The sequence below is a fragment of the Myotis lucifugus genome, unplaced genomic scaffold (genome assembly GCF_000147115.1).
Source record: "Myotis lucifugus unplaced genomic scaffold, Myoluc2.0 scaffold_99, whole genome shotgun sequence".
NCBI classification, from domain to species: Eukaryota; Metazoa; Chordata; class Mammalia; order Chiroptera; family Vespertilionidae; genus Myotis; species Myotis lucifugus.
Window position 1 is genome coordinate 1,854,082 of NW_005871147.1, and position 71,809 is coordinate 1,925,890.

The 71,809-nt window shown below is 41.9% G+C and overlaps 3 protein-coding genes across 5 annotated transcripts; 2 read left to right on the forward strand and 1 right to left on the reverse strand.

Annotated features, from left to right (window-relative positions):
- Positions 1-2,336: 2,336 nt before the first annotated feature.
- Positions 2,337-21,981, forward strand: LOC102429604 (Golgi SNAP receptor complex member 2; the record flags this gene model as incomplete). Its single annotated transcript, XM_023756806.1, has 6 exons — positions 2,337-2,394; positions 3,855-3,963; positions 4,793-4,925; positions 7,460-7,600; positions 10,678-10,783; positions 12,580-21,981. Coding segments are annotated over 6 exons (612 nt in total), but the record flags the coding sequence as incomplete, so codon positions are not given.
- A 2,912-nt stretch (positions 21,982-24,893) lies between these two features.
- Positions 24,894-52,338, forward strand: GDPD1 (glycerophosphodiester phosphodiesterase domain containing 1). 3 transcript variants are annotated; one of them, XM_006092213.3, is made up of 10 exons: positions 24,894-25,162; positions 31,758-31,800; positions 37,332-37,467; positions 38,238-38,283; positions 43,926-44,044; positions 44,551-44,640; positions 46,729-46,862; positions 49,281-49,340; positions 50,379-50,430; positions 51,053-52,338. In XM_006092213.3, the coding sequence occupies exons 1-10, from the start codon at positions 25,021-25,023 to the stop codon at positions 51,173-51,175; spliced, it is 945 nt and encodes a 314-aa protein (XP_006092275.1). In that variant the 5' UTR covers positions 24,894-25,020; the 3' UTR covers positions 51,176-52,338. The 3 variants fall into 3 exon arrangements, with proteins under 3 accessions (XP_006092275.1, XP_023612576.1, XP_023612575.1); XM_023756808.1 differs by having other exon boundaries at positions 24,927-25,162; positions 52,228-52,338; XM_023756807.1 differs by lacking the exon at positions 44,551-44,640 and having other exon boundaries at positions 24,927-25,162.
- Positions 52,339-58,780: 6,442 nt separating this feature from the next.
- On the reverse strand, positions 58,781-59,432 carry LOC102417932 (transmembrane protein 223-like). The gene is given in 3 exon segments (XM_014458669.2): positions 58,781-58,881; positions 58,884-59,243; positions 59,246-59,432. Coding segments are annotated over 3 exon segments (582 nt in total). The 3' UTR covers positions 58,781-58,846.
- Positions 59,433-71,809: the final 12,377 nt, after the last annotated feature.

Sequence of the window (71,809 nt, forward strand, 5' to 3'; positions counted from 1 at the left end):
AAAATATTTTTATTGATTTAAGAGAGGAAGCGAGAGGGAGAGAGTGATAGAAACATCAGTGATGAGAAAGAATCATTGATTGGCTTCCTCCTGCACGCCTCACACTGGGGATAGAGCCCGCAACCCGGTCATCTGGTCATCCAACCGGGAATTGAACCGTGACCTCCTGGTTCGTAGGTCAACATTCAACCGCTGAGCCCAGCCGGGCATATCTCCTTATTTTTAATTTGCACTTTACTGATGACTAATAAAGTTGAGTATCTCTTCATATGTTTACTGAGCATTTGGGTTTCCTTTTTTGTCAGTTGCCCTTTGCTCGTTTTTTAAAAATTGCTGTTTGACTTTTCCTATTGATTTGTAGCAGTTTGTTATATATTCCCAACATTAGTCCTTTGTTATCTGATGAAGATATCTTCCAGTCTCTGCCTGTCTTCTTATATTTTATGGTGCCTTCGTTGTAGGAAAAAAAAATTAAAAAATTCTAGTTCATGGTTTTCCCATCCATCTGTCACCAAGTCCCCAGATATGTAGGACCGTTTCTGGCCTTTATTCTTTCCTCTTGAGTCAGGGTTAGGTTTGTCTATCTTTGTCTGTCTCTCCCTGCATATTACCATATTGTTTTCATTATTGTGTCTTTGTAATAAGTCTTAATAGCAGGTAGGATAGGTCATTCCTTTCATACCTATTCAGAGGGTCTTGGCTATTTTCCACCCCTCTCCATTTTTTTCATTTTATTTCTGTTCCTGTCAATAATGCCACCAATTTTCAGATTTACTCTGTTAAGCTACCATTGAAAATTTACCTCACTGCCCACATCCAGGACTTCAGTAAAGTTCTAATTCTCCCTTTGATCGGCATTACCATCCAGTCCTCTATAGCTGTTTCCACAGTTACCCTGATCCAGATGTTCATTGCCTCAAGCTGCGTTCTCCCTTTGCCTCCATGTCTCCATGTGCCCCATTCGAAAATGTCTGGACTTACCTACTGAAGTCGCAGTCTGGTCTCTCAGATTCTAGTAGTGATTTCTAGGGGGCATGAATCTTGCCCAGGATCACTCTGGGAGTCATTAGGAGGCTGTCCTTGCTTCTGGTGCCATGGGTCAGGCTTAGAGGCCACAGGAAAGCTCAGAAAAAGACTAGAGAAGCCAAGTTTGGGCTCCTGGCTCACATTGGTACATTTGTGGTCACAGTTTGTGGTCCTCATGGTGGAAGATGGTTGGTGACCTTTCCCTCGAGTTGGGGATGATATAAGAGCTCAGCAGGTCCCTTTCACATGGCTCTAACATGGAGAGACTATGAGCGCCAGGAGGCGGTTGTTGGGGGTAGCATAAGCAATTCCAAGGACTAATCCCAGGGACCACTAGGAAAGGTTCTGAGGGTGACGTTGGCCACGCCTTGGGGAGCCTTCCGAGAGTGCTCTGGAGCCTGATGTCTGGGACCGTGCCAGAGGCCCAGATGAGATGGCAGTGGCCTCATATGGCCTGGGAAAGATGTTTACCAAGTAGGAGATCCCTTTCATTGAGGGCCTTCCTCTGACCCTGACTCTTCCAGACAGGCTGAGTCCTTTTAATCCCCATGACATGATTTGCATGCCTTTTTGCATATCATTTTTCTTTATATCTTCCTTCACCAAATCACATCTCACTTCAAAATGATGTTCAGAACTCCCTTCACCCACAGACCGCCAGCTTCCCCTGTCTCAGCCCCAGCCCTTCATTCGCTCGCCTTCGCGTGGCACCGCTGTGCTTCGCTCCTCGGCTCTCTGTTTGTTTACACTTACATGTGTTAGTTTTCTCTTAAATCTTCTTGGGACTTCTCTTTCTATCTAGCCTGTCATTCCTAATTACATTGTTTCTCAAGAACAAGGATTATCTCTCTCTCACCCTTTGACTCTGCCCAGTACAGACCATTGCTCAGCACATTGGGTCAAACAACAGAGAGTGGGATTGGCTGGGTCCAGATCGAGGTTTATCACTTGCTATGTGACCTTGAACAAATTACATAACCTTTCTGGACTTCAGTTGTCTTGTTTATAAAATGAGAATAATAATACTTTCCTCATAGGGTATTGACTTTGCAGAATGTCTCAGATGGGGGAAGACAATAAATGCTGCCTGTCAGTATTATTATTATTATTATTACTAATATTAATGTTAAGATATTATAAACCATGCCAAAACATGTGGTTTCAAGTGCCACATACAAATTTTACAGCTCAGTGATGCTGTCAATTTAAATCAGTTACATGTTGGCATCAGAAAAATTGACTTTCCTGTGAAGCGCTGTTGATTACTCCTGTCTCACCCATTTCCTCCCTTTTCCTTTGATAGGCAGGTCCACCAGATCCAGTCTCACATGGGACGCCTGGAGACGGCAGACAAGCAGTCTGTGCACTGTGAGTAATTAGCTATGGAGACCAGAGTCCTTTCTCTGATGACATGGTGCTAATGGGCTGGGTTTCCTGACTGCCTTTCTGCCTCAGGGGCTTAATGATTCAGCGTGGAATGAGTTCTGTTGTTAAGATGCAGAAAACCCTGTGGCACAGTCACTGATTTCCCTGATTGTGCCCTTTGGAATCCCCCAAGTCGCATCCCCCATTACCCCTCCACTCAACCTGACATGGCCCTGTGGGAGTGGAAGTTCTTTCCTCCATCTGTCTTAATCTAATTACCTCGTCCTTAGAGGAATGTGCTCCATAAAAAGTCGGACGTGTTTAACTGGAATTGGTCATTTCTTCTGAGCTGAGAACTGTGGCTTTTTAGAAGGCTTATTCAGAAATGAATAGCAATATTCATGAATTTAGTTCCCACACCATGATTTCTTTTGAGAAGAGGGCTGCTTTGTGGTTTTTAGTGTCTTTTCTATCATAAGAAAAGGTCCTTTTTCTGAGTCGGTTATGCACACTGCTGGCTCCCCACACACACAGAAGCTGCCTTCTCACCACGCCGCTTGGCTGTCACCATGCTCGTTTCTCCGTCTCCTTTCCACAGCTTCGGAGCATCCCTTCTCTCCGTTCTGTGCCCCACTTTGTTCTAATCTGCATTTGTTAGCTGACCTACAAAGGTGACATTGCTGTCTCTCGTTCATGGGGTGAGAAGCAGTCTGCTTGTGTGCACAGTTTAGTTTCTGTCCATTGACTTTGTTTGCTTTCCCAATAATCTCATTGTTACATGATTAGAAATGGAAAAGAGGCCATTTTGACGGTTTATCACAAGGGATAAGGAAAATGACTGTGTTTATCATATCTTTACTGCTATGGATTCTTTCCTGGGCCTTTCCTACTGATACTTGGTCTATTTTGGGGATTCCAGCTTCAGCCCACCCATTCTTATGGAAAGCCGTAAAGGAACTCTCCTCTGTTTCAATTACTAATCTTCCCTTTTGTGTGTGGGGTGTTTTTTGTGTGTGTGTGTGTTTTTTAACCTTATTACTATAGGGAATTCAACTGGCAGTCTTTTTACTAGATATTTATAATCTATATCTGAGAATAATCTCAAAGGAAAAGAGACCTCATGCTGTATCAGAAAATACTGACTTTTGCTTAAAGACTTTTTGGATAACATTTAAATGTTCATTTTATTTTCTAACAGCAGGAAATTTATATCTACAGATTGACCCTCTTAAAAATTGGCATTGTTATATCAACAGCTATATATACATATTTGAAACAGCATTTACAGAGTCACTTAGTATAACTTGAACTTTTTCTATTATTCAATAGCATATGCATTTTTCTCCTTTTGAAATACATATTTAGAGTCTATTGGGTATGGAAAAAGATATGTTTGATTTACCATTCTAATTTAAGTTCACTATCTCTTTTCCAGCAATTATTCTTTTTTCTCTTTTGTGCAGTAGTAGAAAACGAAATCCAAGCAAGCATAGACCAGATATTCAGCCAGCTAGAACGCCTGGAGATTTTGTCCAGCAAGGAGCCCCCCAACAAAAGACAGAATGCCAAACTGTGAGTGTTCTAACACCCCAAGTCCTTAAGACACGTCTTTCTCCCCGGGGAGGCTATTGAATGCTCTGAAAATTCATTTACACATTGAAAAACTGATACTATGCGAGTTAAAGTCCCCATAAAGGGTGCAATTTTATTCTCTAAAATAAAAATTCTGTGATTTAGTGGCTCAGAAGTTTTGTGTCTCCTTACCTCATTGGTGTCATTTTGAAAAATTGCCTCCAGTACTGTTTTTCTGTCCAAACCCATGGCCACTTGAAGCCTAAGTGAGTTTACTCTACCCTTTGGCTCCCACTACATTCTTGGGTTGAAATGAATCTTGCTCTTAATCACTTCAGTCAGTCTAATTATAATGAAATACCGATCTAATGTTTGATAGTCCCCCCATGAAATTAAAATGAAACCACCCTCACCACCTCTACCCCAGCCCCTGCTCCCAAAAGTTTTATGAAACTTTGTTGATGCTTTACGCCAAAGATGCCCTTGGGCTTCTTCCAGGAGAGTGATATAATCCATAGAAGGTCAGGAAGAGGTCATTGAGCCTGTTTCCTGTCACCTGTTCCCTGTCATGCATCCAGAATCAGAGACCAGCAGGTATTTAAGTAAAGCTGTTGGAATCTCGTGTGCTACAACCCTACTTTAACCACAAGCTACTTCTTTATTTTCAACATCATTGATCAAAATCAGATTATTTGGGGTGGGGGGATGGCATGGAGTGGCATAGGAAGAAGTAAGGCAAGTCTTCTTTCCTGAATACAAAGCCTGGTGACTTCAAATTGTGCCACTCTGGGTTCCTGGGATGTAACATCGATCTCTCTCTCAATTCCAGTCGTGTTGACCAGTTAAAGTATGATGTCCAGCACCTGCAGACTGCTCTCAGAAACTTCCAGCATCGGCGATATGCAAGGGAGCAGCAGGAGAGACAGCGAGAGGAGCTTCTGTCTCGCACCTTCACCCCCAACGTAAGCCAGGCGCCGGGGTGGGAGTCTGCAGGTACTCGACAGCTCATTGAAGCTGGAGCTCAGGGTCTGAGCGTCAGACTGATGAGGAGACCAACTGGAAATGACAGTGGACCTTGTGCACCGCCACAGAGACTATAACTAGACAGGGAATCTCTTTTTCTAACACAGAAACCTGAAGAGGAAGCAGTTAACTTGAGGGAATGAGCGGGGGTGAAAATTGCCTGCTTTGACTGGGCTGATGCAGAGAGGTCGTGGTTGACATGGTAGAAACGTTTTTTCTGATCAGATAGAGACAGGTGATTAGAACTTAGGCCATTTTTAGTGAAGGCAGCATTTCAAAGCTGCCTTCGGGCAGTTGCCTTTGTGCTGAGTATGTGTGTGGTTCCAGTGTCAGGTGCATTACAATGTTTTTGTCCCTAGTCTGAGCAGCAGTTTTGGAGGAATTTGTTAACAGATTTTTTGTTTTAGATGGATTACTTGTTTTGAGCCTATTTGAAAGTGGCCTATTGGTTTTCATGTTTGATTTTGTAGAACACCATTGTCCCTGCCCTTTGGTTTCAATAGGATCATTTTCTGCACATGATGTAGGACATACTGACCTTTTTCTTGTTTCCTACATATTATATTCTACCAAATGAGGTGGGTTTGGGGTGGTTTTTTGTTTTGTTGTTTTGTTTTGTGTGTGTGTGTGTGTGTGTTTTTATGGAGATGTTTGTTTTCTAAAGACGTCTTAGCTTCCTAAGCCTGACATCAGAACAAATCAGTTTCCAATTTGCAGATGTTTAACTCTTTGCTGTGTGCACACTTGTAGTAAATTTCCCCAAGTGTTTCAGAATGTACCTCTGTTGTTTCTGTGTCTCTAGAGTAAGCAGTCAAGTAACAATGACTAACAATTCAAAAGTGTGATGGAGACGTGTTGGTGGTATAGTGGTAAGCATGGCCGATTTTCAATAGTGTAATGAACTCTGTGACACTCTGGAAGATGTTATGTGGGCTTTTGATTGTTACTTAGGCATTTTTTAGGCTGGGGACTTGCTGAATGAACTTCTTCCTATTTATTCTATGATCTGGAACTATCATACATTTTTCTGAGAGATAGTGGCTCATCAGCTCTACCCTTTCAGGTGGGAAAGTAAGAAAGATTTGTATGTAAAAGGCATTCAATAAATGCTTGCCAAATAAATGAAGTCTTTAATTGATTCAAACACTGCAGTCTTGTGACCCGCTGAGCCTTAGCTGTATGCAGAACACTGTTTAAGGTGCTGAGAATAGAGGGGTGAGAAATCCTCTGTAGGCAAGGGGAATTGAAAATGTGTGCATTAATAATTTTGAACTTGAACATCAAAGAAAAGGTGATTTGACCTCTTTGTAATGATTAAAAGTGGTAAAAATAGCCCTGGCTGGTGTGACTCAGTTGATTGGAACGTCGTCCTGAACACCAAAAGGTCGAGAGTTTGATTCCTGGTCAGGGCACATACCTAGGTTGCACGTTCAATCCCTGGCCTTGGCAGGATATATGCAGGAGACCGATCGATGTTCTCTCTCTCTCTCTCCCTCCACCTTCCTCTCCCTTTCTCTAAAAATCAATGAACATGTCCTGGGGTGGCTCAGGACATGTGGTAAGAATGGCTCTGGTTGACAGAAGAGTTTGTAGCCATCAGGAGGCAGGAAAGAGAACAGTATTATGGCTGGTCATGAATTGCTTCTGTGTACTGTGCACTTTCCGTGTCAGTTTAGAGCCTAGGATTGGTCCTGATGTTTCTCCTGACAGGATGGCTAAGAGAGCAGACTCTGCACTCAGTACTGGGATTCATGCCTTCCTGGACTTCTTACCAGCTCTGTGAGAACTTAGACAAGTTATTCCAACTGTCTGGGCTTCAGTTTCCTCATCTCTAAGTGGGGTTAATATGTTTACCTCATAAGGTTGGGATGAGGATTACGTGAGCTTAGGGTAATGAGCATGCAAAGTGGAAAGTACTTGATCAGTATTAGTTTTTGTTTCCCTTCCTTTTTGTGCAGATTTTTCTTGCCTGCTCAGGAGACCAGTCCCGTCTGAACATTATTTGGGCGTCAGTAAGAAAGCACTGTCTCTTCTGTCCTTAGTCAGTGTCAGTCTCGGTGGAGGGATAAGCTATGGATAAAATAGCTAAAGAACAAAAGCAAACATTTCATGTGGTATTAAGGGGAAGCCAAGTAAAGGAACATTTGGAACAAGCTAGGTTCGTGAGCAGTCAGAGAAAGACTTTGAGAGAAGCCCATGAGGTCTTGAAGGAATCGCTTTTCCCAAGTGGGGGTAATGACAAGAGGCAGGAATTAACAAGACTCGTGTAATGGAACTGAGGAAAGGGACAGAGGCCCCTCCAGATCGTTGCTTTGCTTTTTTTTTCTCTATTAGGTTCCTCTGATTCTTGCACCATTCCCTCTGACTATTCTTCTGGCCTGGCCTTAACCAACAGGCAGAGCTGTCAGATGCGGTGGGACCGCAGGGGCTGACCAGCAGCAAAGTTAATCAAGTGCCTGCGTTTCTTTCACAGGACTCTGACACCACCATACCAATGGATGAATCACTGCAGTTTAACTCCTCCCTCCAGAACATTCACCACGGCATGGATGACCTCATTGGAGGCGGGCACAGTATTCTGGAGGGACTGAGGGCCCAGAGAATGACCTTGAAGGTGGGGGCCCTGCTGGGGGACAGGGAGAAGGCCTCTTGTTTTGGCCTAATCCAACAGCTTGGTACCTGCATTTGCATTTTGATTACATATCCCCAAATTGTGATACTGTGATGGTGAGACGGAGCCCTTTAGTTTGGGATCCTTCCTTTGGTGTCAAATTATTATGAGTCCAACAGTAGCCCAATTGCCTTTGCCAGTAGGTATTTCTTGTGCTTGCAACGAATCATAATGTGGCATCTTTTGGTATCCAAGTCTTGTCCCACTTACTGAAGGTGACTGCTGCTCTGAGAGGAACCAATGATAGACTAAGAAATTGTTATTTAGTCCACTCATAGGAAGAAGACGTGGCTGTACTCTGGCACCTCGCAGCCAGGTGTTTTCTCGTAAGGGCCTCTGCGTGGACTGCTTTATCACTGAGACCTTTCTGTGCTGTGGTGACTGAACCCCCAGGGGTGGGGTCTCAGGGCTGCCCTGGTTGTTTAGCAGGAGAGAGCTTCTAGAGCACATGCTAGTGATCCCCAGCAGCTCCTCACTCACTCTTTAGCCCCAGGTATTGCTGGAAGCCCTGCCCCATTGGCTGAGACTCCAACCCTCTGGGAGTAGTTTACAGAAACATTACACAGACTCTGATGTCAGTCGTGATGTTTCAGCCTCAGCCCTTTTCCTGTATCAACTCTGATGGATAATGGGGTGTGGACTGTGCCCTATTATCAGGGTGTGGTTCCCTGTGAACGAAGCACTCCCAGCCACTGAGCTGTGAGAAACAGTCCCTCGGAAGCGTGAGCTTTATCTTAGTTTTTCTTGGACCATGTTGAGGCGGTCAGCTCCGCGGGCCTTCGGTACATTTCTGCCACCTTTACCAGGGGAAGGTCAGGCAAGCCACGAGTGACATGTCACCTCCTGCTGACGGCCTGAAGTGTGGTCTCCCACAGCTTCACGGTGCCCTCCTTTCAGAACCGCCACCTGCAGTAATCTAACCCGATACACGTTGATTAGTCCGCCCTTTCTGTAGAACACGGCTGGCCTCATTCCCATATCTCAGAAAAACAGTAAAACCCTTTAGGACAGGGCTCACCATGTCACACTAACCTCGAGCAGTGGGGGTGAGAGCCTATTGTTAAGGAGAACGTTGGCTTCCTACTGCAGTCTGGTATCACTGAGGAGTGCCAGCAACTCCTGCCCCTGCACGGTCCCCGGCAGGGAAGGGCTAGGAAGCCTGTGAGGTGGTCAGAGGCTGGAATGAAGTTGCTAATCCCGTGTCCTCTACACACACCACTACCTGCCTTCTTCCCCCCACCTGCCTCCCACCCCACCTCTGTAAGGGAAGTTTTGGGCTTTAACCGTTTGAAATTAACATGGGAGAGAACATAAAGGAGCTGGGCCATGATTTGGGACAATTCCTGGTTGAAAATGTTTATTTTTGGGGAAAGTCATGGTAATTTTTAGGTGATTTTAGAAGCTTGATGCTTGAACTTCAGATGGTGAGGAAATATGCACTTTCAGAGCTGAACAGAATCATAGTGAGAGTCTAGTATTCACCATCGCCGTATGGAAAAGCATATCTCTGCTCTCCTCTGGCAATAATCAAGTTTGACTTGTGAGATCTCTCTCAGTGAGGCTTTGAGATCATTGTCTGGGCAGTAGTAGGTCTGCATTCCTGTCCGTAGTGCCTCGTGTCATTCTCGCTTCTCTTGCTGCTTCTCGTTTGCTTGTTAATGTGTTGTTCATTTAAAAAATGGGTGTGGGGTATTAGGTTAGCTGCCATCCATACAGATGCAGTTGGTGATGTGTGAAGTAACTTGGGGTCTCCCCCACATTCATCCATATTTCTTGTTTCATAAGAATTTGAACGTGATTAAAAATGAAAATTAGAAAGCAGAGAGGAAGAGCAGGCTGGGTGGTTTGGGCTCTTGGTTTAGGAATAAAACACCCTTTGGTTTTTGGTGGTGGGTGGTGACATTTATATAAGGGGTTTTAGATCATTGTGTTGGTGTCTGTCAGTTGTGTTTCTGTCATTCCATCTTGCCCACTTCAAACCTTCTCTTAAACCGGGGCACTCGCCCAACGTGTTATACTAGCAACATCCTGATAGCAAGGATTTGGGAGCTAGGGAGCAGAGACTGTTTGAATATAAAATATTCTAATTTAAAATTTTTATTGAGGTATCATGTACATGCAAGGAGGTATACAGATCTTATTTGTATAGGTCATTGAATTCTGACAAATTTATGCATCTTTGTAATTCACACTGTATCAAGGCATAGGCTGTTTTCATCGCCCCTAAAAGATCCCTGGTGCCCTTTCCAGGTCAGTCTGCCCCTTTCCACAGGCAACCACAGTTCTGATTTATGTCTCCATCAATTAATGTTGCCTGTTATTGAACTTCATATAAATGTATTCATGTTACTATTTTGTGTGTGGCTTCTTCTCAGTGTTTCCCAGGCTCTTTCATACTGTTACATGTTGATAATTAGGTCCTTTTTATTGTCAAGCAGTATCCCATTGTCAAATGTATCATAAGTTGTTGATCCATCCTCTGGTGTTAGACATCTGCATTCTTTCCAGTTTTAAGATATTTTCCTTTGTTTTCTTCTAGAAGCTTTATTACAGTTGTAGCTTTTATGTTTAATTCTATAATCCAAATTAAGTTTTATATATAATATGAATCGAGGATCTTTGTTTTTTTAATTAAATCTTTATTGAAAGTATTACATATGTCCCCTTTTCCCCCCATTGACCCCTTCTAGCCCGCCTCCACCCCAGGTCGAGGATCATTTTTTTACACAAATATATATGCATATACATAGATACTTATATATAATTTATATAAGATGTGTGTGTGTAATACATACATGTGATATTTATTATAAAACCAGTTGTTCCAGCACATTGGTGGAAAAGACTTTTCTCTCCCCCTTGTGTTGCTCTGGTATCTTGATCAAAAGTCATTTGACCACATGAGAGTGGTTGATGCTGCTTTGTATATGCTTTAGGCTTGACTAAGAGACTATTGTTGGTAAAGCCCCACCTCATAACAATGTTCACCCCCCTGTTTTTCTTTCTCTTTTCTGCCCCAGGGGACTCAGAAGAGGATCCTTGACATTGCCAACATGCTGGGCTTGTCCAACACGGTGATGCGGCTCATCGAGAAGCGGGCTTTCCAGGACAAGTACTTTATGATTGGTGGGATGCTGCTCACCTGTGTGGTCATGTTCTTCGTGGTGCAGTACCTGACATGAGCCAGCTAAGCCCAGCAGCTGGACAGCGTTCCCACTGCACGAGCGTGTGTGACTGTGTATGTGTGCGTGAAAGAGAGAAGGGGGGCCCAGAGGCCATGTTTTGAAATGTATGTCCGTCTTAACTGTGAAAACCACTCAGAAGTCATTGTGATCTGTAACCCAGTGAGCCTTTCAAACCTGCTCTGTTTGTGACATCTTGGAGAGGATCCAAGTGCTACCAGGATTCACGGTGCGTAGGAAATGAACGAAGTACCTGTTCTCTCTTTGTCACTCTCGCTCACTGGGGGAGGAGGTGATGTAATGGTAGGGGATGAAGTAAGGAAAGGAAAAGAATGGCTTTGGTGGTTTTGTCCACATATATGCACGTCCCGGAAGGCTTTCACGGTGACCCTTTCGGACAGGACTGTCCACACTTTGTCATCATCCAGCTTTTCCGGCTCCTAATGGACAGGATGGAGCAGAAGCGGAGAGAAGGAGGGGAAAGAGGTCTTTTCCTGCATTCATTATAGCAAATGGATTCACATGCAACTAGCCACCCCCGCCCCGCCCCCCAAATGACATGCAGATGACTGACAGCTCCTACTTGTCACCCTTTCCCAGAAGCCGCTCCCTGGAGGAAACAGGCATTGGTGCTGTTGCTGACGAGTAAGATTTTCCACATTACAGCTGTTGGCTGTTGCTCCTTTCTAAACTGAGGCCACTATTATTCTCTGGGCATGTGCAGTCTTAAGACTAAAGACCCTAGTTACTGGAATGGTTGGCTTTTAAGGTTCCAAGACTGCAGCCTGGCACCCATGCCCAGGCTTTGTTGGGCTTTGGCCCCTTAGAAAGTAGCTGTGAGCAAAGGTTAGTGATTTGTCCATTACAGTCTCATCTCTAGTTTTAACATCCCTATCTCTTTGGCTCTCTTTTCTTCCCTTGTAATATATTAGCAACTGCCAGCCAAGCCCCCCCTCTGCCCAGCCAGTGTGGGCAGGCGCCACCCTAAAACTGTCTCTGGTGTCCTTGTGAGACCAGACCCTTTTCCCTTTTCTGACCAACCCTGGATTAAGAATGGTGCATCGTAGAATTTATTGTAAAGGCAGTCTGTCTGTTTTGATTAATTGCTGAAAGTACCAGAAAGACCTGGTTGGCATATTGTTTTCATCGATGACAGGCCCTCCCAGCCCTATGCTCCGTAGCCTTATGGCAAGACATAAGCTAGCACTCAGAATTTCCCAGACTGGAAACCTGGTCAGTATTATTGCCACCTTAGATTGTGTTGCTCCACCTACTGTCTTTATTTCACTACTTGGACTGTTTTCTGTTTCTTTCCCTTTTCTGTGTGTGTTCCATTCAACCTCCCTTTTTACCTCTCTCCTGTTTCTGTAGCAGTATTGGTCTCTTAAGCAACATCTGTGGCATAGATCCCCTTTTGGTAAATGTTTCTTAATAGTCACAGATTTTTAACATGAGTTTCCTGGGTACTGATTTTACACTTTTGGTGGAATCTCTTTTGCTCTGACCCATGGGTTTTCAATGAAGGGAAAATCCATGACCCCTCGTACAAGAATTGAAGGCCCTGACAGAGTGAAATGATGTCCTGGAGGGTGGAGAGAGGGGTTGAGGCATCTTCAGACCGAGATCTAACTTTGGGGGAGGTACAGTTTGAAATTTCCCTCACATCCAGCACCTCTGCCATCCTCAGGACCCAGCGTAGGCCTCCTAGCAGTCCATAAAATGGGTTTTTAAACTGCACAGACCTGGGCACCGGAAGATCTTGCCAGACAGTGCACTTTGGAGGAAGGTGCAAAAGGAGCAGCTAAGCCATTTGAACTTGAACTCTGGGTGAGCAAAACTCGCTTGCCCCCCCCCCCCCCCCCATTGGCTGATGTGACATCTGTTTGTAGTATGCACCACTGTTTCCACACTTGCCTTTATAGTGATCGTTAGCCTTGATGAACCAGCAGTAAGGCCTTCCCCGACCTTCAGAGCCATTCTCCCTACTCTGTAATAAAAATTGTGGAGGCATTTTGTGGGTCTTCCGTTCTGGCTAGGGAACTGTAGCTACAGCGTGTCTGTGAGAAATGCACGCACTCTTCTGTCTCCACAATCCCATGTAAGCATGTAGGGAAGGGCCCAAGGCCAGGACAGGAGCACCACCTAGTGGAGTCAGGGTGAATTACCAGGTTGAGCTGGTGCAAGAATCTCCAGTTGACAGTCTCTGTGACCTTGTCCGGGCTTTTGGTAAAAGGTTTGCCTGTTGTGGTTTAAGACAAGTGGGTTGTCAAGAAACTTGGAAATATCTTCTTTCTGTGGCATTTACTCGTGTGACCACCTTAAGAAAAGCCAAATTCGAAGACCAAATAAATTGGAGAGTCTTGACTTTTATAGGCTTCATTGCTGGGATTTTTCCTAAGTCCTCGGCCCTAATGAACTTAAATGGGTTTTATTTGCAAATTTGGACTTAAACCCATTGTTTTTTAAACACATCAGTTGAATAAAATTGAGATTTATTTTATTTAGAATGTTACGTTTTGTAAAACTTGACATTCATTGTAACTAATCTCCTTTTTATTTATTTTTATTGATTTTAGAGAGGAAGGAAGAGGGAGAGAGAGAGAGAAACATTAATGATGAGAGAGAAGCATTGATTGGCTGCCTCTCTCACACACCCGACTGGGGATATCGAACCCACAACCCAGGCACATGCCCTGCTGGGAATCAAACCCTGACCTCCTGGTTCATAGGTGGACCTGGTTCAAAGCCAGGCTAATGATCCCCTTTTTGATGTTTTCAGGCCAGACATTCTCAGACATTGCTCCATGGCTAGGGGCGGGTCTGGCTGCTTCAGAAGCAGCTGGGAAACTTTTAATTATGATTCTTGGGGCTCTACCCCAAACCTTCTGAATTAGAATATTTGTGTTAATCAAAGGTGATAGCATTTGCAAATGTATGCTGAACTAGTTCAGCGTATATGCCTGAAGAACAAAACTTATAAAGTCCCCAGTAAGCCATACTTGTTTACATCCTATCTCAGAAAAGATTCAAGGAGAATAATAGGAATTAACGAAAGCAGTGAAATATAAAGAAACGATCAAGAACAAATCAGAGTAGAATGTCAATACCAAGGAAAAGACTCAATTTAAATCATGAAGCCCTACTGAAGTGCTCTGGGGAATCCCTCATTTGTCTGTAAGCCCCCAAAGCCAAAGCAAAGAGAAGCATGACTTGTTAGTGTCTAAATGGGGGGTGGTAAGGATGGGATGTCTTATTTGCTCGGGGGGCACCCAGACCTTTAATACTGCTAGCTTGCCTGGAGCCCTTACTGGAAGTCAGCCATGGTTATTTTCCTGGGCAGCTCCTCTGATCTTCACCAACCCTCTGAGTTAGGGCCTCTATTGTCCCCATTGTGCATATGAGGAGGCTGGGCTTTAGTGACTCCCACAGCCCCGGCGAGGAGTCCTGGAGGAGCTGGCCTCTCTTCTCTATGGTTTCATAGCCCAAGCTCATGATCACTGCACTGACCTGACTCCTGTGCTCAGTATGAGATGCAGGAATCAAGGCAGCCTGCCAGGATTGGGTAGAGGGCTATAAGGCATTTATTGCATCTTATATGGCAGGTTCTCTGTCCTAAAATATTTTCCTAATTGAAAGGGAAGAGGCTGTTTGGCCAGGAATTTCTGGGAATGGAGAATGGAAGCTGTACTCAGGCCCTGCCACCAGAGAGCGACATAACCCTACTCGTTGGTCTGCCCAGAACCCTGTGTCTTAGGCCTGGTGTTGGAAGAGGAAACAATTGCAGGTTTGGTTCGTTCTTTTTAGTTCTAAAGCTCCTCCCTTTTTTTGTGTCCTTTCATTTTATATGGCACATGGGAGAAGAGGGAAACGGGATGGGGTGGGGGAGTCTGGCAGGTCCTTGGCCCCCCAAGTGCAGTTGGTAAGTCCCAGGCCATAGGGCCTCTGCAGGCCCTCCCCACTTCATCCCTATTCCTCTAGTACAGATTCTCAACCTTGGTTCTACATTGGGCCCAGCAGGGAAGCCCTCCCATCTCCTCCGTATCCAGCTGCCAGAGCCCTGGCATGTGCCTGGCACCATGTTAGCTGTTTCGGGGCAGATGGTTGGAAGCCACCTCTGCCCTCTGCACTGGGCATAGTTACAGAGGCAGCAGTGAAAGCCCTGGACCCAGGATGCAGACACTTGGCTTCAAGTCCCAGCCAGCCCTGCTGGTGGCAACATCTTTCTCCTGAGCCTCATCTTTCTCTTAGAATAAGGTAACAGCTGTCCCGCATCCCCTCTCTGGTGGACAGGGGCCCAGAAGACTGAGTGTTGGAGGCAGACTCTAGAGGTCTGCAGCAAGGAGTCTCAGCCATGGCCTCGTGGCGATCACGGAGAGCTTAACCAGTCCCCCTTCTGGGGCTTGTCCCCAGAGGCTTTGAGCTACTTGATCTCAGGTGTGGCCGAGGTTTCAGGAATTTTTTTTTCTTCTAACTTTCCAAGAGATTCCCCTGTGCTGTGAAGGTTGAGAACCACTGCCTAAAGTGCCCTCCGGGTGTGATGGGTTTTTATTCCTGTTTAACTGGAAAGGCAAGAACTGTTTGCTTGGACAGAGGAACAGAATCTCCAAGGCTGAGGGACAAGAGTCTAGAGTGGCTGTGGCTGTGGCAATGGGGGCATTAACGAGGAGGGGCTTTCTGGAAGAGCCAGGTGATCTGGACAATTGAAGGAGAGGAAGAGTTGGAGAAGGGGGAGGGTGCAGCCTGGGGGAATTAATAAACTCTAGTCAGCCTTTATCTACCAAAGGGCCATGAGGGAGGGCTGGTTCAGTCCATAAGAGATGGTTGCTGCTCAGGCCCAAGAAGCCTGAAATGGAGCTGAATCCTTAGTGGCTGTAACTTGGAGACAGACAGTGGTGGGCTGTGCAGAAGGGAGGAAGTTTCCCCCCTTATTTTCCTTTGCAGCCCAGGCAATGGGCCCCACATCCTTTCATCCAAGACAGCATGGGCAGAGCCCACCCTCTGGCCCCACTCACTTGGCACCTTTCAGCATGCTTTGCTAAGTTTCTCATGCCCAGAGCATATGTGGGGACAGAGGTGAGGGGTCAGGGAGTGGGGACCTTTGTAGGAGGGGACAGAAATCACCACTGTCCCTCAGACCTCTCAATGTTGTGAATATCTAAAGATAAGACCCTGAATGCTCCTGGATGTTGTCCAAGTTCTTGTTGCTGTTGCCTGGGTGGGCGTAAACTCAGTGTCCATGGTGATTGCTTTCAGGAAACCATTTTTTCCCTCCCCCTCCTTTACCCCTGCAGCAGAGGGCAGCCTGAGAGACCCTTGGAAGGCAGCCCCCAGAGCAGAATTCCAGAACGGGAGCCATGGCCACCCCCTCCACGAGAAAGCATCTTGGAATAAGTTTTCTGAGGCCACCCATTTGGAGAGACCAGCACTTGGTTAAAGATGTAGAGGCCTAGGATATTCACTTAAGGGGGGTGGGAGGAGCTCAACTCCAGTTGTGTACCCTTTTAACATAAAATAGCAATTTAATAATTAGATGAGATTTCATGGAGTAATGATAGGTGGCAAGGCAGTAGGGTAGATACCAGAGACTGCATTCAGGGGCAGAGAGCTTATCCAGCCCATGGGAGTGGTGACAGCGCCTCCTGGAGGAGGGTGGACCTGAGTCCAGTAGTGGATGGACTAGGGGACCTGAGGGTGGCACTGCCATGTCCCTGGGGAATCAAGGAGAGGAACTGGTGTGAAGTGGAGTGTGAGCTCGGTTGGGGGTGGCCTGAGGAAAGAGGAAGTATTGGATGGGAAGCCGGAGAGCGGTAATGGAGGAGGTCCAGGAGACCCTGACCTGAGGGCAGATGTCAGGATCTTTAGCTGCCATCCTGAAACCAGAAGTTCCTGGAGGGATCCCTGCTCATGCCTGGACTCTGGACCCAGGAGCCCCTGCCCAGGAAGGGGATGTGGCTCCTAAACCAGCCTCCCCTCCCAAGTCTGGTTTCAAGCCTCCTGGTGTAAGTGCAGGAGGAAGGTGTGCAGTCTCCCAGGAGCACCCAGCCACCTGGACTCTGCAGACATGGTGAAACCACCCAGTAGGTGTGGGGCTAGCACTGCCACCTATGCTGAGACACCCCCCGCCACACACACACTCATTTTCTTGCTGTTGACATGAATGAGACCCAGTGGAGAAGCTCTGAACTGGGAGGACCTGAATGATTGGAATCCAGCAGGCCCACATGCAGCAGAGCAAATCACTTACCTCTCCAAGCCTCTGCTCTCCTATCTTCTAGGGATAAATGATGCCATCTCACAGGATGGCTGAGAGCCAGTGAACACTGCAGTGTAAAGTGCTTAGTGCACAGCCTGGGACGTAAAAGATGGCAGCTGAAGTTTTCTCATTAATTAGCATTGCATGAGGCCTGGGTCTCATCCCTTCTTATTCATCTGATGTGGTTGTTAGTCAAGGACTAGCCAGCATTCATTCACTAGTTAGACTTTATTTGTGAACAGGTGCAGTGTCGTGGACATAATACCGAGTTTGGCATCAGAAGACCTGAATTCAAATCCCCACTTTATTATTTACTACCACTTGCTCCCTCCCTCTCGCTTAGCCTCAGTGTCCTCATGTGAAATGGGGGTGGTGTTAGAGACCTCCTTTGCAGAGCTGTTGTGAGGGTAAAACGATCAAGTATGTGGATCAGTGAGGATGCTCTGGGCTGCAGGTACCAGCTACCCCTTCTCCAAGGAGCTTGAGCAGTAAGAACTCAGGGAGCTTGGGCAGGCAGCAGGGTTGCTTGGTTCAGGGCTCAGTGCCCTTCGTCTTCCGGGGCAGGCTTGTAACTGCCCAGGTTCCCTCAGAGCAGTGGAACTCTGAGAAGGGGTTCAGTGGGTGCCATACTCTAAATATTTTGGATTTGGGAAACTAAAAAATGGTCTAACTCGATTTTGATAGGCAATTTGACCAGTGAATGTTTTTACTAGTAGTAGCAGAGTTCGTGTGTTTTGAGCGCTATTTCATATTGCTTGCCAGGCATTTTCCTTTCTTATTGGATGTAGTGTTAAGTTGTTGGATGCTTTATTTTTCTAGATTAATGACTGTGTTGAGCCAAGGTGGGAGGGGGACGTTTTCCCATACCACTGAAAGGGGCTATTCACTTGGTTTCAGACGCTCTTTCCCAGAATGAACTGCTGACCCTGGAGTCATCTCTGATTCAGTGGTAGCCCCTGTCATAGAGTGCTGAACTAAGAATCAGACATGGAACCCTGGCCGGGTGGCTCATTTGGTTGGAGCATAGTCCTGTGCACCTAGGGGTTGCAGGTTCGATTTCTGGTCAGGGCACATACCTAAGTTGCAGGCTTGATCCCCAGTCTGGGCATGTACGGGAGGTAACCTATCGATGTTTCTCTCTCATATTCATGTTTCTGTCTGTCTCTCAAGTCAACAAACATATCCTTGGGTGAGGATTTTTTTTTAAAAAAAAGAATCAGACATGGATACTGAGAATTTCGAAGAAATAGCAACATTTCCCCTCCCCTCCGCCCTAACTGGTGTATTTTATAGGTCAGCTACTTGTCTTGGAAGCAGTATGGCCAAGGGGGGAAGAATGTCTTGCAGGTTTTAGCTTTGAGGAGGAGTTCCGATTGCTAGGCTAGACTGGTCCTTCTGAATTTTCTGGGATGCCAGGCCCTGTGGCTTTCTTGGGAAGCTCTGCAGCATGCCCCTAGCCCCCACCTTCCTTAAAACCCCCCATCCCACCATCCATGGGCTTCTGGACTCTGGGGCCACCCAGGGGTGCAACCCAAATCCTGCCTCACTGTGAGCGGGGAGGGGACGTCCAGTCGGAGGTAGTTGTCTTTTCTGCAGGGGAAAAGATCCACTTGGTCCCTGGTGATTCTGGGAACAACAAAAAAAGGCTCGCTCTTGTGCAGTCCCTCTCAGCCCAAGAGTAATAAAGGTTGCCTAAATAAAGATTGAAACCCAAGGTGGGGGGAGGCTTGCTTGGTTGCTAAGGGGTCGATGCATGACATGGCTGCATTTGTGACATGGCTGCCAATTGTTGGACTCCCACTCAGCACATGGTGCCGGCACCCACCTTGCCTGGGTCACTTGCTATGCCCGGACCTCTGCCTCTCGTGCCCGGGCTGTACATGTGGGCACCACGGCTCCTGTTCACATGGAAGCTGTTGTGGCTATAGGTCCAGGTAGCTCAGCCTCTGGAGTTGGCCCTGCACTCTGTCCTGGTGACCTCCACCCCGCGGGGGCCCACCGAGCCTGGCCTTGGGATCAGCAAAAGCCTTGTGAAGAGGTTGAACTTGCATCATTCCAACAGGAAGCCTCAGCCCTGCCTACAGAGGCCGCTGAGAAAATGGAACCATCTCCGAACGCTCAGGAGGCTTCAGCTCAGCTTCCACTCCAACGAGAGGCCTCAGCTCTGTCTATATGTCCTTTGAGCCGTTGAAATTTTTGTTAGTCCACGAGGGAGTTCTAGCTAGGCATCCACCCTACGTTGAATATGTACAGTATTCAATCCAGCAGAAGAACTCAGCTCTGCCTCACGTGCTTCTGGCCCGGGTTGTCGCTGTGACCCACTTGCCTGGGTCCCTTGCTGTGCCCGGGACCTCTGCCTCTCGTGCCCGGGCTGTACATGTGGGCACCACGGCTCCTGTTCACATGGAAGCTGTTGTGGCTATAGGTCCAGGTAGCTCAGCCTCTGGAGTTGGCCCTGCACTCTGTCCTGGTGACCTCCACCCCGCGGGGCCCCACCAAGCCTGGCCTTGGGATCAGCAAAAGCCTTGTGAAGAGGTTGAACTTGCATCATTCCAACAGGAAGCCTCAGCCCTGCCTACAGAGGCCCCTGAGAAAATGGAACCGTCTCCGAACGCTCAGGAGGCTTCAGCTCAGCTTCCACTCCAACGAGAGGCCTCAGCTCCGTCTATATGTCCTTTGAGCTGTTGAAATTTTTGTTAGTCCACGAGGGAGTTCTAGCTAGGCATCCACCCTACGTTGAATATGTACAATATTCAATCCAGTGAAGCGCTCAGCTCTGCCTCACATGCCTCTTGCTGGTGTACAACCTTCTCTAGTCCAGCTGAAGGGTTGAGCTCAGTCTCCAAAATCCTTGATAGGTGTCATAGCTCAACCTTCAGCACATCATGAGGTGATAGTCTCTCCTTTAGATTCGGGTGAAGCTCAGCATCCGGTGTTGCCTCTCAGTGTGAAATGTGGGCCTGGGGGTTTTGATAACTTCAGAGCTCCCTGAGAACATTGAACTACCTGCAACTGAGAAGGAAGTCTCAGCTCATCCTCCAGAGTCCACTGAAGAGGTCAAACCTCCATCCCAGCCAGAGATCCCAGCTCAGCCTACTGGAGAGGTTGATACAGCCCTGCAGCAGACGGCAGCTCCTCCAAATCACCCTCAGGTGACATTTCCATGTCCAGAGTCTATTCAGGCTCAGCAGCCCACCTTGACTGAAGTCCCAGTTCAATCTTCAAACATGGAGATCATCATAACTCCAGACCTACCCTCAATATGTTGAATTTTCAGTCCAGCAGAAGAGCTCAGCTCTGCCTCACATGCTTCTGGCCCGGGTTGTCGCTGTGACCCACTTGCCTGGGTCCCTTGCTGTGCCCGGACCTCTGCCTCTCGTGCCCGGGCTGTACATGTGGGCACCACGGCTCCTGTTCACATGGAAGCTGTTGTGGCTATAGGTCCAGGTAGCTCAGCCTCTGGAGTTGGCCCTGCACTCTGTCCTGGTGACCTCCACCCCCTGCGGGCCCACCGAGCCTGGCCTTGGGATCAGCAAAAGCCTTGTGAAGAGGTTGAACTTGCATCATTCCAACAGGAAGCCTCAGCTCTGCCTACAGAGGCCCCTGAGAAAATGGAACCGTCTCCGAACGCTCAGGAGGCTTCAGCTCAGCTTCCACTCCAACGAGAGGCCTCAGCTCTGTCTATATGTCCTTTGAGCCGTTGAAATTTTTGTTAGTCCACGAGGGAGTTCTAGCTAGGCATCCACCCTACGTTGAATATGTACAGTATTCAATCCAGCAGAAGAACTCAGCTCTGCCTCACGTGCTTCTGGCCCGGGTTGTCGCTGTGACCCACTTGCCTGGGTCCCTTGCTGTGCCCGGACCTCTGCCTCTCGTGCCCGGGCTGTACATGTGGGCACCACGGCTCCTGTTCACATGGAAGCTGTTGTGGCTATAGGTCCAGGTAGCTCAGCCTCTGGAGTTGGCCCTGCACTCTGTCCTGGTGACCTCCACCCCCTGGGGGCCCACCGAGCCTGGCCTTGGGATCAGCAAAAGCTTTGTGAAGAGGTTGAACTTGCATCCTTCCAACAGGAAGCCTCAGCCCTGCCTACAGAGGCCCCTGAGAAAATGGAACCGTCTCTGAACGCTCAGGAGGCCTCAGCTCAGCTTCCCGAGGCCCCAACTCCTTCTACAGCATCCTCTGAGCCATTGAAATTTTTGTTAGTCCACTAGGGAGTTCCAGATAAGCATCCACCCTACCCTCAATCTTTAATCCAGCCAAGAGCTCAGCTCTGCCGTAGGTGCCTCTTCCTGGTGTACAGCCTTCTCCAGTCCAGCAGAGGATCGAGCTCAGTCTCCAAAATCCTCTATGGATGTTGTAGCTCAACCTTCAGTACATCATGAGGTGACAGTTTCACCTCTAAGTTCAGGTGAAGCTCAGCATACTGTGCCTGTCACTGTTAATTTCAGAGCCCCCTAAGAAGATTGAACCATCTGCAACTGAGAAGGCGGTCTCAGCTCATCCTCCCAAAGTCCACTGACGAGGTCATACTTCCATCCCAGCTCAGCCTACTTCTGAGGTTGATGCTACTGTATTGCAGTTGACTGCAGCTGCCCCAAAGCACCCTGAGGGGACACTTCCACTTCCAGGGCCTGTGCATGCTCAGCAGCCAACCTTTCGATGTTTGGACCTGGAGCTAACTATCCCTCCCGAGTGCTTTACTTCCAAATGAGTACTGTTCATGAGTGTGTCACAGTTGGTGCATTAGGTTTCATTAGGTTTCAAATGCTCTTTACCACGAGGTTTAAACTGGCTTTGTATGCATTAGGTTTCAGTTATCTTATAGGGCAATTATAGATATATTTTCATTTTGTTTGTTTTTGCAAGTTTATAAAAAGAGTATAAATGATGCTGTTTTATGTAAGGTTTTTTTGGAACATGGGAGTTTTTGGATCCATCACTGGAAGCTGCTACCAAGCCCTTCTAATGCATGGGAGGCTCTCGTATTCTTCGACTGTCCAACTCTAACTTGCTCTGAAGCTCATGGTTTTCTATCCACCAAACACTCTGGTGCTTTTAAGTATTTTTCTATATATTAGGTTTATTGGCAACTACTTGATAACTTCCAAAGTGTGCTTTCATGCCCAGATAGCTTGAATACAATTTCTGTCAGTGATCTGAGGTACATCATAAATAATGATGCTGTGCTACTTATATAATGACAGTGCTGCTTATTTTCCAAAACAGTGTTTTGACCAATTATATTACTTCCTTCTGCCCCAACAGTGGGCAGAACAGGCATTTTCATCTCCTTTTAAGGTGAGTAAAAACAAGATCAGAAAGGGCTAAGGGCTGTCACCTAGTGCCCAGGTCTCCAGCTCCCAGTTTTGGGCTCTCCGCAAGCCCATGTGCCTCCTTTCTCAGGATCCTTACCTCCTTCTCTGACCCTCACCGCCAGCAGCAATATTTTTAGTTCTTCTGGAAAAGAAACACAGCTGCACAATGGTACACTTGACCTTCACGTAGTCAGAAGCTTTTGGATGGTTCCCCAAGTAAAGCTGAAATGAAAGCAAACTAGGCCACTGACAAAAGTTGCTTTCTCCCTCCTGCATTTTGGGAGGGGTGGTGTGTGTGGGGGGCGCCTGGGGGCGGAATTGGGTGGAAGGAGAGGCTCAATCCTAAATACTGGGGCCCCACTCGGATCGTGTTCAGCCATCTCGTTTGTTCCCGCTCCCTTGGTGACTCTGAACTATAGCGGTCACTGGCCTGGAGCGCAGTCACGTGAGCAGCGCCAGTGACGAGCCAGGGCCAGAGCAAGGGCGCGCGGCGACCACTAGGGGGAGCGCGGGAGCCAGGTCTGTCGGGGAACTGGGGCGCTCAGCGCGGGCGCGCTGGACCAGAGATTAGAGGGGCGCTCCCCCTAGAGAAGGGCCCCCCACCAAAAGCCTCGGAAGACGGAGACGACGATCTCCGCGGAGCTCACGCTGGAGCCAACTCAGCAGGGCCTCCCCGTATCTCCCCTTACCAGGCCCTGAGAGGAGGGCAGGGGAGCCCCCCCCTGATGTATCACCCTCCCGCCTCCTTGGGGGAACTGATGCTGAAAGAGCCAGTGTATCACGGAGCAGGGCTGGGGTAGCTTTCCTTTAGGAAAAGAGAAAGATTTCTATCATACAGATTTCCTCGTCTTTCTATGGGGGCACATGTGACAGATTACCTTACAGATGACCAGAAGATTCCATACTGGTGGTGAAGATTATGTTTCTGGGAGAGGCCGAAACTCCAGTTAGATTCGGCCTTAAATCTAGGTTTGTTACATGCAATAAACATTCTTGAAATATTAATGTTTATTGCATGTAACATTATTATATTTAAAATAGTTTTTCTTGAAATGTTAATGTTTAATGCATGTAACATTATTATACTTAAAATCATTTTTCTTGAAAAAAAATCTAGGTTTATCATGGGCTTTTAGCATGAATGATGCCATTTTGGGCCTGTGGTTTTTGTCATTAACACTCCCTGTCTACTACACCTAATTCAGATTACACTATAGTTATCAAAAATGATATTTCCCTACAGATCCTCCGTAGGTCCTTTCTGAGCCTGCTGGGCCTTGATGGTTTTCAAATCCAAATAATCTGCATGCAGGGCGGGTGTGCTCAGTGGTTGAGCATCCACCTATGAACCAGGAGGTCAGGGATTCCCATGGGGCATGCCAGGGTTGCAGGCTCATCCCCAGTAGGGGGATTTCAGGAGGCAGCTGATCCATGTATTGCTCGCACATCAATGTTTCTCTCTCTCTCTCTAAAATCAATAAAAGAATCTTTAAAAATACATAAAAATTTAAATTAAAAAATAGATTACGGCTGATGATAAACTGAACAAAACCTTTTTCAGCTACTTTTTAAAATGTAATGAAGGCCCCTGATTTTTAAAAAATCTTCTAAATTTTATTTACTCCTCTTAAAGGAAGCTAGAATTTCGGGGAATCAAGATCAATAATAGAATGTGAGAGTTGGAGGTTTTTATTTAGTTTTTAAAAAATCTCATTTTACAGATAAAGGAACAGAAGAGAATAATTTGCTTAAGGCTGGAGACAAGAACCACAAGATTTTAAATAATCATTCTGCATTCTACCTCAGTGGAAGACTTGCTCTGGCCAAATTTTTTGCCCCGGGGTTAATTCTTTTGCATTTAAACTAGGACTCTTAGAATAGTTTGGAATGTGTGGGGTGAAAGGGGAACTAGTTGGGACTTCTGGAATTCAGTTTCCCGTCTTCCGAAGACTTCTAAGTGATACCTATCGCCTTGTCAGCGTTTCCTTATTTTAATTGAACTCGTCAGTCAATAAATATTTCTTGACTGCCTAACGTGTAGAGCGCATGAGGATTGTATTTTCACAATAAATTAAACAGGAGCCAGCCCCTCAAATATTTGACTGCTAAACTGGTACCTTGCATGGGTACATGTTACTATAGGGAAAGTTCTCTCTTGGCTAGACAAATGGACGGGTTCATTATTTGCTTTAACTCCTCCATCGCTAACAGTTCCTTGCATTTCCTAGAGCAGAGGCTAAGACGCACGGTGGAAATCAGTCCTTTTTTACGTGGATTTTCAAATTACGCCAGGCCCTTTCTGCCGAGTGATGGCGAAGGACGGTCAGGTTTCCAAGCTTCCGCCTCCGTCCGGAGCTGCTTCTGACCACAAAGACCGGTCCTGGGCCGGCGCCTTTCCCAGCTCCGGTGCGGAGCGCGCCTGCGCGCCGCAGCCCCTTTGTTTGCTGGGGCCGGGCGGCTGCGCCTGCGCGCTGGGCGGGCGCGAACAAGTGCGCCGCGCCGCAGGCACCGGCTGGGGGCGAGCTGGCCCGGAGCCGCCGCCGCCGTCGTCGCGACCGCCGCAGTGGCGTTCTGCGGGCCTGGCGGCGGGAGACCGGCCACGCTGAGCCGAGATGTCGTCCACCGCGGCGTATTACCTGCTCTCCACCCTGGGCGGGTACTTGGTGACCTCCTTCTTGTTGCTCAAGTACCCGACCTTGCTGCACCAGAGGAAGAAACAGCGCTTCCTCAGCAAACACATCTCTCACCGCGGAGGTGAGGGGGTCTCTGGAACCCGGTGGCGGAAATGGGGGAGCCTTTTTGGTTGGGTTTGTTTGGTTTTGTTTTTTACCCCCCCTAGGTCCTTCGGAGCCCCGCCAAAGGCTGGCGGGTGGACATACGCCCGAGTTTGAGGAAGAAAGGGGATGTGTGAATGGGGGCTCCCCGGAGGTGCGGGCGACGTGGAGGGGAGGTCTCCTGTGGGAAGGAAAGGGTCTTGGGACAAAGCCAAGGTGAGGGTTTCTTGGGTGCAGCGGTGTCGGGGTCCTCGGGAGGAGGAGGGACCGGGTGAGAAGCGGGTGGACGGGAGCTCCTCAGCGGACGCAGGAAGGGTCGCGCCGGGAGGCACGAGGGGGTGGGGGTGGGGGGCCGGGGAGCTGGTGCGGAGGGAGGTCCGGTCCACCGTTTTCAGGGCTGAGGAGCCCGGAGCCCGGACCCGCTGCCGCCCAGGTGTTGCCGAGCCCGCGGCCGGGGCCAGCCCAGCCCACCCCGCTCAGCGGGATCGATCCGTTCATGGAGGGGATGACCCAGGGGCACCATCCGCGCGGGGGCCGGGCGGGGGCCGGAACCGGAACGTCCCGGTGCCCGAGTCTGCACGCCTGTGGGGTTTTTGGAAGCCTCACCCACACCCCAGCCTCGACACGTGGATTTCCTCAAGATGAAAAGATGATTTCGTCTGTGACAGGACGGTGTTGTTTAAAGAAAGCGAAAGTTTATTTTGGAAAGATGTCTTGCTGGAAGGAGACAAGATGGTCCACCCTCTGTTTCCCAGGCAGCAGTCACCGCAGGTCCAGTCTCTGCCTCTTCGTTATTGAGTAATAAGTGTCTGTGTCACTTTGAGTGTGATGTATAAAATGTCATCCAATTGGATGATTTCAATCCACGTTAACTCTTCTTTAGAAATGAGTGTAAAACTAGGTTAACATTGCTTGGAGTTTGTAGCCTACTACTTAAAATGGTACATTTCTAGATTTATAGTCTAAAACTTGATTTAGTAGCATCACTCCTTTTCTAACAAGAACTGGCCAGGAATAAGGTTTTAAATGCCGCCCTAACCGGTTTGGCTCAGTGGATAGAGCATCAGCCTGCGGACTCAAGGGTCCCAGGTTCGATTCCGGCCAAGGGCATGTACCTTGGTTGCTGGCACATACCCAGTAGGGAGTGTGCAGGAGGCAGCTAATCGATGTTTCTCTCTCATCGATGTTTCTAACTCTCTATCCCTCTCCCTTCCTCTCTGTGAAAAATCAATAAAATATATTTAAAAAAAAAAAAAAGGTTTTAAATGCCACAGAAATGCATTATCATTCATCTGTATAATTTTATCAGTTACACTTAGTACGAAAGACTAACTTGCGTGGTTATGCTCGTCTCCCACTCATGAAAAGTATCCAAGGTTTTAAGGGGTCACCTGCTAAACGCCATGTTATTTCTCATTTGGTTTATCTGTATTTTAATAAATGCATAGTTCAACTATAAAATGTACATATAACTGCTAAAACGCCTTCAACCATTAACGCCCCAAACCAGCTTTCAGTGTTTACGTTGTTGCTGCAGAAGCAGTTTTCAGCGGTGATCGTCCTATTCTGGGGATGGGCAGTCCACACCGCAGTTGTGTTCACTGGTTTTCTTAAAAAGTGTGCTTGCTTAAAACCCAAAACAGAACAAAACTAGATCCTCTAAAAAGCTCTCTAGTCTGTCATTGTGGGTGATCTAAATTTTATTTTAGAAGAAATAATCTTGTTAAAATATCTGCAGGCTCAAAATCTGTTTTACTCAGTATGCTGGGCTAAAGCACTGTAGTTTCAGTGTGTTAGTGGCTTCATATGCTTTTGTGTGGAGCATGTACACCAAATAATACAGTTGAGTCCAGAGTGATAGAGGAGATATTTATTTTAAACACACACACTCACACACTTTGTAACTCAAGATCCTACGTTTCTGGAAAACAATAGACTGGGAAGGAGTCTCCTTGCTTACTTTTTTTTCGTGGACACTGATAACAGCAATCTCTCAGTGCATATGACTAACATTTGGGCTAATACTGTAATTGCCCCAACGACAAATACCTGATATTTCATATAAACCAGATGTATAACTATTCCGAGACTGAAATATTGGTAGCTATGTGTGTTCAAAGTATATACACCTGAATTGCTCTAACTTGAAACTCTTAATGTGTACTATATTATGTCTGCTATAAAAGCATTTTCCTGAGTCAGATGCTGGACCTACCACTAATTAGCCTTGGGAATAAGCCTGAGTTTTGCTTATCTATAAATGGAGGGCATTTGCCTTGCTTCTCTTTGAGTTGTTAGAGGACTAGGTGTATAGAAAGCACTTTGAAATTTTGTAAAATTGAAAATATAAGCATGGCTATAGGGGATCTACATTTGCATTTTTCAATAGAACGTTGAGTTGATTATGAAGATTGAGATCACCCTATAATTGTTTTCAAAATTGTTTTCAAACTTTTAATGAATACTTTTGCCTTTTTTAACATTGAGTGTCCTTGAAAGCAGCTGTCTCGGAAATTAAATGCTGTAGTCTTGCTTTGCTCTTACCTCTTTAAAGCATACCTTGTATTGCATTATATTGTAATAGGATATATTAATACATCTGCTTCCATTACTAGACTGTGAATTCCTCAAGGCCAACTTTTAGATTTTATTAATTCTTTTGTCTCTAGCCTCTAGTACAGATACTAATATATAATTAAAATAATAGTTTAAAAGTAATAGCTTATTGTCTGCTAATTTTCTACTACATGTTAGATACTTTTCATGTGTTTCTTAAATTTATTTGACCAAGAGCACACTTTATAACTACAATGTATTGATGAAACATCAACAGAACCAAAGATATATCCTTTGGATTAAATGGGGAGCAAGCAGTATAATCAAGGGCCATTTTCTTAATTCCTCTATGAAATTATGGGTTTTGTTAATATTTTTCCAATTACAAAAGTAACTCATGTTCATTGTAGAAAACTTGGAAATATGGAAATGAGAAGAGAAAAAATATCTCCTAAACTTTACTATCTGGACATTTTGAAGTATGTCCTTTAAGTACATATTGTCCTGCATTTGGAATTAACGGTATACAGTGTATATTTATTTCAGATAGAGATAGGATAGCAGGGAAATAACATACTTTAATACTCTCTAACCTGTCTCTATGAGCCAATTGAATTAAGCAACAGGCTTTAAAAGAAAAGTCTACTTACTAGGAATTAATGGTCAAAGAATTTTTAAAAATCAACAACTGATCAAATCTTTTTTTAATGTTTTTTATTAATTAATTTTTTTTTGAGAGAGAGGAGATGGGAGAGAGAGATAGAAACATCAATAAGAAACATCAATTGGCTGTCTCCTGCACGCCCCCTACTGGGTGTCAAGCCTGCAACCTGGGCATGTACGCTGACCAGGAATTGAACCAGTGACCTCTTGGTGCATGGGTCAATGACATTTCACCATCGAGCCACACCAGTTGGGCCAACTGATCACATCTTAACCTTTCCTCCTAATCTTTCACCCTTGCAATTAAGCGAGAGTACTGTCACCGTCTGGGCATATTGCCACAGATTGATTTAACAGGTGATAACTTTGAGGGTAAAGATTGCTTTTGGGCCTTGGCCGATGTGAGTCAGTTTGTTGAGCATCATCCTATGCACTGAAAGGTCGCCAGTTCGATTCCCAGTCAGGGCACACACCTAGGTTGCTGGTCCGATCCCTGATGGGTCAGAGTGTGTATGGAAGGCAACCGGCCGCTGTTTCTCTCTCTCTCCTCCTCCTCTCCCTTCCTCTCTCTAAAATCATAAAATAAGGTGGAATGAAAGTATCTCCATTCCTTTAAAAAAAAAAAAAAGAATTCCAACCATTTCATGAAAGAAGCACTAATACCAAATAATTCTTTGGAGAGGAATGACATGCTCTTAATTAGTCCCTTAGTTACTCTCTAGGCTTTCCCCATATGAATCTAATAAGTAATTTGTCCCATGCACCAGATCCCCAATCAGGGCACATACAAGTATCAACCAATGAATGCATAAATAAGTGGAACAACTAATTGATCTCTCTCTCCCTTCTTCTTTCTCTAAAATGAATAAATAAGAAAAACTGGCAGTTTCACTTAAGACTATCTTTGATGTGTTAGTAAAAATTAGTAATGTTATTAAATTTCAACCTTCAACTACACATATTCTGTGTGACATAATTGGAAGTATTCACTTTTGCTGCATACCAAAGTATGATGATGGGTGTCTTGAGAAAAAGCACTTGTGCAGTCATTTGAGTTGTGAGCTGAATTTACCTTTTTTTCCCACAGAACACCATTTTCACTTAAAAAAACTGACAACTGGTTATGGATACTTGAGTATTCAGCAGATATGTTCTTGAAAATTAATAAAGTATATCTCTCGTTAGAATAAAAATAATCTAGCTGCCTTCTATGAAGGTAGTGCCAATGATTAAATTTGAGCTTTTAAGCAAAAATTAGAATTTTGAAAACTTGCATCTGCCACTGTGAGCTTGATAGCTTTCCAATTCTCAAAGATTCTCTTGATGAGATAAGATGTTAACAAATGAGATTTAAAAATATGTATTGTATAATGAAATGTGTCCGAATTTAGAAGATTAGCATAGTTCAGTGAATCAGTATTTTCCAAAAGATGAGTGTATGATATAAAGCCATGAATGGGTGAAAGATCCATTCAAAGTTCACAGTGGACCAGTGGGTTTTTACGTAATAGAGTATGAAAAGGACATTTCTGTGGTTCAGATTCCACATTGCAGCTATCTTATAAAACTACCCCTTGTTGAATTCAGGTACATGTTAAGCAGATATAAGAATCTAGCTGCCTTCTATTAAGCCAGACGTTAAAGAGATTTGCAAAAATGTAAAACAGTGCTACTCTTCTCTTTAAATTTTTTGGAAGATAGTTATTTTTCATAAAATATATGTTAGCATGAAATGGGTTTACTGTTGTTTTCAAATAAATTAAATTTTAAGGAGTCCATTTCTGAAGCTCTTTGAGGTAGTCAGTAAAAGAGTTGTGAGAACAAGTGGCTGGGAACTGCCAGTTTAATGAACTCTTGTCTGTGATAAGAATCACTGTAATCTGAAGCGACAAGAAAGTACTTTCATGGAGGAGTTGCAAAGTGAATTCATTCTGGAATTAATGTTAAGAAACATTGGGAGGCAATGGTGAAAATGATCTTCCCAGGCATATGGCATGAGCTTAAGACTTTGATTCTTCCCTGTTTTTAAAAGTAGTGCATGTTCATTGTAGAGTGTTTGTAAAGTATAGAAGAATGCACATTAGAAAAGAAATCATTTGTATTCTGACCAAATAGATAACTGTTATTAATTTGCTTTGTGAAATTAAACTACTCACTGCTTATTGTGCCAAAAAGCAAGGAAATTAACAGGACAGCAGTCAGCTTGAAGGAGCCAGTGATGTTGAGTTTGGTCATTTGGTTAAAATGGTTTCTGAGAGACTTTTCCACTGGGAAGTTATTCTTTATTCTTTGTAATTAATAAGTGTTTTTGTAGGGAGGTACTTTGAAACTACATAAGTAGGCATTCCTCATCAAACCTTCCATTTATTAAAATAGACTGAGAATTTCCTATTTTATCCAGTAGTTTAAAATTTGTTACTATCATTAGTTTGATGCTAACGTTGTTTCAGGTTTGGCAGGTGAAAATGCGTTTAAATTGGCTTCAGAATTCTTTCAACTTCTTGGGGTTTTTGGGTTTTTTTGAGAAAGCAGTCACTAGTTTACTTAACAATAACCATTTTAGCACTCTAGTTTTTTTTGGTAATATTTTAGAGTGCTTTGTTCTTGAAATGTTGGTTATCTGAGTGTAACATATTTCCATAGTTTTTGACTAAAACAGACACCAGCTGGATGTTTTAAAGTCATTTAACCTCAAAACAGCACTTACTTTCGAATAAAAACTATAATCTTCATATTTACTTCATCTGTTTTCTATTATGCAACCACTCTAGTAACCATTATCCTCATTCTTACAGGTAAGAAAGCTCAGTCTAACAGAGAGATTAGGTAACTTTCCCAAGGTGACACAAACATCAAATAGATTGTAGAACAAATATCAGAACTCTGGAGTCCCATTCTCAACTACTATAGTATTCTGCTTTCAGCCAAGGTGATTAAAGTACAGTCACTTGTCTTAAGTAATTCATGGGAAAGGAAGGAGAGAGATAGGTAATAACTTATGCTATAATATGGTAAGTGCATGGTAGCGAGGTGCATAAGGGACTATGTGAATACAGAGGAGAGATGTTTTAACTCTGCTTGGGGAGGTGTATATGTACCAAGTCCTCTTCTGTCGTTCCTCTATGACAAGCTGATATGACAGTTTAAAAATCATGTTTAGGTGCTCTCACACTTCTGTGGTGTTGTGTCTGTGTTTTGATCTTTGATTCTTCCTGGTATAGCTAAAATATAAAATAAAGATACCATTATATTCTTTAGAACATTTGTAAAGATGTATCTTATTAAAATGAATTTATAGAAAAATAAAATGTTCAGAGTATATAAGTAAATGAAATTTACATTTAATGTTTTTACAGGTGCTGGAGAAAATTTGGAGAATACAATGGCAGCGTTTCAGCAGTAAGTATATAAAAGATTCATTTAATGTTGATTCACAAAGTGAAGATAGTATACATGTCATATCCACTTGTGATAGTTGTTCCTATATTATTAAAATTGCTTTTTTATGTAGTTAGTCTCCAGTGTTACAATAGAGACTGGCTTCTGCGTAACTGAAAAAACTACATCAGAGTTTTGGGTAATCAAAAGATACTATAGTTCCAAAGTTGAAAGAAGACATTTATAACAAGGAACATACTGTGTGTAATGCTAATTAGTCTTGGAGAGAAAGAGAAAAGGAGAAACAACTGTTACACTGACTGCTGTTTATGAATAGGATTATGTGTCTACCCAGTAATTCTCGTACAGACTTAAACCCGTAATCTAGTCTAAAACAGGGAATGTGAGAAGTTAAACCCCATGAAAGACGTTACCTATCCATATTGACTTTTTCTTATGTAATTTTAAAACCATTTTTATGTATGTAAAGACAGCTAAGAAATCAGGAAAACTTGGCTTATATTTTGGTCCTGCTTGTCATCATTCAAAGACATTTTAGAGATTATTTTTCCTGTTATCAGGTCCAAAGGTATGCTTTTCCATGTTTTAGTTTCATCTAAATCCTGTCCCCCTGAATTTGTCATGGCTTACTTTTCCTCTTCTATATGATGCCTTTTAACTATAATCTCAAGAGTCTCTTACAGCTTTAAAGTGAAAACTCCTTCCTCCTGCCATAGACTGTGAAACAGAATAATTTAAATTATTTTTTTCTACTGAGATTATATTTCTAGCTAGCTATAGCTAAATATGTGTATAACTTCATGTGTACAGTTTCCACTGAGATACACCCCACACACATATTTAGAAGAATGCACATTAGAAAAGAAATCATTTGTATTCTGTTATTAATTTGCTTTGTTAAATTAAACTACTCACTGCTTATTGTGCCAAAAAGCAAGGAAATTAACAGGACACAGCAGTCAGCTTGAAGGAGCCAGTGATGTTGAGTTTGGTCATTTGGTTAAAGTGGTTTCTGAGAGACTTTTCCACTGGGAAGTTACTCCTTTATTCTTCGTAATTAATAAGTGTTTTTGTAGGGAGGTACTTTGAAACTACATAAATAAGCATTCCTTATCAAACTTTCCCTAATACCTAGCTCTGGTACTAACAGGCTCTTACTAGTTGCTTACTGAATGGAATACAGAACGGGGTACTCAAGAACAAAGCAGAATATTAGCAGAAGACAGGATGAAGAAGATAGAACCCCATCCATAATAAACACAGAATCAAAGACTAATGAATTATACTACACACACACACACACACACACACACACACACACAGCGTCACTAAGCCCTTGAGTATGTAAAATCTGGTTCTTAAGAGCTAATAAAACTAGGTTATTAAACCAGGCCGTATTTGTAAATACCCACAGGACAATTTGATCCCTATGGTATTAGCATGAATGGTAAGAGAAAGAAACAAATTGTATTAGCAATAGCTGGAAGTATAAGTTGGCAGACAGTCAAAGTAATTAATCAGCGACCTGATTCTTATAATATTTTTTAGACTATCTAGTTAATATAATACCAATTTTCTCATCAATGAAATGGGAATGATAATACAACCTCAATATTCTGAGGAGTAAATGAAATTCACATAAATTCCTTAACAAAATTCCTGTTGAAAATTGTACGCATAGCTTCTGTGGAGTTTCAAGTAATTTCACATCTTGTATAGCTAGAGTTTTACTTTCTTTTTTCTTTTTTAAAAAATATATTTTTTTATTGATTTCAGAGAGGAAGGGAGAAGGGGAGAGATAGAAACATCAATGATGAGAGAGAATCATTGATTGGCTGCCTCCTGCACACCCCACACTGGGGAGGAGCCCGCAACCCAAGCAAGTGCCCTTGGCCAGAATCGAACCCGGGACCCTTCAGTCTGCAGGCCGGTGCTCTATCCACTGAGCCAACCGGGCTAGGGCGAGTTTTAATTTCTTTCTCTGGAAATGTTGAAGACTGGCTTCCCTAACTTTTTTCAGTGTTTGTCATCAACTTGTCAGAAATTTAGCTACAAAATAACTGGTGTTTCAATTGATGTAGATGCATATTGTTATTTATGGAAATTTCTGAAGGCCAAAGTGATAAAAAAAAATTTTCTTGCTATGTTCTAGCTATTTGTTTATCAAATTGGGATAATTTATTAGGATAACTTATAAGTTGTCCTAGATATACTTGCTATTGCTCTAAATTTTTATTATCTTGTTATTAAGAGATAAGCATACGCCCGGCCAGTGTGGCTCAGTGGTTGAGCATCGAGCCATGAATCAAGAGGTCACTGGTTTGATTCCTGGTCAGGGTACATGCCCAGTTTGCCGGGCTCCATCCCCAATACTGGGGCATGCAGGAGGTAGCTGATTGATGTTTCTCTTTCTACCTCTCCCTTCCTCTCTAAATATTATATAACAACAATATTTAAGGAAATTAAAAAATACAGAAAAATAATCTCCCAACCTAAAAGCTGTTTTTGTTTATTATATCTTTTTGGATTTCATTTTTACACATTTGTGGCTCTAACAAAGATACAGTTGGAAAACAAATATTCTCTTTTAAAGTTGAGAATTTAATGCTCATTGACAATGTACCTGGTCACCCAAGAGCTCTGGTGGAGATATACACTGAGTTTAATGTTTTCTTTTTTTAGATATATTTTTATTGATTTCAGAGATGAAGGGGAGGAGAGAGAGAGAGAAAGAGAGAGAGCGCGCGCTACACTGGCCGGGCCTGAGTTTAATGTTTTCATTCCTGCTAGCACAACATCCATTCTGCAGCTCATGGATCAATAAGTAATTTCAACTTTCAAGTCTTATTATTTAAGAAATATATTTTGTAAGGCTATAGCTGCTTTAGTGATTTCTCTGATAGATTTGGGCAAAGTAAATTGAAAACCTTATGGAAAAGATTCACCATTTTAGATGTTAAGAACATTTGTGATACATGGGAAGAGGTCAGAATATCAACATTAACAAGAGTTTGGAAGAAGTTGATCCTAACCCTCATGGATGACTTTGAGAGCTTCAAGACTTCAGTGGAGGAAGTAACTGCAGATGTGTGGAAATAGCAAAGAAACTAGAATTAGAAGTGGAGCTTAAAGTCATTACTGAATTGCTGCAATCTCCTGATAAAACTTTAATGTATAAGGAGTTGCTTTTAATAGGTGAGCAAAGAAAGTGGTTTCTTGGGATGGAATCTAATAAAGTCTAAAGTGAAAAAGAAGGGGAGAAAAATTAGCTCTGGCCAGTGTGGCTCAGTGGTAGAGCATTGGTCTGTGCACTCAAGGGTCATGGGTTTGATTCCTGGTCAAGGACACATACCTGGGTTGCAGGTTTGTTCCTCACTCCAGTGGTCTGGGCACATGCAGGAGGCAACCAATCGATGTGTCTCTCTCACACAGATGTTTCTCTCTCTTATCTTAATGTTTTCTAATGTTCCTTATAATAGTGTTCTGATATGCATAAAGCCTAATGTGAGGTGGAGTCTATTCCTGGAGAAGATGCTGACAAAATAGTTGAAATAACAAAGGATTTAGAATCCTATATAATAAAAGGGTAATATGCAAATTGACCCTAACAGCAGAACCACTGGAATGACTGGTCACTATGACACACACTGACCACCAGGGGGCAGACTCTCAATGCAGGAGCTGCCCCCTGGTGGTCAGTGTGCTCCCACAGGGGGAGCTCTGCTCAGCCACAAGCCAGGCTGACGGCTGCCAGGACAGCCCTGGTGGAGGGAGCCTCTCCCGCCTCCTCAGTAGTGCTAAGGAAGTACGACTGCAGCTTGGGTCTGCTCCCCGCTGGCAAATGGACATCCCCCGAGGGCTCCTGGGCTGCCAGAGGAATGTCTGACTGCCAGCTTAGGCCCAATCCCCCGGGGAGCGGGCCTAAGCCAGCAGGTGGTCATCCCCCAAGGGGTTCCAGACTGTGAGAGGGCACAAGCCGGGCTGAGGGAACCCCCCCACCCCCGAGTGCACAAATTTTTGTGCACCGGGCCTCTAGTATTACATAAACTTCATTGATAAAACAGTGGCAGGGTTTGAGAGGATTGACTGGATAAAATTCTATCAAACAGCATCACATGCTACAGAGAAAGCATTAGTGAAAGGAAGAGTCAACCGATGTAGCAAACTTCATTGTTGAAGAAATTGCCACAGCCACCCCACTCTTCAGCAACCTCCACCCTGATCATTCAGCAGCCATCAACATCGAGGCAAGACCCTTCACCACCAAAGAGATTATGACTCACTGAAAGCTCAGATGATGGTTAGCATCTTTAAAAGTACTTTTCAATTAAGGCATTGACATTGTTTTTTAGACATAATCCTTTGCAAACGTCTTTTAAGTGGATGCCTTGGCAATCAAAGCTTAAGTCAGTCACTTGCATTATAAGAAAAAAATATCAGGGCTTACACTACACTATACTGTAGCTTTGTAATAAGTTTTGAAGTCATGAGGTGTGAGTCTTCCAACTTTGTTCTTTTTCAATATTGTTTTGACTCTTTGGGGTTCCTTGAGGTTGCATATCAATTTTAGGGTGCATTTTTCTGTTTTTGCCAAAAACATCATTGGGATTTTGATAGTAATTACATTGACTCTGTAGATCAGTATAGTATTTGCATTTAGCAATGTTAAATATATTCTAATTCTTGAATGTGGGATGTCTTTCCATTATGTATTTCTTTAATTTCTTTCAACAATGTTTTGTAGTTCTCTTTGTACAAGTCTTTCACCTCCTTGGTTAAGTTAATTTCTAAGTTTTTTATTCTTTTTTATAAAAATATATTTTTATTGATTTTTTACAGAGAGGAAGGGAGAGGTACAGAGAGTTAGAAACATCAATGAGAGAGAAACATTGATCAGCTGCCTCCTGCACACCCCCTATTGGGGATGTGCCTGCAACCAAGGTACATGCCCTTGACCGGAATCGAACCTGGGACCCTTCAGTCCGCAGGCCAACGCTCTATCCACTGAGCCAAACCAGTTAGGGCTAAGTTTTTTATTCTTTTTATGCTATTGTCAGTAGAATTGTTTTATGATTCCCTTTCCAATTTGGACCCCGCCCCCCCCCTTTTTTTCTCCTTGCTTAATTGCCCTGGCCAGAATTTCTAATCCTATGTTGAATTAAAGTGTCAAAAGCTGTCATCTTTTTCTTGTTTTTCACTCCTTTCATTTTATAGATGTGGAAAAGTGGGCCCTGAAGGGGGCATTTACTTGCCCAATGTTATACAGCAAGTTCGTAGCAAAGCAGGAACTGACACCTAGATCTCTTCACTTCTGGCCCAGTGTTCTTTCCATTCTATTGGGCTGACAGAAGTTAGGATAGCTAGTTATGGAAAGACTCGTCTTCTGAGTTCCTTTAGAATATTTTCACATCAGTAAATCATAATAGATGACAGTGTTGAGAAATTTTAATATTATGGATTTTTAATTTTTTGCTGTTTGATTTATAATTCCAAATTTCAGTTTCAGAATGTCATTATTTGTATTTCTTCAGTGCAGTTACCATTGGAACTGATATGCTGGAATTGGACTGTCATATCACAAAAGATGAGCAAGTTGTTGTGTCACATGATGAGAATCTAAAGAGATCAACTGGGGTCAATGTGAACATCTCAGATCTCAAGTACTGTGTAAGTATAAAAATGCATGGTAAACTAATATCTAGTAGATCTTGGGCCTGTAACATTTTTAAAAACAGTGAATGCCAGATAAATAATAAATAAATGACAGTGGTTAAACAATGAATGTCAAAGGAAATTTAAAATAACTATTCTGAGTTTCAGTAAAGATGTACTCACTATGTACATATATAGAGTCTTATTTTTGTAAGTAATTTAACAAAATTACCAAAGTCCTCAAATGTAGAACTACTAGTGTTCAGTTCCTTGAAGTATTCTTTAATTTGTTTTATTTGGATTAAATATGTAAATTAGTTTTACAGTATAGGAAAGAACTCTTTAAAAATCTGGTTTTAGTAGTAAATCCCGATAAATAGAAGGAAATGCTGTTTTACCACCTAAAAAAAACTTACGTTAATAGGATACTATCTTATTGAATATCCTGTATGCTTCTTATATAGTTGTGATCCTGCTGTTTATTATATATATTGTATTTTTTAATATTTTGACATGATACACATTTTCTGAACTTTTTGTTTTTAATGGACTTTAGTCTTTAGAGCAGTTATAGGTTTACAGCAAAATTGAGCAAGAAAGTATAGAGAATTCTCACATAATTATATGATTAAATTGCTTTTGGAGATGTTCTGCTACAGAGGGCCTTACATATGTAGTGTTTTATTCTTTTATTTTTTGAAGAAGCAAATATTTATGTCTTAATGTAAGACATTAAAATACTGATTTTTTTGAGAGCTAACTCTTTTCAATCATATCTTTTAAAGGAACTCCCACCTTACCTTGGCAAACTGGATGTCACATTTCAAAGAGGTAATATTTTCCATTTGCAACTTAAACATTAACATTAAAGTGTATTCATTTATGTTGAGAATTAGATATATAGGCATGTTCTCTTGTCATAGTAAGTTCCAGCTAAAAGTACTGCCCTCAAAAAATTGTCTCAGGCCTAATCTGAAATCTTGACCCTGAAAAGATGAAGTCCAGAGATTTAATTAGCTCATTCTACTAAAATTATATACAGTTAATTTAAACCAAATACTAATGACAAGAAACCCATATATTATTAGGGACACTTTGTACCTCTAAAGCTTCCAGTTCTAGAATATTACTATAACTTATAGTAATCATAAATCAAGTAAATGAATAAATGAAAAGAAATTGAAGGGACCCCTTTCAGATCCTTACTAATTGTCTCACATTTGATTCTATGTCATTCAGGTGCTCCATATTTTAAATTTTAAAGAAAATTTTGTTTCTCAAATAAATTGTCCAGTCCAGCCAGTGTGGTTCAGTGGTTGATCATTGATCTATGAACCAGGAGGTCATGGTTTAATTCCCGGTCAGGGCATATGCCTGGGTTGCTGTCTTGGTCCCCAGTGGGGATTGTACAGGAAGCAGCTGATCAGTGATTCTCTGTCATCATTGATGTTTCTATCTCTCTCTCCCTCTCCCTTCCTCTCTGAAATCAATAAAAATATAAATAAATAAATATATAAATCAATAAAAACCATACTTTTCCTAGTCATCTTCACTTTTTAATTACCAGCATAACAGTTTTCTTTCCTTTGAGGGAGCATATCTTACAAAGAAACATGTCCCTTGGCCCCAATTTGTTAGTTATGTTAGAATGGAAAATACAGGGAAACCAAGATGGCGGCATAGGTTAACGCCGGAGTTTGCTGCCTCGAACAACCACTTCAAAAATACAACTAAAAGACGGAACGGACATCATCCAGAACCACAGGAAGGCTGACTGAGTGGAAGTTCTACAACTAGGAGGAACCGAGAATCAGAGGAGGCGCAGTGCTGAAGTAAAACACTAAGGTGCGGAGTGCTTGCGGCGCCGAGGCGCGGGCTGGTGGCTGAGTGCGTGGTTGTCTTTTTCAATCCGGAGGGAGCCTCAGACTCTGAGCTCCAGATCCGGGCGAGTCTCTAGGGACCCAGAGTCAAACGGGAGAAGCGGGACTGTCTGGCTTCTGTCCCTCCGAGGTTTGCAGCGGTTGCTGGGACAGAGAGGCAGAGCCCCTGGGGAGGACTGAGAGCAGCCATAACTGCTCCCTCCTCTGCCCTGTTGATCCCGTGGGACCCGCCCCGCCCAAGCCCTGCACAGAGGCATTTGCCGATAGCCTCAGGCAAAGGCTAGATTAGCACCTCCCTAGAGGACAGAAGTTCTCCCACTGCAAACATAGCTGATTCTCACAGCCAGTCGGCCTGGAGGTAAAATCCCTCTAGTATTAACTACAACAATCAAGGCTTAACTACAACAAGACTGCGCACAAAGACCACTAGGGGGTGCACCAAGAAAGCGTAAAAAATGTGGAGACAAAGAAACAGGACAAAACTATCAAGGGAGGATATTGAGTTCAGAACCACTCTTTTGAGGTCTCTCAAGAGGCTTCTAGAGTCTGTCAATAAACTTGATGAGATGTACAGGAAATCTAATGAGACCCTCGATGGTGTGATAAAGGACCAACTAGAAAGTAAGCATACACTGACTGAAATAAAGAATATTATACAGACTCCCTACAGCAGACCAGAGGAGCGCAAGAATCAAGTCAAAGATTTGAAATGCGAAGAACCGAGAAACACCCAACCGGAAAAGCAAAATGAAAAAAGAACCCGAAAATACAAAGATAGTGTAAGGAGCCTCTGGGACAGCTTCAAACGCACCAACATCAGAATTATAGGGGTACCAGAAGATGAGAGACAGCAAGATATTGAAAACCTATTTGAAGAAATAATGACAGAAAACTTCCCCCACCTGGTGAAAGAAATAGACTTACAGGTCCAGGAAGCGCAGAGAACCCCAAACAAAAGGAATCCAAAGAGGACCACACCAAGACACATCATTAAAATGCCAAGAGCAAAAGACAAAGAGAGAATCTTAAAAGAAGCAAGAGAAAGAAACTCAGTTACCTACAAGGGAATACCCAAACGACTGTCAGCTGATTTCTCAACAGAAACTTTGCAGGCCAGAAGGGAGTGGCAAGAAATATTCAAAGTGATGAATAGCAAGAACCTACAACCAAGATTACTTTATCCAGCAAAGCTATCATTCAGAATTGAAGGTCAGATAAAGAGCTTCACAGATAAGGAAAAGCTAAAGGAGTTCATCACCACCAAACCAGTATTATATGAAATGCTGAAAGGTATCCTTTAAGAAGAGGAAGAAGAAGAAAAAGGTAAAGATACAAATTATGAACAACAAATATGCATCTATCAACAAGTGAATCTAAGAATCAAGTGAATAAATAATCTGATGTACAGAATGAACTGGTGATTATAATAGAATCAGGGACATAGAAAGGGAATGGACTGACTATTCTTGGGGGGGAAAGGGGTGTGGGAGATGCGGGAAGAGACTGGACAAAAATCGTGCACCTATGGATGAGGACAGTGGGTGGGGAGTGAGGGCGTAGGGTGGGGTGGGAGCTGGAAGGAGGGGAGTTATGGGGGTTAAAAAAGAGGAACAAATGTAATAATCTGAACAATAAAGATTTAATAAAAAAAAAAAAAAGAATGGAAAATACACCTAGAGATACAGGTTGCTGAGCAGGTATAGTCTCCCGCACTACCACAATTCAGTCTCTTGCTTTGAATGATTCAGATGTAACTCAGTAAAGCTATGAGTTGCTATATGTTATGGTCCATTGTATGGCTTGGATATACTTAAAACTTTGGTTAAATGTGAAGGATGTATTGATATTAATTTTCAAAAAGAACTGTTAACTGCTCAGTGGAGCTACATTTAAAATTAGTATAATTTCTCTTTGGGAAATTTTAGAAAGGTAAATAAAAATTAGAAAACTGTTTAAATTAGCTATCTCTGAGTGATATTTAGCTCTGATGTTTGTTGGTTTTTGCCTTCTAGGTAAGTATCATTAAGCTGTGTTGGTTTGAGGAAATATCTTTCTCATTCTTATAATTAATAGGATGATACTTGCCAAGCTTTTCTAATAGTTGTGTCAATTGTGAACTTGTGAAAGTTAAGAAAATTTCATGGGTGGGGAGTAGGGGTCAATTTGGGGCAAAAGGGGACATATGTAATACTTTTGACAATAAAGAATTAAAAAATAATAAAATATAATTTTTTAAGTAAAAGAAAATTTAGAAGTGAAGTTTTTTCTGTTTTTCCCTTTGTAGAGCAAAGCCAAAGCCTCATAAAGATGAAAAGATCATTTGCGGGGAAAAAAAAGTTTTAATTTTTTTCTGGTTTTTATACCTTCCTCATAAAGTCATAAAACTTCTGAATGTGAAGAGACCTTTGAGACTATCTGTCTCTTCCTGTTATAGATAAAGAAAGAGGCCTAAAGATGTAAATTAAGGTCATACAGTCAGTAAATGACAAAGCTAGGACTTGAATCTAGATTTTCTCCTCACCAGGCCAATATTTAGCTATACCATATTGCCCCTCCATCTGGAGAAAATAAACCTCAGGAAATACAAAGAAATATAAAGGATGATTAAGATCCTCTTTTAATTTTTTCATGACTCAATTTTCTTTGAGTTGCACTCAACACATTACTGAAGTAGCATATATTTCTCTTGCCTGAACATATTATTTTCAACCTCTGAAAAATTCAATGATGATAACAGAGGAAAACTTTAGAAACAATTTCAGTAACCACTGATAGGCTTTAGAGAAGAAAAAAATCTTTTTCTTTCTACCTTTCTAGATTTTCAGTGGAGACTCTGTAACAAAAGAGAGATTAATATGAGAAAAACAAGCAGAAGTGTATTAATATGTATGTCTCATGGGAGAGACTCAGAGATGGCTAGAACCTGAGTTTATATAGCACTTTAACAAAACAATAATATATTTTCAGAGAAGTGACAAGACAAAGGAAAAGGACTTTGAATTTTTAGGGTGGCAAATTGTGGGAATGTACATATGTGGGAGAATAATGGAAGATAAAGGCTAGTCAGTTTGTTATATAGAGTCCTCTGGTACTGATAAGGGTTTATGGTTTTGGGTGATTAATTTTTGTACAAATTTAAGTCTTGTTTTAAGGCAAAAGGGGAAGGGCAGAGAGCCTTTCTTGTATCTGCTTCTTCTCCATTGCCTTCAGTTAGAAATAATCCTTATACCAAAGTGGCATATTTTGGAGTGGCAGACACTGCTACCTTTCAAGGGAAATGGTTAAACGAAAATAATTAAATTGATATATGGCTACTCAATGGAATATTTTTATTTTATTTTTTTTTAAATATATTTTATTGATTTTTTACAGAGAGGAAGGGAGAGGGATAGAGAGCCAGAAACATCGATGAAAGGGGAAGGGCAGAGAGCCTTTCTTGTATCTGCTTCTTCTCTATTGCCTTCAGTTAGAAATAATCCTTATACCAAAGTGGCATATTTTGGAGTGGCAGACACTGCTACCTTTCAAGGGAAATGGTTAAACGAAAATAATTAAATTGATATATGGCTACTCAATGGAATATTTTTAAAACTTTAAAATAAAAATTGTAGTCCTGGCTGGTGTGGGTCAGTGATTAGAGAGCATTGCCCTGCACACTGAAGGGTTGTGGGTTTGATTCCTGGTCAAAGGTATGTTACCTGGGTTCCAGGTTCCATCCCTGTCCCAGGCTGGGCACATGCAGGAGGCAACCAATCAATGTGTCTGTGTCTCTCTCATCAATGTTTCTCTCCCCCTCTCCCCCCTCCCACTCTCTCTAAAAAAAAAAAAATTAATGGAAAAATACCCTCAGGTGAGGATTAACCAAAAATAATAATAATTATAGTATTAGATCGGTGGATTATATCAATGTCAGTATCATGGTTATGATACTGTATTATAGTTTTGCAAGGTCATCATTGGGGAATCTGGGTAAAGGGTACACAGATATCTATTATCTCTTACAACTTCATGTAAATCCAGTTATCTCAAAAAGTTTACTGAGCCCTAGCTGGTTTGGCTCAGTGGATAGAGTGTCAGCCTGCAGACTAAAGGGTTCGGGATTCAATTCTGGTCAAGGACACATGCTTGGGTTGCGGGTTCCATCCCCAGTTCAGGGGGCGTGCAGGAGGCAGCCTATCAATGATTCTCTCTCATCATTAATGTTTCTATCTCTCTCTCCCTCTCCCTTCCTCCCTGAAATCAATAAAAAAGATATATATTTTAAAGTTTAATGAAAAAACTTAAAACATAATTATAAATGCAGTGTATTAACATGCAACATTTATTTATTTTTTACGTTAAAAAATCAGGTTGAAATGTGTAGGTATACTATAACTATTAAATTATGCATAGGGGGGGAAAAGAGTAGAGAAAGTATACCAAATGGTCACAATGGTTATATCTAAATTGTTGCATTTATATGATTTTTCTTTCCTTTTTTAATGCTTTTCATGATTTTGTAAATGTCCTATTATGACTACTACTTTATCTCTTCTAACCATCAAAAAAATAAGTTATCTTTTAAAAATACATTTAAAAATCTTGCTTCCTCAGAATGCCAATGTGAAGGAAAAGATAACCGAATTCCATTATTGAAGGAAGTTTTTGAGGCCTTTCCTAACACTCCCATTAACATCGATATCAAAGTCAACAACAGTGTGCTGATTAAGAAGGTACTTAAGGCATTGCCTCCTCTGAATGTGTTGCATCCAGTTTCACAAACTGATCAGGCTTGAGTAGGTGGCTGCATAGACTGATAATGTGCAAGGAAATGTGATGCTCTGGGGTCAGTGTTGTTTTAAATAATGCTCTGGTAAAAGAGATCACTTTACTGTCCGAAAGCCTGTTTTCAGAGTTGTCATGTCTCAGTCATGGATAAAAGTGAGCTCCTGTGAGCCAATAGTTCTGGCATTTGTATAATTAACTTCTAGTTTAACTTGTTTCATTTTTAGTTAGTGTATGTCAAATTATTAAGTAGTTGTATTCTATTAGATAAATGATATAATGGTAAAATGTAACTAATTTCTTATATTTTATAAAATAATCTTAATTTATACATCGGTTCTTCTAAGATTTTGTAGTCTTCACTGGCAGTCAATTATAACCCATTTTTAAAATGAAATAATGTAAGTGGATTTACAGTAGGCACATGCATAAAAATTTGAATTTTCACTTGTAGGTTTCAGAGTTGGTGAAACAGTACAGACGAGAACACATAACAGTGTGGGGTAATGCCAATTATGAAATTGTAGGAAAGTGCTACAAAGAGGTAATTCTTTCAAAAATGATACAGAATGACCTTTGTTGTTATGTATCTATAAATGGTAAGTTATTGTAGTAATAATTTTTTAATATGAAGACCAATGGTACTGGGTGAAAGCAACTAACCAGAGTTTGCTAATAGAGATAATGGATTTATAGATAATGGGTTTCATAGAGATAATGGACCTTGCAATTAAAGTTCAAAATAATTGGACTGGTTTACAGGATTATCACCATTTGGGGCAGTTAAGTTAAGGCTAGATAGGACTATATTATGTTTTTACAACCTCCTGTGAAACTATAATTGTTTCAGAATAAAAAGTTAACTTTTGGCCCAGAATCACAGAACTTTTCCTTTGATTCATATTTTTTTTTTCTAGAAGCCTCTGGCTTTCTGTCATTTTATTTATTTAGTTAGGTAGGTAAGTAGTTGGGTTTTATTGTTTTGTTTTTAGTTTCCTGTCATTTTAGAATTTAAAAACTTCCAAGCTTTCAATAGTAATTTTCTTTTGTTTGTTTGTTTTTATTTTTTTCTTCCAACAGTAATTTTCAGACATCAAATATGATTGTTTTAATAATATTTGTCATTCATATTATGAACCTGCTGTATATAATTGTCATGTGTCTTTTATAATTCTTAAAGTGTGATTTACAAGAATTTTACATTAACCCTTTAATTCCCAGATGCTAGAAACTAAAAAAGAAAGTGGGCTACACACTGGTGATGGGAAAACATGTGGCACTATTCTAATTTAATGATTTTTTGTTTTTCATTTGTTTGTTTGTGTGTGTTTTTTTTCAGAGAGGAAGGAAGAGGGAGGGAGAGATAGAAATATCAATGATGAGAGAAAAATTCATTGATCGGCTGCAACCCCGGCATGTGCCTGACCAGGAATTGAACCTTGACCTCCTGGTTCATAGATCCATGCTCAACCATTGAGCCATGTCAGCTGGATAATGCAGTGGTTCTTCACCTTGGCTGTATGTTGGAATTACCTGAACAGTTACAAAAACTACTGATGCCTGGGTCCCATCCCAGATTTTCTCATTTAAAAAACACGGGGGCCTGGTCGGCATGGCTCAGTGGTTAAGCATCAACCTATGAATCAGGAGGTCACAGTTCGATTCCCAGTCAGGCCACATGCCCAGGTTGTGGGCTCGATCCCCAGTGTGAACGTGCAGGAGGCAGCCGGTCAATGATTCTCTCTCATCATTGATGTTTCTATCTTTCTCTCCCTCTCCCTTCCTCTCTGAAATCAATAAAAATATATTTTAAAAAAACAAAACATGGGGTGTGGCCAGTTGTTATGCCAGTGGTATACCAATTCCCTCCCACCTCTCCCATCAGCAGCCTTGCATGACTCTCCAGACGTACCAGTTACTGTTTTTAGTTCTCTGGTTCCAAAGTTGCATAAGTTTTGAGGTTCAGCTCCTAACCCTATTTTCCCCATAAGTTCTGTTATTCTTAGGGTCTGAATTTACAGAAATCAAGGTTTTTCAGGGACTTGTATATTAAGTTGCAGGTGACACACCTGTATATATAAATAAGCTGAAAATACTACAAAGCAGCATTCGAACATAGGGGAAAAAGAAATCCTCAAACTTATTTATTCTATTTTTTAGAAAATAAAGAGGTGGGTAATTTAGAGCTATTATTTAAAATAAATTACTTTTTTACATGTTTTTCCCCCCAATATAGTACTTTTATGCAAAAAACTCCAATGTAGCTCAGCAGGTATGCTCGGTGGTTAGAGCATTGGCCCGTGTACCAAAGGGTCTCAGGTTTGATTCACAGTCAAGAGCACACACCTGGGTTGCAGGTTCGATCCCCGCCCTGGTCAGGGCACATGCAAGAGGCAACCAATTGATGCGTCTCTCTCACATCGATGTTTCACAGTCTGTCTTTCTCTGTCTCTCTTTCTGTCTCTCTCCCTCCCTTTCACTCTCTCTAAAAAAATTAATGGAAAAAGTACCCTCTGGTGAGGATTGACACACACACACACAAAGATAAGAGTCTTGGGAAATTTTGAGGATTGTGAAATAATTCTCTACTTGAGCAGTTGCAAAGTAACATAATATTGTTTGTGTCTTTTAGAATTCAGATATTCCTATCCTCTTCAGTGTACAACGTGTTCTGCTCATTCTTGGCCTGTTCTTCACTGGTCTCTTGCCCTTTGTGCCCATTCGAGAACAGTTTTTTGAAATCCCAATGCCTTCTATCATATTGAAGTAAGTGGTTACCTGTTTTCATCAATTATCCATTACAGGAGGACGAAGATAAAGCTCATTAATATTAATATTAATGATAAGGAATAGATTGCTATAGTTATTTCCATGTTTTCTTAGCTGACCTATATTAACAGTGCTTTTTGCCATAAGACATTCTCTAAAACGAATAATAAAGGATTATAAGTATTTAATCTGGGCCCATTTCACATAACAATGACTTTCTGTGCCTATGTATTCAGAAGTCAGATAAAAAGAATTGAGCTTAATTGTTGAAGTTTAATAATTCTCTTATTCTAACATCTAGTAGCAATTGCCCTCCAACTTCCTTCCCTTCTTCCTACTTCATTGACAACTATACAAAGCTGAAACTCCATTAAACTTGAAATTCACCACTAGTATTAATACATTAAGGAAGAAAAACAACCACCCCCACAACAACCCAAAAGAAACCTCTGGAGATGGGAGAAAGAAAATGATAGGATTCGTTTACATAAGATATTTCTATGTATGCATAACTTCTCTACAGGATACAAAGCCTTGCTTTTCACACACTAATTTACTACAAAAAATATATATATAAAACAATTAGTGCCTGACAAATAATAAGCACTCAATAAATGATAGCTTTTATTGTTAAATTATCTTCATCATTATTATTAAAGACAGATAGTTTTGTTATCTCCACCCTCAGAATGTGATTGCTAGCTATAAATTTCTAATAATAACTGAATCATCACAAAGGAATTCAGAGTTCCTGGGAGATCATTTAAATGTGATTTCACCTGTATGGAAACTTTTTTCATTCTCCAAACAAAATTTTTTTAAAAACCAAGCTGAGCCGGGCTGGTATTGCTCAGTGGTTGAGTGTCAGCCTATGAACCAGGAGGTCGAGGTTTGATTCCCAGAGTACATGCCAAGTTGTGGGCTAGATCCCCAGTGTGGGGCATGCAAGAGGCAGCCAATCAATGATTCTCTCTCATCGTTGATGTTTTCTCTCTCCCTTTCCTTTCCTCCCGGAAATCAATAAGAAATATTTATTAAAAAACAACAACTAGGTGAATAATTGTCATTAACCATTAGAGAATATTAGTAAGAAAAGTAATTTGGTCAGGACCCTTGTATTCAGCATTTATGTTTCATACCAGTTTGAGTTACTTAGTGATGAGCATTTTTATCTATTCCTAGTTATATTTATTAGCGATCTTTGTGTCTATTTCTCAGACAAAACAACAGAAATCACTTCTTGTTTACAAAGAAATAATTTTCATTTCTAAATTAAAATAATTTCTAACCATTTATTCCTAGTGTTCTTAGCTTTCCTCTGGCCTGGAATGAACTCTTGAGCTCTCTGGATTATCTCTATGTGTTCCTTTTAGAAGTTAGTATTATTGAAATACAGACATGAAAAAACTTCATAGAATTAATCTTTTCTCTAAAGAGTGATAATGGATTAAGACATGGGTAAAACATTGTGTTGTATGTTTTAATGTTTTGGGGTTCTTTTATGGGAGACAATGGGTACTTCCTAAGGCAACATAATAATTTGTGTTTAGTGAGGTACTTTAGTATTTGAGGTACTAAATCCCTGAGATTCCTGAAATAGCAACCAGGACTTTCCACCTTGGCTAGAGTTAGGGAAAAAAGGATTTTATTTAGAGAGCTTCTAAATAAAAACTGAATTCAGAGAGAAAGAACAAAATGAATTTAAGTGTGGGGACTCAGGATTATACTAAGAGTATAGATAGGTGGCTTTAGAAAGAAAACAAGAAATGAAGATCTGGGGAGATTGAGAATCACTGTGTGCTGTTAAACTTAGAAAGAAACTGAGAAATCTTCATAGTAGAGAGGCTAATCAGAGATTTCCTATGGTCACAACCCCAAGTTAATAACACAGGTAGTGGTGCTGCTCTGGGCATCAATAAGATTGAAGAAGAAACAGCATAGGTCTAAAAGTCGTGTGCTCTTTCAATAGCAAAGAAAATTAAAAAGTACAGGGCCTAGATACTCAAATATTGAAAGGGAAAGAAAAACATGCTTTTATAGGGGGTTTTTTTTGTGTCTCATTTTTACCCCAAATATCTTTTAATCCATAGTAAAGTTTGGTTATGTTTTAAGTCTACTATATACTAAACCATAGCAGACAAAGCAAGAGAAAGTTTCACCAAAATAAGAGACATGAGCCCTAGGCACTCAGGGTCTCTAGAAAGATAACTTTTTTAAAAACCTTTCAGTAGTGGTTGGAAAAAGCCTGAAATCAGTGGAAAATAGAGAACCCAAATGGGTTTTATTTTAATTTACATTTGTCCTTTTAGGAATATTTTTTTAGTACATACTAAGTGTAAGGCACTTTCTGTTTTTGAACTTGTTTTTTTTTATCACACTGTGTTTCTAATTTATTCACATTTTATTTTGTTTCAGGTTAAAAGAACCTCACAAAATGTCCAAAAGTCAGAAGTTTCTCATCTGGCTTTCTGATATGTAAGAATTTTCATTTCTTGATATACAAGTTAGTGTTTTAGCTATATCTATTAAATACTATGCTCAAGTTTAGTGTGATCTTTCTACATGTAATTTGTAACAGGATGTGTTGAGTATCAACTATACAAATGGATGTGTATGGATCATTTAGAACTAGTTTAATTACTAGTCAGAAAGCCTTAGGCGGAATCTAGGGAGATAATCTCATTCAACTTGAACACAACCCACCCAAAGTTAAATTATTTACTTGGGGTTATCTAGCTAGTTAGTAGCAGTCTAATAAACATAAACGGAATAGAAATTAGATGTAGCCCTAGCTGATTTGGCTCAGTGGATAGAGCATCAGCCTGTAGACTGAAGGGTCCCCGGTTCAATACCGGTCAAGGGAACATGCCTGGCTTGCGGGCTTGATCCCCAGTAGGGGACATGCAGGAGGCAGCCAATCAATGATTGTCTTTCATCATTGATGTTTCTCTCTTCCCCTCTCCCTTCCTCTCTGAAATCAATAAAGATATATTTTTTAAAAATAAAGAAATTAGATGTAAAGCTTTTCAGTACAATAGTTCCCATCTTGCTCAAGTGATTTGTATTCTAAAAATTCACTTTTAGTTGGTTATGAGCTTTAAAAAAATGTTTTTTTTTCTTATATGTAGATATTGTAATTAATGGACATTAGGTTTCTAAGAGAGCTCACAAAAGACTAATCCACTCTAAATGAATTATGATGTTATAGAACTTGACCCAAATTTACCGTCTTATTTTAACTTGCAAACTTAGGAATACAGACTTTAGTGAGCTGCTCCAATAAGAATGGAGCAGGATCAGTGGCAGCAAGGAGTAGAAAGTCAGTTCTGGTTGTTCACCAGTCAGCAGTGAAGAGAGATCCAGCAGTTAAGATACAAATGCATCCATAGCAGCGGTTATTATTTGAGGCCATTGCTTAAAACTCTAAATTAGGACTAAGTTAGGACTAAGGACTAATTTTAGTCCTTCCTTAGGTTAAGAAGTACCTAAATCTGTTCTGCTTTTCTCTTCTAGTTTATTAATGAGAAAAGCTTTGTTTGACCACCTTACTGCTCGAGGCATTCAGGTAAGTTTCTGGAATGATGCGTTTTTGGAAACAGACTAGTTTACCAGTTTAACCCAAGTATAAGGAGCAGGAACTTTTAACTGACTTAATTTAGTCCCAACTCTGATGATGATGCTTGACTGGTTGACATATGAAGATCTTAAGTTCTGCCTTACAGTGAACAAGAAAGCATTGGCATTTCAGTAACTACAAGTCCACTTATGTAGAGGTAAGAGTAGCTAAAGGCAGATGGGTAGGTCAGTGCATATTTAATGAGCAAAGTGGAATTTTTTAAAGGGTGCAATTATTTCTTAAAATTGCAAATAGATAAATGCTATTTTTTTTTTATTTTATTGATTTTTTACAGAGAGGAAGGGAGAGGGATAGAGAGTTAGAAACATTGATGAGAGAGAAACATCGATCAGCCGCCTCCTGCACACTACCCACTGGGGATGTGCCCGCTACCAAGGTACATGCCCTTGACAGGAATTGAACCCGGGACCCTTGAGTCCGCAGGCCAATGCTCTATCCACTGAGCCAAACCGGTTAGGGCAGATAAATGCTATTTAAAAACAATTTTATTTTTAAAATAATTTTCTATCTTAACATTTGTTCTCATACTTCTCATGCTTCTAATTTTCAGGTATATATTTGGGTATTAAATGAAGAACAAGAATACAAAAGAGCTTTTGATTTGGGAGCAACTGGGGTGATGACAGATTATCCAACAAAGCTTAAGAATTTTTTACACAGTTTTTCAGCATAGAAAAGGAAGTATTCAGAAGCATTCAAAGAAACTATGAAAAGATCTAAGGGGGAAAAAATTTTCATTATCATTTTCCTAAGCCATTTTCAGAAAGATAAAAGGTTTAATCAGTTAAGTTTTTATTACCTCATTTTTAAGCTGCCTGAGAATGTAGAAACTCTATATTGTATATTTATTTTAAACAATATTGCATATTTGCATTTGTAAATAGTTTATTTAGAAAGATTATTGATCAAGATTTCTGTATATGATTATATTATTGTAAGTAATTCTGAAATCAAAAGACCATTGGATAATTTGATAATTTCACTGGAATAAGGCCAACTCATTAGTAAAACAAAACTATTGAAGGCCATTATAGCTATTTTGAGTTGTCTTTTTATTTCTAGCTACATCTTAGTTGGTGGGGAAAAATACTGTAGAAGGAGAGCTTGGAAATCATTGATGTGGTTACCTGACAAGTTGTACATGTTAACAGAAGGCAGACTCAAAGAATGAACTGGAAGTTTATTACTTGATCAGAAATAAAATCTGTAGACTGAATTAGATTTCATAGTTGCTGTTGTTAATGGGGACATTCTATTTGGAATCCTCTTCAGGTGTGTAACATGTCCTTTTTCTTTTTTGGGGGGGTTAAATATTAAAACTAGATTTATCAATTGTAAATTAAGACAAGATCCAAATAGTCATATTTTTATGTTTCCTGTAAAGAAATTTAAATTTTCCATTTTGGGCAATGACTGTTTGGGCCTACATGTAGATTTTCAGTAACATCTGGAATCCTAATCACATGAAACTGATGAAAGTGCATATCATTTGTTAATACTTGTAGTATAAACTACCTGTTCCTGATCTTTAAGAATGTATTCTTCTGAGTATTAATGTGGAAATGAAATTTTCCAAAGCACTAGCCCTCACTTTCTCTGCTTTTCTGATGTGACCTCATGTAAATCTGTTTCTGATTTTATTGACTAATTTTCATGTTCTCTTTGGGAGATGAATGTAATCTGGATTAATAAGTATCTTTTACCTAGATCACATCTCTCATTTAGAGTTTGCCAGTTTACAGCTAAGAAGAATGACCAGACTCCCACTTATCCCTGGATGAAAAGTAACATTTGCCTTTTTTGTTTATACCAAAATAAAGTTTTCCAAGAACAAAATAAGGGTCCTTCATTGTTTGTTTGTTTTTGTAGTTGTAAATTCACATATACTTTGTAGATTTTTCTTTTTGCAGAGTTTGATGAGGTGATGAATTGATGAGTAAATGCACCTGAGATTTCTCTCTAGAATAAAGAAAATGTGGATACACTTTTATGGTAAAGAAGTTGCTTCTTGGCATGTGAACAAATAACTTGGGCAGGTAATCCATTATATCAGTCATTTTCACTATAATTTATGATTGTAGTTGCTAGGGATCATATTTGATACAATTCTTTTTTTATTTCTTTTACCAAATTTTGCTTTGTTATGATTTGGAGCAGTTCATATTGTAGGGCCAGCATATATTTTGTGTCAACCAATAGAAGATAAAGTACCCAGTGTGGTAAAGCTGTTTAGAAAGTCATGTTTTAGAAGTTTGATGATTTTATAGTCGAGGTGACTAAATCACTTAATAAAAGTATAGTAGCTTTAACAAGAGTGTTGATATTCACTATCAGAAAACATTTAAATACTGCTTTTCTGATTGGGGTGTCATGTTTTAAAATAGGCTAAACAGCCCGGCCGGCCTGGCTCAGTGGTTTAGTGTCAACCTATGAACCAGGAGGTCACGATTTGATTCCCAATCAGGCACATGCCCAGATAGTGGGCTCTATTCCCAGTGTGGGTCATGCAGGAGGCAGCCAATCAGTGATTCTCTCTCAGCATTGATGTTTCTGTCTCTCCCTCTTTCTTCCTTTCTGAAATCAATAAAAATATATTTTATAAATAAATAAATAAACAAACAAATAAATAAAAACAGGCTAAATATCCTTTCATTTTGAGATAGCGACAGCATAGTGAGGAAGACCTTTCTGCTGAGATGCAGCTGGCACTAGGTTTGACAGAACCAGCTCTAGGGTCTAGTGTAGCATGACAGTAGTATCCCAGGTACATGGCAGTAGGACAGCAGTTGGCAGGCATTTCAGTAAGCAATTGGCATGAGGGAGTTTTAACATGAAGTAGTAAGAGCTTCTTTGTAGGACTAAAGTCCTAGGCACGTTACCAAGGCCAAACAGAACACCAGGTACCAACCAGAGCTAGCACCCCGGTCTTGGAAATAAGTTCATTTAGTAGAACTGAAGAACAAAGTGATAACACTGGACTTATTATAGCAGCAAGTTGGTACTGAGTCCTAGAGCTATTACATCTCTAATTTCTGGCCAAGGCTGGTTCTAGAAATTGGGGTGGGGCCCTGACAACAGTGGGCATTTAGAAGCCACAACTGTAGAGAAAGAATGGCAGCAGTGAATTGAGATAAAAGAACGTAAAACGTAAATCTTAGTATGTTGTTTTTTTTTTTTTTTAAAAAGGCCCTAGCTGGGTAGTTCAGCTGGTTGAGCGTCATCCCGATACACCAAGGTTGCAGGTTTGATCCCTGGTCAGGGTACTTACAAGGATCAACCAATGAATTCATAAATAAGTGAAACACCAAATTGATTTCTCTCTCCTCCCCCCCCCCCCCCCCCCACATCCCTCTCCCTCTCTCTCTATCAAATCAGTAAAAAAAATTTTTTTTAAATGGTCAAGAGAGACCCTGCAGTAGATACCAGTGCCAATGGAAGAGTGCCAGGTTGAATAGTTTGTTCTGAGCTGAAAGTCTTATGACTTCAGTAGGTGTCTAAACTCAAGACATTAAAAACAAGAACCAAAACTGTTAGGCAATAATATGACATAATCATTTCAGTAACAAGGAAAATGTAAATAGCAGTCTGAGACCAGGCACCAAAACAAGGTCAGAGCTAAAACGGTCAGATCCAAGAGTCAGAGATCAGAATGCAGAGAGCAGTGGTGCCAGATGAGTACTAGAAATATCAGAGGGAACACTCTGTAAAGCACATGACTGTCTGACCACTATACACCTAAAACTAATACAAAATAATGTTGGATGTAAACTGTAATTGAAAAAAAAACTTACGTTGTACATCAACTGTAATTGAAAAAATTATTAAAGAAAAAATTTAAAAAACAATTTTTAAAGAAGGCTGAGAGCATACCAACACAATTCATAAAGCCACTAGTGATGTTAGTGGCTTTGGACTGTTCTCTGGACTGTTCTGAATGCTAATTCAAGGCTTGAGATTCTGTATTTAAAATGAAATAAACTCAGTTGTGGTTTATTAAACCTCATCAACAAGAGTTGATAATTTAAATTAAGAGAAAAAGAAAAACTCACGAAGGAAATGAGTGCAGGGAAAAGAATGACAGAGTCCATCCCTTGAATTTGCCCACAGCATCTTCAACCCCATGAAAGTAGAGAATTTGTGAGAGAACATGGTTATCAGCAGTGTCCAAAATAGGACATTGAGAAAGCAGAGCCTGGGAAAGGATGACTGCATTTGGTTTAGAAGGAGGCCTCCTTAACTGTGGTTCACTTATCTCTCTAGTTGATGGAAATGATACCAGATTGCAAAGGGCTGAAGAGGACTGAATAGTACTAAATGAGGCTAGTAAAAACCAGCCACTTATTCAAAGGAATTGGAGAACCAGGACATTTGAAAAGACAGCAGTATCAAGTGAGTTGTGTTCTAAATGGGGACTGGCTTATAAATGTGTGAAAATGAGAAGGAGCTATTGGAGAGAGATTGGAGATATTGGAGAGAGAGGATATGTGAGAAAAGATCTCTTTTAAGACTGAGTGGGTTGTATTTTTCAACAAATATTTATGAATGCCTGCCATGCCAGGCACCTGGCTTATAACTGTGAACCATACAGAACAATTCCTGCCCTCCTTAGGGCTTTTGGTCTTGTTAGTAAGTAATTGAGCTGAGAAAAGGAGGAAGCAGTATCTTTTTTTCTTATATTCCAGGGTAGCATCCTATATAATAAAAGCTTAATATGCTAAGTGTCCAACCGTTTGTATTACCATTTGACCAGTCGCTATGACACGCACTGACCACCAGGGAGCAGATGCTCCAACCAATAGGTTAGCTTGCTGCTGGGGTCCGGCCGATCGGGACTGGATGAGACAGGCCAGACATGCCCTGGAGCCCTCCTGCGGTCCCTCCCAGGCCCCGATCGTGCACCGGTGGGGTCCCTCAGCCTGGCCTGCACCCTCTTGCAGTCAGGAATCTCTCTCACAGTCTAGGATACCTCGCTCCTTACCGCCCGACTGCTTGCTGCTCCTTACCACTTAGCTCACTGCTCCTTAGTGCTGCCACAGAGGCAGGAGAGGCTCCCACCACTGCCACTGCGCTCTCCATCTGTGAGCCCAGCTTCTGTCTGAGTAGCACTCCCCCTGTGGGAGCACACTGACCACCAGGGGGCAGACACTAAATACAGGAGCTGCCCCTTGGTGGTCAGCGTGCATCATAGTGACCGGTTGTTCCACTGGTCTTTCCGCCATTCGGTTGATTTGCATATTAGGGTTTTATTATATAGGATTATTGATTGTAGTCCCTATGCCAGTGATGGCGAACCTATGACACACATGTCAGAGGTGACACGCGAACTCATTTTTTTGGTTGATTTTTCTTTGTTAAATGGCATTTAAATATATAAAATAAATATCAAAAATATAAATCTTTGTTTTACTATGGTTGCAAATATCAAAAAATTTCTATATGTGACACGGCACCAGAGTTAAGTTAGAGTTTTTCAAAATGTTGACACGCCGAGCTCAAAAGGTTCACCATCACTGCCCTATGCTGTACTTTTGATGTAGTGCATTTTTAAGATTATTCTTGCTGCTGAGTAGATATAGATTGGAAGGGGACAGGATGGAAATAGATATAGGGCAGTGGAAGTGAAGATGGAGAGAGAGGCTGGACTTGAGATCTATTTTAGAGGTAGGACCAATGGGCTTTGTGGGTAAAGGAAGAGGGAAAACTCTTAATTGGTAGGTTTGGCTTATACAACTGAATAGTTGGATGGTAGAGCCAGTTACTGAGATGAGAAAGAAATGTGTTTCTGGAGGGAATATGAAAAATTTCAATTCCAGTCACTCTTTGAAAAGCAATATCCAGAGCCCAAGTATGCATGCTTTAAGCTCTACCAAATAACGAGACAACTCTGACCCTACTTTGGAGAGAGGAATAAAGTTAACATGTATCCAGTATCTTTTGTATGCCAGGTATTATTACACCTATTATCTTATTTAATATTTACCACAGTCTTGTGAAATAAGTGATATTATCTCTGATTTATAGATTAGGAAATGGAAGCTCAGATGGGTTGGGTGACTCACACAGATTGCACAGCTAGTAAGGTGACAAACCTATTTATGCAAAACCTTGAACTTGGTCTTCGAATACCAAGTTCAAAGCTGTTTTCACCACACAACACTGCTGTACCCAGGCTTGTTCTTTCTACATGATCTTTGTCACTGAACTTCTTAAATATGATCATAGGAAGAATGTGTTAAAAGAAATCCAATTATTTCTCACATGTCATTGTTTTCCTTTTTCTTCCAAATAAAACTTTTGATTAAACAAATTAATATTTAATATACATAAGTGCTGGGCCTCTCCCAACTATTGTATGGCGTTAAACAGAGGGTAGTTTTTTCCCCCACTTCCTTATTTTAACCATTTCACCATTTTATGAAAAAAAGAAATTTGAGTCTTAAAAACTCCGAAAATTTTACCTTTCTGTCTTCTGTGGTCTTTGAAGTCAAATATTAAAGTTTACCAACGATGAAACTATACTTCTGTATATTTAAGTAAAAGTTCTGATGAACTATTAACTTTTTACAGGCTCTTTCCCAACCCCATCTCCTTCATAGCTGATTCACTTCCCTTTTTCTTGGGTATATCCCTTTAGTCATCATGTTTAGGTCAGATGATTCCAAAGAAAAACATTTGGGTGGCTTTGCAAAATGTAACAGGATACACCCGGTCCTATTAATCACTAACAGCAATCACGAACCTATCAAAAAGTTAGACAAATGATATCATCTTAGTAGAAAAATACCTCTCGGGTCAAATGGGAAATGCTGAGAACAACTATAGCAACATTTTTCTCAGGAAAATGTTGTCTTTTTCTAAATCAGCTTTGGGAATAACTTCTCCCAAATAACTTATTTTTTGAAAATTACTAGAACTATAGTACTTCACACTCATTAGAATGACTACTATGAGAAAAATCCAGAAAATTACAGATGTTGACAAGGTTGTAGAGAAATTAAAACTCTTGTGCACTGCTGGCGGGAATGTAAAATAATATGACTTCTAAGAAAAAGAGAATAGGGTGATTCCTCAAAGAATTTAAAATAGAATTACCGCCGTAACCGGTTTGGCTCGGTGGATAGAGCGTCGGCCTGCGGACTGAAAGGTCCCAGGTTCGATTCCGGTCAAGGGCATGTACCTTGGTTGCAGGCACATCCCCAGTGGGGGGTGTGCAGGAGGCAGCTGGTCGATGTTTCTCTCTCATCGATGTTTCTGACTCTCTATCCCTCTCCCTTCCTCTTTGTAAAAAATCAATAAAATATATTTTAAAAAAATAAATAAAAAATAAAATAAAATAGAATTACCATATGATCAGTAATTGGGTACATACACAAAAGAATTGAAAGCAGGAACTTTTCCAGTACACCAGGTTCATAGCTTTATTCACAATAGTCAGGGAGGCGTGTAAGCAACCCAAGTGTCCATTGACAGATGAGTGGACAAACAAAATGTGGTATACATGTAATGGAATATTATTCTTATACATGCAGAGTGTATAAAGCTGTGGTTGGGCCCTACCATCAGGAATATCATATTTTAGAGAGAAAGACTTAATAAGAGTTTAGTAGTCCAAGGACAACCTCTGACTTGGCATCTTATGTTACTACCCTATTATTAATCTAAAAATTATAGTAAAAGTTGCCTTATGAGGACATATTTATATAGTAAAGTATTCCTTCAATCAAAATTAAATAATTAGGTATCTTTTATGTACCAGGCACTATTCCAGATGTTGGGAATTTAATAAGAAATAAGATGCAGTTCCTATTTTCAAGGGATTGGTGGGGCATTCTTATTTAGAAGGCTTTTATTCTTACTGATTTTATTTTATTTTTTCACCTGAGGGTTTGTTTTTATTGATTTTAGAGAAAGGGCAAGGGAGAGAAACATCAATGTGAGAGAAATACCAGTTGCCTCCCATATGCACCCCAACCAGGGATGGAACCCACACCTGGGCATGTGCTCTGACTAGAATCGAACCCAAGATCCTTCCCTTTTTAAAAATATATCTTTATTGATTTGATTTCAGAGAGGAAGGGAGAGAGAGAGAAACATCAAAATGAGAATCATTGATGGGCTGCCTCCTGCATGATCTGGGATCGAGCCTGCAACCCGGACATATGCCCTGATGGGGAATTGAACTGTGACCTCCTGGTTCATAGGTTGATGCTTAACCACTGAGCCACCTGCGTGCCCAAGATCTTTCCATGCACTGGGACAATGCTTCAACCGAGCCACACTGGGCAGGACCTAAAGGTTGTTTTAATTCCCCTCCTGGAGGGGCGAGTGTCCCCAGGTGGTTTTTTCACAAGCTACGGTAGGCACCCACAGTGTTGTCAAGAGTTTTGTGTTAGGAAAATATCCAGCTTTGTCCAAGAGGAAGTAGAAGCGTCGGCCTTTGACCTTTAGAGGCACCATGGCAGGGACTTCACCCCGGTGGGCCACGCAGGATACTTGGTTCAAGGGAACAGTGAATTGCGCACCCAAGCCAAAGGGGGCGTGAGTGGTGAGGGTCACCTGCTTCCCTCCAGCCTGCAGTATCACCGAAACAGAGCGGAGGGAGAAGAGAAGTCCAGCGGCCAGGACCAGGGTACCGATGGCGCCGCAGCCCACCGCCAGGCCGTAGCGCCAGAGCACGGAGCGCACGTCCACACGGCCGGGGCCTGGGATCTCCGCATCCGGAGGCTGCGCGGGGACCGGGGTCGGGCCAAGGCCGCGCCGGCGAGGGAGGCCCAGAAGACGGCCTGGCCGGCGCAGAAGAGCCCCAGAACCGCGAAAAAGCGGCCCGGCTCGTGCTCGAGGAGCAGCACATCCCGGGCCGGGGCCCACTCGTGCAGGGTTCGCACCGCCACGAGCAGCCCCACCAGCCACCGCCGCCCAGGTGCCGCCATCTCTTATTGATTTTAGAGAGAGAGGCAGGGAGAGGGAAAGAGAGAGAAACATCAATTAGTTGCCTTCATATGCACCCCGACTGGGGACCAAACCCAAAACCTGGGTACGTGCCCTGACCGGGAATTCAACCAGCAACCTTTTAGTGTACAGGACGATGCTCGACCAACTGAGCCACACTCGCCAGGGCTAGAAGGGTGTTTTTTAAAAATATGGGGTTTTTTGCCCAGCCGGCATGGCTCAGTGTTTGAGTATTGACTTACAAACTGGGAAGTCACGGTTTGATTCCCAGCCGGTGCATATGCCCAGGTTGCAGGCTCGATCCCCAGTGTGGGGTGGGCAGATAAATGATTCTCTCTCATCATTACTGTTTCTATCTCTCCTTTCCTCTCTCTCTGAAATAAATAAAAACATTAAAAGAAAGTATTTTTTTCTTAAAAAAGACATATATATATTGATTTCAGAGAGGAAGGGAGAGGATGAGAGAGAAACATCAATGATGAAAGAGAATCATTGATTGGCTGCCTCCTGCAGGCCTCCTACTGGAGATGAGCCCTCTACCTGGGCATGTGCCTTGACCAGGAATCGAACTGGCAACCTGGTTCGTGGGTCGACGCTCAACCACTGAACCATGCCAACTGGGCAGGCATTTTTATATATAGTATTTCCTTCCTTGATTCTTACAGAAGTTTCATGAGGTAGTCACGAAGAGACAGAGGCTTGGAGAGGTCCAAGAATTGCCCAAGGTCTATGATCAAGTAAATCACAAAGTATCCAAACTGAGGTTTTCTGATGGCAAAGTTCATATAGCCAATGAAAATTAATATTTAACACATGAACTTGGAGAGAACGTGGAGATCTGACTTATTTCTCTGTATCCCTTCTTTTTTATGGTAGGCAAAGGGAAATTTTCATTCTAGCTGGTAGTGCATTTGTACTTAACATTTTGAAGAACCAGTAGTGTTCTGACTACTTATCTCTTGAGACTACTTAAGCAACAACCTTTAAAAGATCTTAAGTGATAGCATGAAAACTCTTAAGTGCTCTTGTTGGAATTTTTGTTCTTGTCATAAAAATACTATCCAGGAGAGCAGAGATTTCTTACATATTTCTCTTCTCTGCAATGCATAATGTAGGTATATAAATTGCACTTCCCTTTGGGGTAATGCAGTCACAAACAAAAAATGACTTTATTACACTGGGCTTCTGGAGTGTGAGAAGCTTGTCTTCACCTCTGCTATTTACCTTTTCCCCAACTTTGCAAAATGCACATAAGGTACATGGTAGATCCTCATTAAAACTTCAAGTTGAGGCAGGTCTCCCTGCTGGGAGCATGCCCTGGCCTTTCCCCTACCTCTCTCCCTCTCCCTACCCACTCCCCACCCCTAGGGCGTTCTCTTTACCTTTCTCTTTCCTAAGCTCCAAGGACCCTTCTGCCTCTGTAACTTGTTTCCTGATCCCATTTCTTCTACCATTTACTTCTTCTAATGAGAAAAAAACAAACAAACAAAACTTCAAGTTGAAAAGGTTATAGAAACAACTTCAAGTTGAAAAGAGCAGAAAAAGAGAAACTGAGTTATGGAACCTCTTTTGTTATGACAACAACATTCTTCAGGGTTAATATTTTAGGTAATTTAGTTTATCTAATATTTGCAAATAGAAAAAAAAGCAAAGGGAGCTATGAACTTCTTTCAGTATTTAGTGAATTAAGATAAAATAGCATCCTTGTGTAAATAAGAGCATTTGGGTTTTGTGTTGTTTGGGTTGCTATTTTCTACATGTGCTTCAAGGACAAAAGAGCTTTGCCTGCAGGAAGAGGAGATAAGGAGGCTGAGTAGGTTGTAAACATGGGTCTGCTCCTACTGGCTGATGTTGAACAACCCAGTAGCTGGAATCAGAAACAAACAAATCTTCCTGTGGAGCCTTCACTAAATAGTAGCCATACTTGCCTTTTGACTTAAGCACAGAGAGGGGGTGAGGGGCCACTGCATTCTGGAGTGCTCTGAGCCTGAGGCGGAGCAGAGGTCTCAGGTGTTACTGCTGCAGTTTCCCCAAAGCAATCAGAGGCCAAGAACAAAATGGTTCTTTTTGTTCAGTGCCGCAGCTTGAAGAAAACGTGAGCTAGAGTAGCCAGCTTCCTTCATAAGTGTGTGCAGAGAGTTTATGCTCATGTATTCATTCAACAAATACCGAAGGCTCACAATGTGGAGGTTCTGAGGCTGCCGTAGTGAAAGAGGTAGGCAAGCTCTCCATTCTGAAAGTTTCAATGCCACTGTATGTGGGCTGACTAAATCACCATTGCGTATCCCTGACTCTTTTATATGAACTCCCCATGGAAAGGGCCAGTGTAAGAGCAGAAAACCTGAACAGTATCTGATTCTAGCTGATTAAATGGATTCGTATCCCTTTCCTTTCTTGGAAAGGTGATCTTTCTCCTTTCTATCGCCTGGAAAGAATGAATGCCACCCTGACCGGTTTGGCTCAGTGGATAGAGCGTCGGCCTGAGGATTCAAGGGTCCCGGGTTCGATTCCTGTCAAGGGCATGTACCTTGGTTGCGGGCACATACCCAGTGGGGAGTGTGCAGGAGGCAGCTGATCAATGTTTCTCTCTCATCAATGTTTCTAACTCTCTATCCCTGTCCCTTCCTCTCTGTAAAATCAATAAAATATATTAATTTAAAAAAAAGAATGAATGCCAAGTGCTGCAGGTAAAAGCTGTATACACTTGCCTGGCTGGCGTAGCTGAGCGTCAACCTGTGAACCAGGAGGTCCTGGGTTCGAGTCCCAGTCAAGGGCACATGCCCAGGTTGTGGGCTCTATCCCCAGTGTGGGGTGTGCAAGAGGCAGCAGCCAATCAGTGATTCTCTCTCATCATTGATGTTTCTATTTCTCCCTCTCCCTTCCTCTCTGAAGTCAATATTCATTAACAACAACAAAAAAAGCTGTATACACTCACATCATCCACCAGATTTGTTTCTGTGCTTTTCCATTTCTGGGATGTGCGCTCAATTGCATTTTGGAAATAAATTCCTTCGCCTGTTATTTCTACCTTAATACACGAGTGTGATATCGAGCAGGGAGTTGGCAAGCTTTTTCTGGAAAGGACTGGACACTATTTTAGGCTTTGCAGGCTAGAAGGGCTCTTGTCACTACTACTCCACTCTGCTGTTACAACGCAAAGCAACCATAGCTCCTACCTAAATGGATAAGTGGGGCTATGTGGCAATAACACGCCAAAATTTGCATTCCATGTAATTTTCACATATAACAAATATTCTTCTTTTGATTTTCCCCCCAACCATCCAGAAATGTGAAAACCATTCTCAGCTTGTGGGCCATGAGTCATGATGTGCCAATGCTGTGGCTGTCATCCCCATGTGAGCAGTCACGTCCGCTTGGCTCTGGTGAGCCTGTTGCAAGCTCGAGTCCCACCCTCGGTTCTTGCCAGTGACTCGAATATGTCACCAGAAGCCATTGAAAGGTGCCACTTCTCATGCTTTCTGATGATTGATCCCTCTTTTTCTGTCACTTGAAAGTTTTTTCTTTTAATCTTTATTGTTGAAAGTATTACATGGGTCCTCCTTTTCCCCCCATTAACCTCTTCCAGCCCACTCCCATCCTCCCCCCTGCCCCCCGAAAGTTCTTTAATTCCATTTTTTCAGAGGAGGGCGACGCAAATTACAGTGTGCTCTCCTCACTCAGTAAGGCGACAATGCCAGAAATCTATGAGGTTTTGTTGTTATGTAGGAAAACCTACTTGTAAGCATTTTCGGATAATTCTCTGAGAGAGCAAAACAGCTGCGTTGTGCATATTTAATGTCAACCTTGAACCTTTTATTGACCAGGATGATTTCATTCAGTCCCCTTGGGTTTGCTTTGTGCTGTGAAATCCGAGGAGCACTTTTGTTTCCTGTTGAGGTCCTTCCTGGTAAGGCCCAGAGCTCTCCGTTCACCTTCACTGAGCTTTACAGATAGCTTTGAGGTGTGCTCTAATGTGAAGGCATTTGTTTTCCGACCTAGATTCCCTTGCCTCTTGCACACCTCTTAATTCCCTGCTTTTGAAATGCCTTTGTTTTGAGGTGAACAGCTGGCTAGTGGGGGATTTGTAAAGTGTATAGAGCCCTTGGAGGAGATTTTATAAACAAAGGCACTCTTTGTCAGCTATCATTGTAAACTGGCTTAAATCCCTCCAGAAGAAATTATTTTTTATTACAGGTATCAGTAGGTGCAAGGCTGTTCCAGCAAAGCTCTGTCACATGGACTGTTTCCTGAACTTGATGTTACTGTAATGCGGTTTAAAGGAGTAAACCCCTGGCAGATTCTCTGTGTGGTCAGTTTTACCAAATAGTTTGTACAGAAGGCTGGGTTCAGTTCCACCCTACTCGCGCCTGAAAACCTGGACTCATGCTTGATAATCTCTTTTTCTTATACCCCAATCTCATCTAAGAACCCTGTCAGGTCTGCCTTCACAGTGATTCCAGAACCAGGTCCCTTACTTCCTCAGTGCTGTAATCCTGACCCAAGCCCATGCCATGCCTCTCCTGGATTACTCCCCCTGCCTCTTCCCTGCTCGGCTTCCCTGGCTCTTCTGGCTTTTTTTCCTCCCTTCCTTCCTTCCTTCCTTCCTTCCTTCCTTCCTTCCTTCCTTCCTTCCTTCCTTCCTTCCTTCCTTCCTTCCTTCCTCCCTCTCTCCCTCCCTCCCTCCCTCCCTCCCTTCCTTTAAATATTTTTATTAATTTCAAAGAGGAAAGGAGAGGGAGAGAGAGAAACACCAATGATGAGAAACAATCATCGATCGGCTGCCTCCTATACTACCCCTACTGGGGATCGAGCCCGCAACCCAGGCATGTGCCCTGACGGGGAATCAAACCATGACCTTTGTTCATATGTCAATGCTCAGCCACTGAGCCATGCTGGCTGGGTCAGGCTTTTCTTAGCAGAGCAGCCAAAAGGATGCAGTTAAAAACCTTAGTCAGATTGTGTCTGTCTTCTCAACACCCTCCAATGACTTCTCTATCTCAGTATAAAAGGCCTGCTGGTGGCCTAGCCGGTGTGGCTCAGTGGTTGAGGTTCTATCTATGAACCAGGAGGTCACAGTTCGATTTCAGGCCACATGCCCGGGTTGTGGGCTTGGGCTTAATCCCCAGTGCAGGGCATGCAGAAGGTAGTCAATCAATGATTCTCTCTCATTATTGATGTTTCTCTCTTTCCCTCTCTCTCCCTTTCTGAAATCAATAAAAAATACATTTTTCAAAAAAAAAAGGCCTTTCGATGGCTTACTTTATCCTTTGCACCAGCTCTCCACTTCTCTTCTCTTACCCTGTCTCCTATCACCCTCCCCATTGTTTACTCAGTTCCAGCCATACTGGCCTCTTTGCTTCTCAAACAACACGTGTCTGCCTGTCTGCCTTGAGGCCTTTATACTTCTCTTTCAGAGGCAAAGTGTTCCAAGCAGAGCACACTTCCCTGAGGTCTCTGCTTAGAAGTCACTTCGCAAACATAGAAGTCTACAGTGAAAAAGACAGTTGCAACCACGTGATAGCAGAGATGTGGCTCAATTGGTTGGGTGTTGTCCCATGTACTGAAAAGTTGCTGGTTTGAATCCCAGTCAGGGCATATGCCTGGGTTGCAGGCTCGATCCCAGGTAGGGTGTGCTAGAGGCAGCTGATTGATGTTCTGCTCTCACATCAACGTTTCTCTCTCTACTTCTCTTCCTCTCTCTCTAAAATCAATTTTTAAAAATTTATCAAGTTGTACATAGTTACACACTTTACCTGTTATTCTATATAATAAAAAGCTAATATGCAAATTGACCGAATGGCGGAACAACTTGTGGCTATGACGCGCACTGACCACCAGGGGACAGATGCTTAACGCAGGAGATGCCCCCTGGTGGTCAGTGCGCTCCCACAGGGGGAGTGCCGCTCAGCCAGAAGCCAGGGTCACGGTGCAGCGGCGGTGGCGGGAGCCTCTCCCGCCTCTGTGGCAGCGCTAAGGACCCCTCGCAGACATCCCCGGAGGGGTCCTGGACTGCAAGAGGGTGCAAGCCGGGCTGAGGAGACCCCCTGTTCCCCCAGTGCACGAATGTCGTGCACCGGGCCTCTAGTATCTTGATAATTAAGAAAAAAAAATAAAACAAATTCACTTACTAAAATAGCCCTTTCTACCTTCTCATCACTTCTCCCCATTTTTGTTTTATTTTTGTCCATAGCACATGTCACCGGCTGGCATATTTTGTATATACTTATGCATTTGCTTATTCATTTTCTGTCTCTCTCACTAGACTGTGAGCTCCACAAGAGCAAGGACCTTGTTTTGTTTACTGCTGTATCTCAGAACTTAGAACAGTGCTTGGCACAGAGAAGGTTTCAATAAAGATTTATTCGATAAATGAATTACTATATTGCAGCCTTCAGCTCTGGATATACCTACAAATCAATTTTTGTCCGGAACATGAGCTACTCCTCTTTCCTGATAATCAGCACTATTTAAATGGTGCAGAGTTTTACTGATGACAGATGCAAGATGGGTTTGGGGACAACGTCAGTCTTTGGGTTGAGTTGCAGGCACTGAGATTTTTACTGACAAAGACATCATTTGGTTGACTTCTGGGCCCAAACCTAAGAAGGTAGAAGAGTGGGGATGTCGGTTCATATTTCTTATTCTCCCAAGGTTTTTGAGTTGTTCAGTTTTATTTCCTCAGAAGCTAGAAGAGGAAAATGAATAAGCCATTATCTCTCTGAGCTAAATGCTTGTGCTATCATCAGGATCTTTGATCCTGGAATCAGATGGAAAGAAGCAAATCCCAGGACATGTGATGCAGTGAAATGGACAGGGTGGAGGGGCTGGTCTCTCCAGATCTAAAATGCTCTTGGCAGGATAAAGAATATACAATAACAACAACAACAAATTGTCTTAAGGTAGAATTTAAGTACAAGAATATAGATCTGAAAAAGAAAATGGGTAGTAGATTCTGAGAAGTCCCAGAGCATGAAAACAGTGATGAGTAAAAATGCAAATTTCTCAACTGTGAACTCAATCAAGGTAGGAGCTGCACAATTGGAAATAAGACTTATTGAGTGACTACTCTGTAGTTGGCATTAAAATAGTTTTTCTCATTTAGTCCTCACTGCAGGTACTTAGGTAGGTATTATTGGCCTCATTGTTTTATTAGAGGTCAGGAAATTGAGGCTCAAAAGGCTACAGCCAAAAAAAAGGCTACAGCCCCAGCCGATGTGGCACAGTTGGTTGAGTGTCATATTCCAGGTTGGGGCACATGCCCAGGTTTCGGCCTCAATCTCCAGTAGGGGGCGTACAGGAGGCAGCTGATCAGATGTTTCTCCCTCTTCCATCTCTCTCTCTCTCTCTCTCTCTCTCTCTCTCTCTCTATATATATATATATATATATATATATATATATATATATATATATATATATAATTTTTTTAAAGGCTATAAACCTTGTTCATAGATGATGAAAGACCTGGGATTCCTGCCTACGTCTGATTTTAAGGCCAAGATTCCCTCCCTATGTGGTGATAACTCCCTCCCCTGAATGCCTACTGTTATTATCTGTGCCATTTATCACAGCACATTTTACTGTTTTATTACTTATTTGATCTTATCACTCTGCTGCCTGTGGGTTAAGGTCCAATGGCAGGCTTTGCTCCCTACAGCATGCAATGCTCTTCACAGTCTGGCTGCCACCATCTCTCCAGCCTTCTCTCTTCCCATTCCAAGCCATCCCTGGTGCCAGAATGATTCTGTCAAACACTAATTCTGATAAAAACTCCTGCTTTAAAACCTTTGCTGACCCTGTTACTTTTATGATAAAGTTCAAACCTTTTGCATGTTATACACCTTCACTCATCTTTCCAGAAGCCACCCCCATTCCAAATACCCAAAACTTCAGCTACACCAAACAAATGCACTGTTCTCTGTGCAGAACATACTATTCAGTGCCTCCCTAGCAATTCCCGTTTGCCTTGCTTCAGCCCTTCACACAGAAACGTCCAGTTTCCTATCCCTGAACATGAGGTGTTTCTGCTCCATGGAATGCACCTTCTCCTTTCTTTCCTGGAGAACCCTTATTACTGACTAATATTATCTCCTTGGTGCAGCCTTATTGACCTTCCTTGTGGCATTTTATTGCCCTGCTTTAAATTATTTAGATCATCTATTTATCTTTCCGAAGAGTATCAGTTCCCCAAGGACAAAAAGAAATAGACACACTCATCCATGTGTCTTCAGAGCCTGGCATACAGCATATGCTCAATAGATGTTGTGATGAATAAATTAATAATCCTTCTACAAGGCTAGTATATTCCTCTCTATATTACACAATTTTTACATTAATTTATATCCCCAGTGCCTGACAATAACCAGTGAAATCAATAAAAATATATGTTTAAGAAGACCTTTCACCAACACAATCAAAAGAAAAATGTCACTGATTAATATTAACAAGAAATTTGGGTGACAAAACCACCATAGACTATTCAGGAATACAAAGAAATACCTGAATATATGGAGAAGTAAACCATATTTCTGAAGGAGAATTTTAATTAGTATTAATATTGGTATCACATTAACTCTTAGTGTGAATTAAATCCTCAAAAGCAGATGTATTTTGGTTTGTTTTTATTTGAGTTTTGAAACAAATTATTTGGGAAACTTTATCTGGGGTGCTTATAATTCTTTTAACTTTTCTTTATATTTAAATTTTTCATAATTAATTATGGGTAATAAAATTTATTTGGAAGAATGAGCAGGCAAGACTAGCAAGGAAAGTGTTACAAACAAATAGTGGGTATTGGTGTGGGCTTGCCCTATCAAATTTAAAATGCTATTTTATTTTATTTAAATTTTAAGAAATTTTCAATTAGTTGCCCAGCTGGCGTGGCTTAGTGGTTGAGCATCAACCTATGGACCAGGAGGTCACGGTTCGATTCCCTGTCAGGGCACATGCGCGGGTTGCGGGCTTGATCCCCAGTGTGGGGTGTGCAGGAGGCAGCCAATCAGTGATTCTCTCTCATCATTGATGTTTCTATCTCTCTCTCCCTCTCCCTCTGTGAAATCAATAAAAATATATGTTTAAAATTTTTGTTCTCAATTAGTTGACATTCAGTATTATATTAGTTTCAGATGTACAGCATAGTGGTTAGAGATTTATATAACTTACAAAGTGATCCCCCATAAGTCTAGTACCCAACTGACACCACACAGTTATTACAATATTATTGACTATACTCCCTATGCTGTACTTTACCTCCACATGACTATTCTGTAACTACCAATTTGTACTTCTTAATCCCTTCACCTTTTTCACCCAGCCCTCCACCCCAATGCTATTTTATTTTATTTTTTTAATATATTTTTATTGATTTTTTACAGAGAGGAAGGGAGAGGGATAGAGAGTTAGAAACATCAATGAGAGAGAGACATTGATCAGCTGCCTCCTGCACACCCCCCACGGGGGATGTGCCCACAACCAAGGTACATGCCCTTGACCGGAATCGAACCTGGGACCCTTCAGTCCTCAGGCCGACGCTCTATCCACTGAGCCAAACCAGTTAGGGCCCCAATGCTATTTTAATAATCAAAGCTAAAACAGAAACCAACACAGATCAATGGAATACAAACAGGTATCCTTGAAACAGATTTTTGGATAAATAAGTCCATGACATTTTCCCTGAATTTATTAAACAAACATTTATACAAAGATTACTGTATGCCAAGCACTGTTCTAGATTCTTTACAAATATTAACTCATTTATAATTTAACTCAGTTAATTAAGAATGGATCTCTGATGCCAAACTGCCTGTGTCAGATTGAGTCTCTACTGTTTATTAGCTGTGTAAACTTGGGTAATTTACTGAACCTCTCCGTGCCTATTTTCTTAGGTGTAAAATGTGAATAATAACAGTTATCTTATAGGGTTTTTAAAAGAGTAAGTTAATATTTCATAAAGGCTACATCATAGTAGATAAGAAATTATATAATCAATTATGTGTAGCAAATTGTATAAAAATACCTAGGCGGGTTTTACCTCACACCATATAACGAAAATAAATTCTAGAATTTAAAGAAGTATATCTAAAACTATTGAAACAATGTTAGGAAAACTACTGAAACCATAGGAGAATGGCTATACTGTGGTTCATCTACATTGTGAAATATAGACATTTAAAAAGATAATGGAAAAAAATTTTAAATGAAAAGATAATAGAGACTCTAGGAATATAAAAACATTTCAGATACAACATTCATTGAAAAAAGTAGAGTATGAAGTGGTTATATTCATTGCTTGCAACAACATAAAATATATAGGAATGCAATTGAAATAGTTGTGGATCATGGTTGTAATGGGAGTGGCTGCAGCTTTCCCCTCAAACATTTTTGGTTTAATTGATTTATATTTTAAAAATCATCTGAAAAATGCATTACTTATTCCCTTCCCCTCAAACATTTTTAGTTTAATTGATTTATATTTTAAAAATCATCTGAAAAATGCATTACTTATTCCCTTTCTCAAAACACTGGCCCTGATTCAGTTCTTTTTCTACCTGCACCTCTTCTGCTCAGAACAGCTTCCCATTTACCATTTGCTTCTGTTTTGCTTCACAGCATGAGCTTTTGCCATTCGTATTCATGTGCCCAATGTTGGCCCCAACAGAAACTGCACATTTCCAGAAATCACTTCGCCATTTCTTCTATCTCTGCTGTGGTCAGTAGCGTTGAGCTGCACATTTTATTGAAGAATTTGTCCTCTTTTTACAAAACAGGGTCTCTCTCTTTCTTACTCCTCCCTCCCCTCCCTTTTAATAGTGTTTTTTTAAAAATATATTTTATTGATTTTTCACAGAGAGGAAGGGAGAGAGATAGTTAGAAACATCGATGAGAGAGAGACATCGATCAGCTGCCTCTTGCACACCCCCACTGGGGATGTGCCCGCAACCCAGGTACATGACCTTGACCGGAATCGAACCTGGGACCCTCAGTCCGCAGGCCGATGCTCTATCCACTGAGCCAAACCAGTTAGGTCCGGCCACAGGGCTTCTTAACCTCAGCATTATTGACGTGTCAATTCAAATCATTCTTTGTTTGTATGTGCTCTGTGCATTTAGCAACATCCCTGGCCTCTTCTTACTAAATGTCAGTAGCATCGCCTCCCCAAAAGGTGGCAATCAGAGATAGCTCCAGATACTGCTGAGTATTCCCTAGGGCCGGGGAGCAAAATCATCCCAGTTTGAGAACCCCTGGACTGAAGGAATGTCAGTGGCACAAGGCAAGAGCCCGCAACTGGCTGGTTATGCCCTTATTTAACCACTAGAGGTCTCCCTACACCCTGTTATGGTTCTAATCTGGAAACTAGTACAGGGCTATGGAAATCACCAAATAGGTTCATGGTCAGGCCTTGGTGTGCGTTGACAGCAAAAGGTTTACAAACTAAAGCTTTTGGACAATCTCCAAATCTGCAGAAGCATTCCAATCAAATGATATTCCACTGTCAAGGGTGGGGGGGGCGCATAACTCCCCCAGTGTGGGCTGTACATAGTGACTTCCTGCTAAAACGTCAGTATGGAAAGGGGAGTAACCACAGTGGAGAAACCTAAGGGGACCTCAGCCAGGTGATTAAAGTCAACAGCACTGCCGAAACCGGTTTGGCTCAGTGGATAGAGCGTCGGCCTGTGGACTGAAGGGTCCCAGGTTCGATTCCGGTCAAGGTCATGTACCTGGGTTGCGGGCACATCCCCAGTAGGAGATGTGCAGGAGGCAGCTGATCGATGTTTCTCTCTCATCGATGTTTCTAACTCTCTATCTCTCTCCCTTCCTCTCTGTAAAAAATCAATAAAATATATTTTAAAAAAATCAAATAGCATGTGCCGTTGATATGATGTGATGAAAATGGCACCTTACCTCGGCGATCCTCCTCCCCAAACCACATAAACCCAGTCTAATCGTGAGAAAAGCATCAGACAAATTGCAATAGAGGGGCATCATACAAACACCTGACCAGAACACCTCAAAACTGTCAGGTCATTAAAAATAAGGAAAGTCTGCCGGGTAGCTCAGTTAATGTTTTCTCTATACGCTAAGGTTGTGGGTTTGATCCCCAGTCAGGGCACATACAAGAATCAACTAATCCAGTGGCCGGCAAACTGCGGCTCGCGAGCCACATGCGGCTCTTTGGCCCCTTGAGTGTGGCCACGAAGTTTCAATAGCACTGTACATGCGCGCCCGCACATGGTATTTTGTGGCAGAGCCACACTCAAGGGGCCGCAGTTTGCCGACCACTGAACTAATCTATCTATATAAGAGGCTAAGTGTCCGTCCATCTGACTGGTAGCTATGATGCGCACTGACCACCAGGGGGCA

Coding starts and splice junctions, on each gene's coding strand:
- GDPD1 (XM_006092213.3), top strand. CDS start 25,021: ATGTCGTCCACCGCGGCGTATTACCTGCTCTCCACCCTGGGCGGGTAC. Junction 31,801..37,331: donor ACAATGGCAGCGTTTCAGCA/GTAAGTATATAA, acceptor GTATTTCTTCAG/TGCAGTTACCATTGGAACTG. Junction 46,863..49,280: donor ATGCCTTCTATCATATTGAA/GTAAGTGGTTAC, acceptor ATTTTGTTTCAG/GTTAAAAGAACCTCACAAAA.